A 72,089-nucleotide genomic window follows, 5' to 3' on the forward strand; every position below is an offset into this window, starting at 1 on the left:
TAATAGGTCATATTGTGACATAAAACGACCTATTATGTCATAATAGGTCCTATTGTGACATAATATAATAGGTCCTATTGTGACATAATATGACCTATTATGTCATAATAGGTCATATTATGTCATAATAGGTCATATTATGTCATAAGACCCCTTAAGAGGACCTATTATAGCATTATACCTTTTATTAGGACCTATTATGACATAAGACCCCTTAGTATGACCTATTATGACATAATATGATCGATTATCACATAATAGGACCTATTATGTCATAATAGGTCTTATTATGTCATAAGACCCCCTAAGAGGACCTATAATGACATTATGCCTCTTACTAGGACCTATTATGAAATAAGACGGACCTTAGTAGGACCTATTATGACATAATAGGGTTGATTATCACATAAATAGGACATAATAGGTCCTATAATGTTATAAGACCCCTTAAGAGGACTTGTCATGTCATAATAGGTCCTGTTATGTCATAAGACCCCTTAAGAGGACCTATTATGACATTATACCCCTTACTAGGACCTGTTAAAGGGTATTATGTCATAATAGGACTAATAATGACATAATAGGATCTATGATGATGTAATAGGTCCTATTATGACATCATAGGTCATATTATGTCATAAAACCCCTTAAGAGGACCTATTATGACTTTATACCCCTTACTAGGACTTGTTAAGGGTATTATGTCATAATAGAACCTATTGTGACATAATAGGACCTATAATGTCATAATATGACCTATTATGTCGTAATAGGTCCCATTGTGACATAATAGGTCCTATTATGACATAATACGACATATTATGTCATAAGACCCCTTAAGAGGACCTATTATGACATTATACATCTTAGTAGGACCTATTATAACATAAGACCCCTTAGTAGGACCTATTATGTCATATGTAGAGAAAGATAAGTTGGTTGAGAGAGAGATGGTACTTTTAGAGAGAGTTAAGGGGTACTATGTCATAACAGGACCTATTGTGACATAATAGGACCTATAATGTCATAATATGACCTATTATGTCATAATAGGTCACATTGTGACATAATAGAACCTATAATGTCATAATACGACCTATTATGTCATAATAGATCACATTGTGACATAATAGGACCTATTGTGACATAATAGGTCATATTGTGGCATAAAACGACCTATTATGTCATAATAGTGTCCTATTATGTCATAAGACCTCTTAAGAGTACCTATTATGACATAAGACCCCTTAGTAGGATCTATTATGACATAATAAGATCGATTATCACATAATAGGACCTATTATGACATAATAGGTCCTATAATGTCATAAGACCCCTTAAGAGGACCTATTATGACATTGTACCCCTTAGTGGGACATGTTAAAGGGTATTATGTTATAATAGGACTAATAATGACATAATAAGATCTATGATGATGTAATAGGTCCTATTATGTCATAAAACCCCTTAAGAAGACCTATTATGACTTTATACCCCTTACTAGGACTTGTTAAGAGGTATTATGTCATAATAGGACCTATTGTGACATAATAGGACCTATAATGTCATAATGCGACATATTATGTCATAATAGGTCCAATTGTGACATAATAGGTCCTATTATGACATAATAGGTCCTATTATTATGTCATAAGACCCCTTAAGAGGATCTATTAAGACATTATACCTCTTACTATGACCGATTATGACATAAAACCCCTTAGTAGGACCTATTATGACATATGTAGAGAAAGATAAGTTGGTTGGGAGAGAGAGATGGTACGTTAAGAAAGAGGTAGAGGTGTATATTTAGAGAAATATAGATAGGTAGGGGGTAAGAGGAGGTGTATACAGATAGCGAAGATAAAGAGTAAAGAGTTTGGGACGTGAGAGAGAGGTAGAGACATAGTTTTAGATTTTGGGAGAGAGGGGACAAAGTGAGATAGAAAGGGGAAAAAAAGACAGAGAAATGTGACATATATAAATTTTATATTTCAAGTATATATAGCTTGTATTTTTTATAAAATATTTTAAATGAATAAATAAATAAAAAGGAAACGAGATCTCGTTTCTTAGATCTAGGCTCGGAATCCCGAAGCTAAACGGGATCCTGTTTCAAATTTTGGCTCAGGATCCCGATGTGAAACGGGATCCCGTTTTGTTTCTCATGCACTCCGTGAGATTTGTCATTTTTTTCAAGTGTAAAACTTCCACACTAAGTGGACACAACTACTTACCCTTCACATTCATGCTCATTTTTAATTACATTATTTTCTCCTTAATTTGTGTGTACTTCATAGTACACAAAATTCCTAAGGGGTATATTACTCATTGATTTTATAAGCAATTTATGTGCAATCTCTTCGGTGATACATTTGCTTAGATTCTCCAAAATTCAAAAATTTGAAATTTTTTATCACACTTTATTTCTTGTCTATATTTCTACTTTGGCATATGTGCACACACCAAAGTGAGGACAAATCATAGAGTAGAAAAATACGTAGACTTACAACACTTTTGGTCATTGTCTTAGCTGTACAATTCTAAAGTGCAATATCTCCATTTTGTAGCACCCATTGACCCAAGAGCCATCTATCAATCAAACATACCACATTGCTCTATTCAAGAACCTATTTGACTTGATTTTCTACAATTTACTCATCTCAAATAAGATAACAAACTTGATTCTATCCACCACACATTTGTGCAATCACATCCACCACTTCGAGGTTTTGAATTCCTATATTCAAAAGCCAACAATGCCAACATTTGACCATCATCCATAAATGTAGGTTCCAAAAATCCAAAATTATGCATCTAAGGGCGTATATTTAAGGGTAACATTGTAGGTCATTTGTACATCATTGAATCATGAGACATTTTCACAAAAAGAGCACATACTGATTTCTCCTTTCGCAAGTAGTTAGTCATCAGTTATCCTATATCAAGGATCAACAATCTCTCTAACAAATAACAATCGACATTCATCATCAAGGCACATTCAAAGTACACTCTTTGATACAAAACATTCATTGACTCACATCACTAACCAATGATCAGCAATAGACTTCGCAACATTCACTACCACGCATTGATTCAATCTCATCATTTGTTTCACTTCTAACATTAGCTCAACAGCGAGACTTGGCTAGGCATAATAAGTCATGAACTTCAACTCTAACAAGATCATTGTCACAATTTTGTCACCAACACTAATTTTCGAGATTGAAACGTTTCTAGGGGAAAGGACCAAGTAGTTGAGCGGTGTTCCAATTCTTGTGATAGAAGTTGTTGATTTAATACCCCCATACTTTTGATTTAATGTCCAACTTTTGTACAACATTGCACCAATAATAGTATGATGAGTACCAATAATTGAATGAAATATACTATTTGTTGTGAAAAGTAACTAGTCATGTGATGCCACATCAACTGCACAAGTATTGGGGCCCTTTTGCACACCTATTGGTCTCACTTTTTGGGGGGGCTGTTTTGGACACCTTGGCAAAAAGCATGCTGATGTGGCATCATATTTGATGATGTGGCCCTGAAACTTTAGTTATAAGCAGAGGACTTGCCAAGTACGCTGCTGTAAAAAAATCGGAGTGATTTGAAATTTCCACGTAGGATTTTGAGAAGCACGAAGTTAAGATGCACAACTACTGGATCATTTCCCCTAACATTCCAATCAATAATCTAGTTCCAATTTATTGTCTGCATGCTTTTGTCCACATCATCAAGTAAAAGCATATCACAAGTTACACAAAACTTAATCCTTTTTAATTTCAATTTAGCATATATTCAATTACATTCTGAGTTGACTTATTCCAGTTGAAAAATCATACTCAAATCGCGAAACTGAGGTGGTCACTTCCATATAACTGATATTTTTTCAATTAAAATTCAAAAAAAAAAAATAGGGGTCATGTTTTCTTTCAATAATATAAACAATCTTTCACCTTGTTCAAGGAAAAAGAAGGCTCGCATAGTTTAAAATAGAATAATTTGTCCATTTTATCTTTCACTCAAGAAAACAAAACCAAGAAGCATGCAAATGTCCTCAAGAAAATGGTTTTACAAGACTTCTGTGGGATGCCCAGGCCCACAATTCAAACTACTAAAAAGGCAAGGATTCAGACTGACTATTTTAAATTCTTTCTTATTAAGCAGGTATGTCTGAGACTTAATGCTATACGGAATTACTTCCAGTTCATTAAATATTGATTTAGAGGATGCAATAGTGATTTTCTCTACATCACAAACGAACCAAAATTAATGATAATATATGTAAGGATTCAATGACAATGATCTGCCTTAACAGAATAACACAAAACAGGCAGTGAAACCGACAAATTTCCATTTGATCGTTCTGACTTTTGTATGCAACAAGAAGCAGCATCCTTGGATCAGCATAATGTAATCAGTTGCAAATGTACAATGATCGAGCGTTATCTCAGTAACTTTTAGAGGCTTTTTTGAAATGTTTCGCAAACTTTCTATCCTCAAAAAGAGAGGATAGTATCTCCGTGGCTGGAGAAACAATTGGTTTTTGGATTCACTAGTACAATTGAGACTAAATCCAGCCCTCGGGGATGTCTGAAATGGGCTGTTAGTATATTTCTGGATGTTATTACAGCATTGATGTCTACGATTAAATATACGAAAGAGGATGATGAAAATATAAGTGTAAGAGAATAAAGCAACTGCACAAGAGAAGAATACACTTGTAAAAATTGACAAAAATTCAAATATTAGGTCACAACGTTCAAGATTGGTAGCCGATTCAATCATCATCTGCACAGAGAAAACTGGATGCAGATTATGTTCTGCACCTGTGCGACATTTCATAATTGTTTTAGAATTTGATCAAGTCTTGGTGGGTTCCCATGAACGTCTGACAGCACAAGCTTCATGTGATTATTATAAACTTTATTTCTGTATTTACAACATGATTTCTTGGTTACTTGGATAATGAAAATCGCCCAACCATAATCAGACTACAACAATCATCCATTAACCAATAACAAAACAGTATTTGTATGTTTCTGTGAATAACCCCTTCTTAATCATTATAACAATCATAAACCGCTCATCGTTTATGATTTGGAGTTTTCTTCACTGAGACTCTTCAGACTCTTGACAAATTCATCTAGCTCAATAACTGTAATATCATCCCCATCTTGCGTTGCCACCAAAACAGAGCTTGCAACTCCTGTCAGAAGACCTACAAAACATGGGATCGGGTTATATTACATGCAGTTGCCGACAGAAAATGGCTTATAATTTATGAATGGATTTCCATAGAAAGCAAATTTACCATTTTCAATGACACCAGGTATAAGGTTTATTTTTTGCTCTAAGCTAGCAGGATCTTTTATGCCTTCAGGAAAACTGCAAATCAACAATAGAAATGGGTGCATAGTTTTAACATGAAGGAGATACCATATGCCAATCAACAAACTACTAAGCAGAAGAGAACTTAATACATATAAAACCAGCATTTAGTTTAACTATATTAGGATACTCGTAGCCTCGAGGAATCAAGGACCATCCATAGATTCTTCTTACATCATGATTTACACTGAACATTCATAAATAGACATACGTGACTTTACATAAATGTAAATTTGAAGAAAGTTTGGAAAAAGGCAGAAAATATTGAACAAAAAATTAGACATCATCTAATAACACGTATGGAAATTTTAACAAAAAAAAGCTTAAATTCTTGAATGCTATATTACTAGAATTAAATGAACAAGAAAAGACCACATCCTCTCAACTAGATTAAAATTTAATACAAAGAAGAAAAATATTTATAAAAACCTTGATTCAGTTAGGAAACTTTTTCTATCAATCCTAAAGAATTACAGCTTATTTTTAAATGACATAGAAATCTATGTTTTTAGAAACACAACTCATGTCAATAACAGAAATCAGAAATGTGAAGGGATACAAGGTTGGAGTATTATGAAAGGAAACAATCAAATGGAAAAATAAAATATGCCTTCCGATAGATCCCAATTTATTAAATACTTTAATGTAGACAAATGTCTCTGTTAAAATTCCAAAGCATCAATAGGACTAATAAATGTGATTTTATTATTTTCACGTTTTATCATAGTTTATTATACAAATACATAATCTTATGATTGCTATCTTCACATCTTCCTGTACGAACTAGTCATATTTTCTCAGGGAATTCAGAGGCAGTACTATCTGGACATTACACAATACTATACTGTTTTGGCAGAGATTGACATAAGCCATTTTCTTTCACTTTCTGTAATGTCCCCTAATAGGACACTGCCAATTTCCTAATAATCAACACCCATTACTTAATATTATCATACGTTAAATTAATTTATTAAACTATATAACCATATTTATTCATAGTACAATAGATAGTGGCTATATTCAAGCCCCAATTCTTACTTCATTTCTAATCCTCAACCCTGGATGGGGATTTACTTGTCTAGGGCACGCTAACACCACCTCCATAATTGGGCCCAGGTTTCAGGAACATCCATCCAGACCACCCTTGGGGCTCACCTAATTTGGGATGGATTTACTCCACCTCTCCCTAACAACACCATGCCTCTCCTTATCGGGGGGGCAATAGAAATGATTAAGTAATTCGGCCATGAATATGCTAGTATCTTTTGTCTTATGAATATATATGTCAACAATGGAAATTAATCAAATTGTTATAGACTTAATTAACCAATATAGATCTTATTATTTCTGTTATATGTACAAAAATAAGAACATATGTAACTGTTGTGCTATAGTATTCAGATATAATATAGTTGTAAATAATTATTTGATTCATAAGTAAGACGCAGCATATACCAATCTGATGTCCCAGTAATGATTGCAATAACCTGCCTGTGAATGAATACCGTCTGCAGAGAATCTGATCTGCCAGTCAAATAATTATCCTTTGATGTTTTATATATATATATATATATAACTTCCTCCTCCCCCTCGTCTTATCTCTTTCTTCCCTATATATCTTAACATTTCATGAAGGTAGGCATCCTTTGGAAGTAACTGCCCCTTTCATAAGGGATCGTGTCTCCTTAGAACTGACTTCTAGTGATATCTTTTCACAATTATTTGTTAGCACTAATGATTCCTTTAATCACAGTTCCTAATTATTACTGCTACATGTGATGTTTAATCGCTGTTAATCAGAAATCTCTGTTCCTTCAATAATCATTAACTACTCTCTTTTACTCCTGCAATTAATCCCTTATCAAGATCACTGCTATTAATATGATGATTGATATCTGATGTATGTTTGTTTCTACTGATTGCTGTTCTTGTTATTATGTTTTCTGATCACTCTTTAGGAAAATCATGGAGGCTTAAGGTAAGACGATTTTTCTTAAGGCATCAATATTCCCTTCATGGTGGGAGCATGACAATTTCATTACATTCATTATTTGGATCTAAATGTATGACCAATCAACTCCACAGGAATGTGTTAACAGATTGGTAAAAAGCACTTGCACATGAATCCATATTGTCTTCAAATATGTGATGATGTAAGTCTCGACATTTTACAGTAAGCTTAAGATCTGAAACGAACGGTATTTAAATAAATTCATTACCTGACATCAACCACCATATTCCCAAGGTCTGTAATTACAGGCCCATCTTTTCTCAGAGCATTCCGAATTTCAGGAACTGCAGAATAGTAACAAAAGTTAGTTCTGTCTAAAATATGCAATTAGCAACACAAACATTGCATTTTTGCTGCATAACCATATTTCAATGTTGTGAAAATTGAACTCCATTTTTGTAAAAACAAAGGTGCTAATATAAAACAAAATACAAATATGAATCATATATTTTGCTTGTGTAAGACCGTAACCAAGACAGCAACACCTGACCTCCTCCAAGACTGACAAGCTTTCGAAGAACAGGCGATATTGCTTGAGGAAGAACTTCAACCTAGAAAGAGTAGACCATTAGAGAATTGACAAGCTACAAATAGATAAATACAACAAATGTCAATCCAAAAAAACTTGTATTCTTCAATGTCACATTCATCATAAGGAGAACAAAGAAAACATTTTAATGGTGTAACTCATTCAAATAGATTCAATTATAACTATGATCAATCTTCAAAGTGACTCCTTATATTTTTACAATTACTAAATTATGTTGAAACAGGTTTTCTCTATAAGGTATCTGACTCAATTGCTTGATTAAAACAGAAGTCAAATATCCCCAAGGCATGCTTCTTTCAAGCATAAGCCACTAGTTATTCATATAATAAATTTCAAAACTCTACTTCTCATCAAATACAAACAAACATCCAAGAAATGATCTACATCTTGCACATTTGAGAGGGAAAATATAAATTAAAGATGCCTGAGGTGGCTGAATTTGACAGATGAAAATCATGGTTACCAGAAAATTGTTAAAAGTTAAAACAGATGAGGATGGCAACAGACTATGCATTTATTTATTTCTTTTCCAGAATGCACTCTGTAAAGATAGCATGATTTAACCGTACATTAGTCCTCAAATGATTCAATTCTGTTCACTCAAACACCCTTTCTAGAAGCATATTCTTATCCATATAAGTTTATGTTCAATCAAAATTAAATGATTCTTTTACTGATCCTTTTATGCAGTTCAATTCACAAAACACACAGAATAGACAAAATAAAATCACTAATTAAAAAGAGAGAGCACCAAAAATAAAAAGAATACTTACTGGTAAAGGAAAACTGAGTCCAAGCCCAGACACAATTTTTGATTGGTCCACTAATACTACACATTTGTTAGCCATTGTATCGACAATCTGCAGAAAATTAACCAAAGAATCAGCTTACAAAGAAATATATCCTAAAATATAGTAGTGATCAAGAAGTAAAACATTGCTATTCCCTAGGTTGGCCTTTGGGAAGTATGCATTTATATTGTTAAAGCCTACTGCAACCCATTTTTTCCATTTGTATTTGTACGTCAAAAATTGCAATGGGCCACAAAAACCAATCAAATCCAAAAGGACTATTTTGTTGGAAGCAATTTTCAGATCTCAAGCTTCAATAGTAGCACACATAGCATAATTTGAACCATAGTTGAGCTACTTGCCAAGCCCCGAAAAAACAACTCGGGAAAAAATCGGCCAATACTCGGGAACTTGAAAAATTGCTTAAATTTAATTAGAAATGCAATTTTTTTGCAAAATTCAATGAGAAAATGCATCCCATGAGTCAATAAATGAGAACACAAAAGAAGCAAACTGAGTCTAGAATCTAGACATATTTAAATGCGAAGTGGGTACAAAATCGCATCCTCATGAGGAATGTTGATGGCTGGAAGCAAAATAGTAAATAGTTTTTGTCGAACTAAAAGTAAATAAAACAATACAATTACATCTTCCTCTTCCCAACTCTAGTAAAAACTAGGGGAGAGGTAGAAGTAGAGGGTCTAGTCCTAGAAGTCTGTTGTGGGCATGATTGTGCCTCGTCGCTCAGTATGACTGGCTCAGGCTGTGGCTCATCCTCCATCCTAGATGTAGCTCTACCTCTAGCTGCCCCTGGCACTGGCAATGACTCCTCATCCTTCTCAATGTCATCCAATGTGAAACCAAATCCACCCCCCTCCTCCTCCGTAGCCTGCCTCTCCAAATCCTCTATAAACAATGGAGGCTACTCCTGCAATGTCCAATCACTATAAGGATCTATATCATCCAAATCAATTGGACCAGCGTTTGCTAGCTCTACCTTCCTTATGTGCAACCTAAGATTATATTTCACAAAGACAAAGTCATTGAGGCGTTTTTGAGCTAACTTGCTCCTCTTCTTTGTGTGGATGGCCTCAAACAAGCTCCAATTGCACTCACAACTGGATGAACTACGAGGTTAACATAAGATTCTGAGGGCAAATTTTTTGAGATTTGGGGTATTTCTACCCCAAATTTGCCACCAAGCATCTGCAAAATAAAATTAGGTTGAGGGTAGCACCCCTCGTGAGGGTCTGAAGGTGAGAAAGAGAGGAGTAGAGAGATAGGTCTAGATCTTGGGGGAGAGAGGAGAGAGTGAGATGGAGAGTGGTAGAGAGGGTATAGAGGAAGAGTGATAGGGAGATGGATAGGTCTAAAATTCGGGGCAGATAAAGTGAGTGAGATCAAGAGAGCAAGAGAATGTTGATAGGAGCATACTGATTAATTAAATTTGACTAAGCATACTGATTACTGAAATTTGACTTAGTCTGAAAATTTAAAAGATCTTCTAAAACCTAGAATTTGCATTATAACTCCTAGAGATCTAAAACCACTTTTCATGTATATATTATGATGAAAGAGAATGAGACTGACTTGAAAAAAAAAATGATTTTTTGACATGTTTGGGCCTCTTTTTTTATTATAGAAACTTGCCAAGTTTTTGTGAAAAACTCAGCGAGGTTTTCCCAAGAACTCAGTGAGTTTTTATGGCAAGTAAAAGTCGTAAAAACTCGCCCTGAAGAAAAACTAGCAAGTTTTTAACTACTCGTCAAGTTTTCGGCAAGTAGTCCAATTATGATTTGAACAGAGCTCAAAAATTAATAAGAGCCGAATAGGATGCGTGCAAGTTTCTCAATTGATCCATGAAAGTTGTCTTTCAAATATTAGTTTCAGAACTTAGGTTCTTATTGGAGCAATTGGAGAAATGGGAGATGAAATAACAGTAAGACCTTATACAATTATGAACCAAGGATCTATATGATGTTGTGAGCACACATGAACTTGCTCCATGATTGAATAAGTGATGGGGAGTGAGGGAACCTGAGATCTTATGGCAAATACAGAGTCAATCTATCCAAAAGTCTCAAGTTTCTTTCAAGCAAGAGTAGCTAGGATGGTTAATCCTCCACCAAGGATTGGCAGGTAAGGTAAGGTTGAAGAAAGATGATGTTACAAACTCTTTATGTAGACCTAGTGCTAGAGAGCAAAATATTGATCATGATTTTGGCAAAGGCCCTTTTTCTAAGATGTTTTGGAATTAATTTCAAGGGGAAAATAATTAATTATTTAATGCCTCTCTAGCTTGGCAAGGGCCTCTCCTCAAGGAGATGTGAATTATTGGAGAAAGGTGGAATTCTTTTGGAAATAAAGGTGCAAGATCACATTTCATGAGGACCTAGAATCTCTCTCTTTGGGGAGCTAAGCCTTTTTATCAGACCTGGCTTTGCTTGTTGAAGTTAGATTCAAATATTTTTGCAAAGATGTTATGAGTCTTTGCATCTAGAGGCCTAGGCTTAAATATTATCGAATTTGACTTATTTTGTGAGAGATTCTTGTTGTAAATGTTAGAATAATAATTTTTTCTGTTCAATTTTTTAATACAAGAATTCAATTCCTTGGAAAAAGCATACGCCATGAGTCATAATATCTCACCATATACATTTCCACTAATTCTTGGAAAAAACAAACATACACCATGAATATCTCGCAAGATGTTTCTCCTGCTAATCAGAAGATATAATCAACAAAACCTGTTCCCTGGTAAAAGCAGACACCATGAGTCATTAATATCTCACCATATATATTTCCACTAATTCTTGGCAAAAAACAAACATGCAACATGAATATCTCACAAGGTGCTTCTCCTGCTAATCTTACTAATACTTATTTTGAATTTTCCCTTACCCACCACTCATATTAATATTCTCGGTATGATATTGTAAGTGACCTATATTGTATTATGCTCTTCAGCCTCTTGCTCTTGCCATAAAAAGAACCCTTCAGCCTTTCATAACTTAAAATGAAACTGGTCGTGAAAAGAATCCTTCAACAAGTTCCTTAGGAACTTGTAATGAAAGGAACTCCTTAGTATCTTGGAGTGAGCCATTCTCAATTCCTTCAAAAACAATCGCATCACTTCTCAATTCCTTTATAGTGTTGCTCTCCCCCGATGCCTATTAATATTTCACAGTTTGACTTAGTTTGGTTGAGCCTTCTTTTTTCAATTCAAGCATTATTATTTCTTACTTCTGATAGCAACCTGTACCTAAACATAGTAGGGTTTAAGATTAATTGATCTAGTACTTCATGTAAGCATGAATCCCCGCTATTACTATAAACATTCTCTAGCATGTCATATTTCTTTCATGCCTCCATTCTTCATGTGGCCAACATAACAAATTATCTATTCCAAACAATATGGAAAATGTGTTACTCCTCTTAGCCAGCCAAGTCAAGAAAGTTCATTTCCTCTTCATAGTTTATTATTAGTGGAGGTCAATGACACTATCATTTCCCCAACAAATTTTTGCCCCATAAATCGAGTGCATAAATGACCTTGACAACCTTATCAATTGTCCCTATAGGTTGAGTTCTCCAAGTGCTTAATAAAGTAGTGCCCACAACCACTCAAGCATTGAGTGCATACACACTCCTATTGTGATGTAATCACATATCGCCCCATTGCAAATGGGGAACCCCACTTTTTGCTTTTAGAGTAGTCGTTTTGCTTAGTTTGCTTAGCTTGGTAGTAGTTTCTTAGGCGTTGTTAGCCTTTGCTTGTGTGAAGAGATAGGTTTTGTTAGAGGATAGGTTTGAGGAGGTGCATGATGTCAATCATACAAATATTGTACAAGGGATGAAAGTTGCTTAGTATTGTAAAACTTGTCAAGGTTGTTAAGGATGCAAAGAGGTTGCTAAAGTGTTGGAGTGGAAAATCTTCTTGCGACTCCGTTAGGAACTGCAAGTCTTACATACGCAAGTCTTGCTTTGCAATGTTGAAAGCGATTACTAGATTTTGTTAAAATGCAAAATGTTGTTGAAATGTCAAAGTTGTTGCAATTTTGAAGATGTTGCTAAGGGGAACTTAAGAGTGTTGCATTTTGTGTCATTGTTGGCGTTTCACAAAAAATGTAGGGTTGCAATCAACTCTGCAAAGGAAGGGAGTAAATTGTAGATCTTTGACAAAGTTTAATCATGCAAAACCCTAAGCAAAGTCTGCCCATGCAAGACAATATCTGCACCAAGTCATTGCAATGCTGGAGAAACCCTCAAGTCCGCCAATGATTGATCAATTTTGTGCTAAGTGAAAAGCAATGCCAAACTTGGATGAAAGTCCACCATAGATAGGGGGGCACACTAATGCAGGACTTTGATTAAATTCTGCCACAAGTTTAAGTTGCAAGGTATTGAAGTGTGCCATTTGGGATTGAGAGTTTGCCAAGCTGCAACATTGTTTCCCCCTTAATTTCTGATTTTCAATGGTGTTGTAGGTCTGGTTTCATAAAATGTTGGTCAAATTGCAATTTGCACTAAGGTCAATGCCGGACCTACTCCTAAGTCTGCCACTCAAATGAGAGAAATGCAAGACCCTCCTCAAATGCTGCTATGAGTTGATGGAATTACATTAAGTTAAGAGGACTGCTGGACCCTTGTCAAAGTCCGCCATGGCTATGAACATCAAAAGTCGCTGATCTGATATAAAGTTTGCTAAAACGTTAAATTCATTTAAAGTCTGCAATGGAGGACACAAGGAAGTGATCAGATGTGAATCTGACTTTGAAGGATTAAAACATGATGTCTGACCTAATTCGCATTTCAGACTTGCAAGCATAAAACCCAGAACTTCAAGCGTGGAAATCAGACAAAAACAATATCAAAGTCAAAAAACTTAAGAATCGGGCCTGATTTGTCGTGCAAAGAAGACCAGCGAATGAGGGTAGAGGATCAGACCAACATAAATACATTTTAAGCCAGCAGCCTGTTGTGACGTTTTCACACATCGCCCCATTGCAAATGGGGACTCCCTACTTTTTAGGCCCTCCCGGTCTTTTGGCTTGCGTTTTTGGGGTCTTTTCGCAGTAGTCTCGTCAATCTCTGCTTTGCAAGTGTTTGGGGGTCATATTGATTAAATCTTCTTTTCGTTTGAGCGAGTTTGGTGAAGTCCATGGCTTGTTTTGTCTTTTGGGGGTTTTATACCTTTTGTCATAGATTTTAGGGGTTTCTGTTAGGGTTTTGAAGAAACTGAACATATGACTGGAATCAGGACCCCTCAAGGAACCTCCCAGTAAAATTTGAGCCAGAACAGAGCAACTTTCTATTTTTAGAAAGTTCCTATTTTTTAGGGATTTTACTTTGTCCCAGAATGTCGTCATTTTGCCAAAAATCAAACTTACTATTTTTAGTAATTTCTATTTTTAGTAAGTGCTTTTCTGACCTATTTTGCCCAAACCTTGACATTTTGAAACACTTACTATTTGGGAAAATCTATTTTTGGTAGGTTCTTCACAGGAAAACACTGAAAACTGAACATTGCTGAAGACTGAACATTCCTAAAGACCATTTCTAAATCCAGTAGTCTGAAAACTTGAAAGATCTTCCAAAATCCAGAATTTGCATTATGATTCCTATGGACCTAAAACCACTCTCAAACATCCTGACTATATATATGAAATATAACTTAAAGCCACTTATACTTAAATGTTATATTTCATATATATATATCCTGACAAAGAGCTTGGAACTTGTGAAAAGCATCAAAATCCTCCATGCATGAAGAATTGTGCCCAAGGATGCAGTTGGATGCCAAACTGAGGAATGGAAAACTCCATGAATCCATGGCATAGTGAAAATTGCGCCCAAGGATGCAGTTGGGCGCCAAACTGAGGAAGGCAAGGACAAATGGAAAATTCCATGAATCCTTGGCTGGATGAAAAAACCCCCCAAATGTGGACTTGGGCGCCAAACTGGACATTCCATGGAAGGTGTAAAAAAGTGAAAATTCCAAGGCACAGTGAATTCAACACCCAAGCTAAAAAGTTGAAATTTTGCCCAAGGCATGGAATCCAAGGGGTCAAGGAGGAATAGAAAATAAAATTCCCCTCTTGCAAATTTTTGAATTTGCTATTTTTAGACACCGAATCTCGCTGGAATGAGGAAATTGTTATAGATTAGGAATCGTAGCAGAATTCTCCATCCAGTGAACCTGGCTCCTAAATTTTAGGAGGATCCCTAAAAAATAGGGATGTTGAAAAGGAGACATGGGCAATTCACAAAACAATGAATTCCTTCCTCAGGAGGAATTTCCGCCTCAACCTTGTGGAGGGCGCCAGAATGAAGAGTGCATGGAGAGACAGGCAAATTGCAAGAGTCCTTGACCAAGGCATTTTAGCACCCAAGTGAGAGAAGGGGTGCCAGATAGAGGGATGCAAGGAATCCATGGAATTGAAAGAATTCCCCACCAAGTGTAAAATGCCGCCTAGGAACACAAGAGTGCTGATCTTCTCATGGACAATGCACAAAGAGATGAATTCCTTCATCAGGGAAGAATTGCACCCAAGAAGAAGAAATTCCAGGAAAGGTGAAAATTTGACTAAGTGTTTGAAATTTCTTCCTCCGGGACATCATTCTTGGAAATCATGAAAATTGGCTAAGGTATGAAGAATTTCCTTCCTCAGGGTAAGGAACAAATTTCTTTACAAAGGAGAATTCCTCCACAACAAGAAATCACATCCAAGGATGAATTGAAGATAAAATTTCTAAGGCAAGGAAGGAATCAGGGATGAACTAAACAAGAAATTTCCCTAGGAAAAGTTTTTAAAAATCCATTCTCGGGCATCAAATCACATCCAAATTTCAAAACTTTTTACAGGTTTGGATTTGTAGGAGAATTTTCTCTCTCCTGGACCGTGGAACCCTAATTTGGAAATTTTCCTAAAAAATAGGAAATGTGCAAAATTGATGAAAACCCTTCTCTAAGCAAGGAAAGTTGAAGAGACTTCAAGAAAATTCTTCCTGAATCGAATTTTCCCTCTCCAACAATTCCAGATGTGCAGGAGCGGATATACAACGACAGGGTCCACTTGCATGGCAAGGATCTATGAACAAGTGGCAGTAGAGTGGCGCATTCATTACCGAAATATTTGACCAAATGGCGACCCGGTCATTGCATGTTGAATTTATGGCAGATTCCTTTTGCATGCGGCCGCTGCATGTGGAAATGATGGATCATTTATGACATAATGGGGTGATTTTTGCATGGATGAAAAAACTCAACGCATGTTGGGCGAATTTGAAGGAGGTGGTGCATTTAATGCGCAATGGATGCTATTTTGGGTACTTTTGAATTAATTGTATATGGGCATGATGGGTTATTAATTGGAGATTCCCGCCTTGTTGCATCTTGAGTGGAGAATCTTTTAGGGAAAACCCTAATTAGGGTTTGCATGTAATCATGGCCTGATGCCTATATAAAGGGGTGACCCCCCTCATTTGTAAAAGGGAGGGAGCCTTGTATGATATTGTTGCGATAAGTTTTGAGATAATAACAGTGAAACATTGTTCTCTAATGGTGTCCACTTAAGTTATTTATTCAAAGCTTGCATGGTTTCACCTTCCTCACTTGTAGAAGCAGTATAGTGCTTTGATTCTAGTGGAGAATGTAATGGTGTTTGATGAATTCCCGTGGTTCATACTTTTTGCATCTTGTTGATTGTAAGTTGTAGTGTAAAGTTAGCCTGAACCCCCTAAATTTGTGCAAAGTTTGATTGTGGATGGTCGTTTGGATTGTGTCGTTTTTGGGTATTCAAATGTACTTTCTCGATTTGAAAATCCTCTAGCATCCCCAGAAGATTGCATCGGTTCTTGCGGAGTTGTTGATCTTGGCGAAGCAGAGCTTGGTTTATTTGGAATTTGTCCACTAGAGCACTATTCATTGTTATCACTGCCCTTAGGAGTAGATTTAGATCCCTCTAAACCCTTTTCCCTTTTACTTTCAATTCATTTTAGTCCATTCGAAGCAGAAGCATCGCAGAATTGCCATATCTGATGATGGAGTTCCAACCACAAGAAAGAAGTGAAAGAATGATGCAAACGTAAGGCCCCTTGGATTACCAGCAATCACATCAGCCAACTGAGTCACGTCCACGCATTGAAGGAACCTTGGAGTCGATTGTTTGAACTTTTTGCAATCTTAGCATGCAATCGCACTTTTATCAAGAGAGAGTGAAGTGACCGTTAGGCAACTTTATTCTGTGTTCGACATAGTCATAAAAAACACGTCAACACAACCCTAAGTGACTTTTTGGATCGGAGATTCAAATCAGACTTCAAACTTATTTGAAAAGCATTGTTTTCTTTTAGTACCTTGATCAGAGTGTGTTTGTTTTTCAGGGATGCGTGAGATTCGCCAATGCAAGGGACAACACCAAGTGTTCAAGTGTTCATGAGGAGGATTCCAGTTTCATACTCAACATGAAGGAAAATGATGATTCGTCAACATGAAGGAAAGAATCAAATTTCAAATCACATGGAAAAGGCTTCAAGGCATGGTGGAGAGCACCCCAACATCAAATATACTAAGCCGTGTAACACGAACATCGGGACTTCAAGGCTAGCAAGGAGTTAACATGCACACTTCACACTTTCAACATCGCAATACAAAGGATGATAAGTTCAAACACTTAAAGATGAGGATTCAACAAGGAGAACCATGACACAATCTTGAATTTCCTTCAGAAATCAAAAAATACTTGCCAGTATAAAGAAGATGATCCCGGTTGTGCAAATATGAAGATGCCCCTACATCAATGTAAGATTGAAGCAGGCAATTCTAATCAAAGATACAATATGGTGATCAAGGTCAACTACATTGTGAACAAAGAAAGATCAACTGTAAGTGTTGCATAGTCTACATCAAATATCATCATGCTTAGAGGCACCTGGTAAAGCAAGATCAAAATCAAGGGCAACCACATGTTCCACATTTCAAGAGGATGTCAAGACAAGGAGGTAATCTAAGATGAGAAATTCAAAATGGAGAACAATGCGAGAACAAGTTCAAGACATCACAATGGCATAAATTACCAAACATGAAGATGAAAAATGAAAGTGATCAAGGAAGCAAATAGTTTCAAAAGAGTTAAGTGAAGTTAGAAGGTCGACTTGATCAATAAGATGATACAATTTGGGAATATGCCCCATCTTCATCACTTTGAGCAATTGGATAATGATGAGTATCAAGAGATAGTGCTCAACCACAAACACTTTGTGATGATCTACATGTTATGCACGATGAGGTGGCATCCTAGTCATCATCAACCCACTCAAGTTGTGCCACATTAGCATATCCAAGATTGTTGAACCTAATTCATCCAAGAGTGGAGTAAGCGACAAATGGCACTTCATCAAATATTATTTTATATAGCTAACCTCATGTTTCATTGGTCAACATTCAACGAAGGACATGTGTCCAAATGATGTAATTATTTCATTGGCCAAGAGGGAGTTTGTTGTAACAAACCCTAATTAAGGTTTTATAGTTAAATCTTGGTCGTTGATTTGAGAATCAATCTAAGCCTTCAAAATGTAAAGAGTCCTCTATATAAGGCTCAATGCTTTCATTTGTAAAGGTTAATAGTGAATAGCAATTAGATAGCAAGTAGAGTAGAGTACGAGGAGGAAAGAAGGAATTGTTGCCAAGACTTGTTGATTTTAATGCATGATCTTCATTGAAACATGGTGAATTTTTATGTGTGTAATTTCTACATGTTGCATGGTTTCTTGTTACTTCTCAAATTTAGATAAAGTTCATTGTAATAGAGAAATGTGATGATATCTTGATGGAAGTCTCGTTCATACCATTTGTAATTTGTTGATTGTAAGTTGTAGTGCATGGTTAGCCTGAACGTCATTAAGCATAAGTTCGATTGTGAATGTTCGCTTGAGTTGCCAATCTTGTGTATTTGAATGAATGTTCAGGATATGGAAACCCTTCATTATTCCCTAGAAGATTGCATCAATTTTGTGTAGTTGTTTCTACATGGCAAAGCAAAGCTTGATTATGGAATTTGTCTATCAAAGCATCATCCTTTATTGTCATTGTTCTTAGGATTAGAATAGATCTCTTAACCCTTTATATCCTTTGTCTTTATTTTCCAAGCAAGATTAGTTAGTTTCCATGTTCCAACAAAGTTCATACACATAAGTCCCCTTGTGATTCCAGCAAAATCACATCGATACACTAGGTCTATCTTGAGCATTAAGTCGCATAGTTCGCATTGTAAACCTTGGAGTTGTCTCACATGATCATATTATTTAGCATGTGAGGTTTCTTTGTCCAAGAAAGGATAGAATACCTTGGTATTTTATTGTGTTTGAAGTGCACAAAAAACACATCAACACCTCCCTTTTATGAGTTCATCTAAAATTCGATGGTTATCTATTAGCATAAAGTGGTCGATTGGCCTATTGCTTTTCCCTTGTGATAGGTAGGTATGTCAATCACCAGCAATCAGCTTGTAAATATAGAGTGGTTGGCTGGCCAGTTACCCTTTCTCTTACCAACCAACCAACCAATCAATCAATAGGTAGGGTGAGCTATCCCCTACATTGTTAATACATTTAATAGCATCGATCAAATCACCATTCATCTTGGTAATATCACTTAGTGTTACCACATAACATGTCATTATTTTATCTATCTTAGATCAATCTCTTCATTCCATGTTGGTAGGCACTTGTTTATCATTTGGCTGTTCATACCCTTCATCCTATTCAGTTGTCAATCCCATTTTGTTAAATATGAACCACCTAAGTCTCTAACTCTTACTCCCCATTCTACCTTAGAGAACGCCCATAATCCAATTGGCTGCGTCCCTCACTTAGGTGAAGTGATTTCGAAAGCACCACATCAAGTCAATTCCTAAACATGAAACCCTCCCTACCTCCACATCACATGAAATGGGTGCCTTTTAACTCTTTCACAACAAACAAGGGCCCAAATGAACAAGTCAGCTGCAATCTATGCAAAGTTCTACCATCCATGCTTATTTGAAGCAATAGAATTATTATTGTGCCCACATTTAATTTATTATTTATCGTGTTGCATGCAACTAGGATAGAATAAGTGTACTTAGCTAAGTATCTAATTTGGTATCTAGAATCTCCCTTGCACATTAATAGGCATTTACTAATGTAAATAATAGCCACTTGCTTCATGTGACTTTTAATTTCCTAGTTTGGTGGAGACTTGTATTGTAAACTTTCACCTTTAACCCACATTGGTTGTACATTCACATCTCTCGGTGATGTAGTCTTCATGAACCCTCCTCTTGCTCTCATATCAACACCTTATCGCACTGTATTGCATCCTCTAGTTTGGAATAGAAAACATATTGCACTCTTAAATCTTCAATTGTGCATTGCTTTTAATTTTGTGGCTTGACCTTGTCATCGAATTCTAGGAAATTTGCTCCATTAGCAAATCTCACAATTATGTATTATGGGAGAGAGGTGAATGTAAGCAAATGAAAATTTTGTCCCATTTTTACCAAATAAGTACTAAAATAAAAATAAAACAAGCTTGGAACCAACTTGTTGATTTGAAAAGGAAGGATATGAAGATTGCCTAACCCAGTTGGTACTATTTGTATTTTGGACAATGCATTCCTATCAATCAATGGTCTCAAACAAGAACGAATAGGCTGGTCACGATAGTGATGATCTTGACCATGATTTTGACAAAAGTAAATTACCTATATTTGACACATTGGAAATTGGTCGAGTGTCAACAGATATCAATGGTTGAGATTAGTTGCTAGGTTGGTTTCTAAGCACTTTGCTATCTCAAAAACTAAAATTATAAGCACTACGCTAGACTAGAACTTGCCTTTCTTTAATCATTACAATGCATAGACAACAATTAAGCAAGGTTGTTGCCCTTTTTGTTGACAAAAGGAACTCAATCGAGAAAAGGTTTGCCTTCCTTCAAGATGCACTTGATCGAGAAAGGGTATATGTACTCAATTGATAGAGGGTAAGCTTGATCGAATACATTGCCTCTCTTATAGTAGGTCTTTGTTTGCCTATTATTCTAATTGAGGGCTAAGGGGGCATCAACCATATATAGGATAAGCACCACTATAAGAATAAACCTACAGGATTGATCAATAAATAAATTGTTTGGTCCCATCCCTTTGGCCAACTAAACACTCCCACTACAACAAAACACACTATGAGACTTCTTAGTGTCTAAACCCTTTCTCATTGGTCAACTTGACACTCTCACCCTCTATAATATCCTTAAATAAGGGTGCTACAAAAAATGACAATTTTTTGCAAACTAGGGCACAAAATCTGGAAATTTATTTGCATATAAATATTTTCATTACAATCCCATAATTTTGATCAGATTTCAGATCTGATTTGTGCAGCTAAAAGATACACTTATCAGATTATTTCTGAGCTTAGAAAAATACAACAAAAACCCTCATTTCTGCCCAGAATTTTCAGAACTGAAATACAATGTCTTTCCTTAAATTTTCTAGGAAAAAAACAGAAATAAATATGCAGATGTCAATACCAAAAATACCTCAGAAATCAGAATAATTTCCAAACCCTAGCCAACCCCCAAAGTGGCTCTAGGCTCCCAAAATGGTCAACACTAGGTCTGTTTTATGTGCTCCTCAGTAGCCGTCCACAGAATGCTCAAAAATTGATGGTTTGCAGCTACAGATGATTCCAGATCCGAGTCTTCAGCGCTAAGATTCTCCTCCAATTTGGTCTCCAAACCTGATAAATACTTACAACCCAGAAATAATAATGCACTAGGGTTTCACAAACCGGAGTTCTTCCACTGAAACACTCTTCCAACTACGGAGAGCCCATATGTCTCAACCAAATCAAAGATACTTAAGGGTTTCAAATTTTCAATCCTCGGCCAAAATGCAGCAGCAATAAACAGAAATCTTCATCACAAATAATCAGCTCAGAATGAGCCCTAGGGAGTTATGTAACAACTCCTAACGAGATGAATTAATATCCACCTTTGAAATTCCACCCCTTCATCCAATGGCCCAAAATGAAACCCTAAACATATGCTCTTATCAGCTCCTAGAAGATGTATGCCCCCTTTTGGCAATTTGTCACATGTTGTAAAAAGTCAATTTAAGTACATGAATAGGGGACAACTTAAGTCCTTTGTCTTAAAGTCACTTTAGTTGCCTAAAAAGACGTGCCCATAACTTAAAATAACTTAAGTTCACTTAAGTTGCATAAAAAGACGTGTACACAACTGAAGAATAGAATTCAGAGCAAGTCAAAGACTCCATATCTTACCCAATGATGCTTTTCGTCCTTTTTCCTCTGGGCTAATCCAAGGAAAGGACAACCAATCTGTTGCTAATCAATTTAATTTGAGTTGGTGACATTACACCCTCCTTTCATGTCTCTAAAAAAACCTAGAAGTGAACCTTTTCTTTTGCTTTCATAAGACAAAGTGAATGAGAAAGTGAATCAAGTAAGGTTTAAGTCAAGAAGGTCAAATGTAATTGAATAAAGAGCCTAGTAGTCAACACTAGAAAAAAGTTGAGCTGGACAAAGCAAGTTGCCCATTGGCAATCTAGGAAATCTTTAGGCTCAACAACCCTTTTGTCAAGGGTATAACCCCTATCTTCCTCCCCCTTCTTCATTGGGAGTGTCCCCCCTAGTATAAATAGTTTAGATAGAGCCTCTTACTTCGAACAAGTAAAAAAGTGTCTTATCCCTCCTTTTTCAAGAGACTAGCATCAAGCCCTAAGTGATTCACTAAATATATCCATCACCTCTCCACCTATTAGTCAAGCTCCCTAATCTCTTATAATAGTTAATTGATTTGGACCCTTGACTTTGGCTTCACAAAAGTTTTAAAGATTTTCTATTGCTCATCTCTCACTCCATTGGGAAAGCACCATGAGGTCCTTGATTTTTGGCTTTGAAAAACTCAAGTACCTTCCTATGCTCACTCCTCTCCCTTTGTCAGGAGAGTACCATCAAGTCCTCAACTTTACTAAAGCCAAAATCAGTTGATTTGCTAAATACGTTGCTCACTTCTCAACCTACCCATAAAGCTCCCTAGCCTCCTACATTGGATAAATAATTTCATAATGCCAAAATCAAGTGGTTTGTTATCTCTCACTCCTCTATCTCCTTCGTCAAGTAAGGGACTAAAGCTCCTCAACTTTTTGAATTCTCAAATTATAGATCAAGTGATTTGCTAAATATATTATTCACCTCGCAAGCTATCAATTGAGCTCCCTAACCTCCTATAATGGTTAAATTAATCATTAATGAGGTGAGAATTCCTAATACTAGAAGGTGAACATGCTGATAGCCTCTTATGTAGAGTTTTATAAACTTAAATTTTGATGGTGCCTTTAAAGGCAACCCTAGCATTGCGAGAGCAACAAAAATTAATAATAGTTTGAACCAAGCAAATTCCTATTGGAACTAATGACAAAGTCAAAAAAGGCTCTAGTATAAGGGTATTAAATTGCATTTAATAATGGATGGGGCCTCCCTCACTATTAATCTAAGTTGCCAATTTGAGTATGAACTCAACGTTCAGGTTTGTCTAAACAGCAAATCCATGTTTGATATGGTCAGGTTCAACCATATTATAATTACCTTCAACAAACTCCTAAGATCATGCTAAAAGTCAACTTTATAAACTGGTGTGAGCTCTACAATCAAGGCTCATGTTAGAATTTGTCAAAAGTAACAAACTTACTCGAGACCTAATGCCTATGAGCTAATCACAAATTTAGATGAACAAAATAATGATATTCAACATTCAATATTATGGAGCATAGTTATAAAGAGCAACATTCAAATATATAGGCTCTTAGATGCATGGATCAAAGAGATGACATGTCCAAGAGGTATGAATTTGACTCTCAATCATTCCTAATCAGGATGTGAGTTAGTTTAGTCTAATTGAAACCAAGGTGGGTTTGACTAAACAGAGGTGGCACCTAACTACCATCAATCGAGAATTGATGAGGTAATGATGACAATTGTGTACCTCAAGTCAAGGTGAATACGTCATTATTAGGCTACCTAGGTGACAATGATTAAATATTCCTAAAATATTAATTAAACTTATTAGACAGGTGCAATGCCTAGGATAGAACATATCCAAGGTGAAGAAAAAATTATATCGACACCCCCCCAATAATTGCAACTTCGAAGAAATGAAAAGAGAAATGAGCCTTGGCAACAAGGCCATGTTAGGTGCCCATGTATAATCAATTTACACAATTGGAAATTCCCACATAATTTGTGATGCCTCCTTTATTATATATTCATAAATCACTAATCAAAATACAAAAATTCCCATGTAACATGTGCTTTAAACAAATGCATATTTAAACATAAGTTTAGCACTTGAATTAAGGAGAGCCTAAAGTAGCACAAATAGAACAATGGGAATATCAAAGAAAGATGTAACAATACTTGGGATCAAACTTATTGTGTGGGTATTGTTGGGATTTTGCCAAAATCAAAATGCACAACAACCTTCTACAAGTGAAACCAAACTAGCACATACATCAATATCTATCATATACAATCAGTGTATGTAATGTACATAGAAACCTTGCATGTATAGGCAAGGTAGAGACGTGAGAAGCTAGGAAACAATGATTGACCCCCCCCCCCCCTTGCCCATATATGGGATATTTGTGAGCTCACTTGACAAGTGTGTGAGCAAGTGGCAAGTGTGTATGTACTAGGTGCCTCACTAAGCGCGTACACATGTCTCAACTAGATGAGGTGAAACAAATCTCTAAAATACCTAAGTGGAGACTTGAGCAATGTGAATAGGATTCTTTGGGTATGCTAAATGCTCACTAGTTTGATAAAGCCATTGTTTACACCAACACCCCCCCTTAAGTGCAACTTAGGGAATAATGTATGCTATGATGATGGGTCCTGACTACTAGCCATGTTAGGTACCCATGTACAAATTTCTCATAAATAGAGTAAAGCAGAAAACCCAATGGGAACAAAACTCCTCACCAAAAGAGAAATTATAAAATGTGAATTTATAAGTGAAGAAGATAGGTCATAGAAGGAAGGACTGATCAAGACTTCCCAAGGACTACTTCTAACATAGTGTACAATGAATGTTCCCCCCCCATAGGAGAGAAATGAGAGAGATTATGCAGCTCCCCCATAATGTGATGCATATAGAGTTGGTAAATGCTTGGCATTGGATGCTGAAGATAATCCACACTCGCTAAAAAACACCACAAATGTGTGCAAGATGACTTCCTATTCCAAATATGTAGAAAGTAATAAGAATTGTCTTTGAAGTTTGCACATGATCCAAAGACTGAATGTTGTCATACTGGTTTACAAACCTGCAGTGCTGAAAACTAGTAGGCATATTCTGCTACAAGTGACAAAGTAGCAACAACATAATGAGATCACAATGCATGTCAAAGGACTACATTGTTTATCTCTATGTAATGTATGATGAGATTGCAATGCATGTCATAGGACTACATTGTTCATCTCCATATAGTGCTCAAGAAGGTGTATAAGTGTTCAAAGGCATGCCTTCATGAAAGTGCTCAAAGTCACAACTCAAGACAACCCCCCCCCCCTTGATTCAATAGTAGGTGACCCCCCCAATTTTTGGCACTTCATAACTTAGTGCTTTTTACAATGGAAATAGGCCCAATGCGCTGAAAATGCAAAAATATTAACTTTTGCAAAAAAAAGGTACTCAATTTCAAGCTACCGACCAAAAGTTACTGAACAATCAAATTCCCATAAAATTGGTCTATTTTAAATACAGCAGCACTAAAATCAAAAACGATTGCCTAAGATGAGGTCAAACATAGGCTTCTAACTACTCGTTGGAATCAGCACGGAAAATGCTTTTCGATGGCCTCCATGGGTAAAATCTATGACAAAAAGAAAATATGCCCCACTTTGCAAACTCTTTGTGGTCAACTAAAAATGAGTTTTTCAAACCACTAATCATTAGCAAATAGCATTTAAATGACATTGGTAATAAAACAAACAATAAATACAAAGCACCTACTCCTCTATGTCAATAATTTTGCAACAGCATGATATTTGCATGAACACTTTTACATTTGGCATTCATGTCTTTTGACTCACTTTCATGCTGCAAGTTGTTGATGTGATTGATCGTTTGGAATTTGTTTTCTTCAAAGGTGGAGTCATTGTGCCAAGTGTTTGCATGCTAAATAGAATGGTTGACCGATTATTGAGCGGTTACAAATGAAGGAACCCAATTAAGAGCCTTGAAATACAGCTAATGTGGCCTAGTATCTCCTCAAATTTTGCAAAGGGCAATTGCAGATTATACCAATGCAATAGCAAATTCTTTATTGTAGATTTTTTAAACAGTAGAAAATCATTTTTTGCCAAACTATTGTGTGAGATAGTTTACAAACAGCAAGCAAATCTTTGTGCCTGTTGAAGATCCCACGAATTTAACCAAAGAATAATAAAGTTGCTACACATCACATGACATGGTGAAACTATGAAATTAGGTGCCTAGAAATGCTCACAGGTACTTCAGCAAACTACAAAAAAAGCTAGAGAATGATGGTCTTGCCACCAAGGTATATAGACATAATGAAATAGACTCCACAGACATAAAATGCTTGTAGATTGACCTCACTCGAACTTTAGTTGCACCTCTAAGCTACCATTTCCTAGATCGACCAAGCCTCTCAATTGAATGAATGCCAATTATTTGCTTGAAATGACACAGTGCAAATGTAGGGTTGTTGGAAGGAGGCACTTCTTGAGGTGAGAGGATCGCCTATGGTGGAGCCGCATAGGTGTTGAGACACCTATGTGCTAGAGTGGCATGGCCTTTTAACCCCAAATCTCTTCATCTCAGAAGTGCCACCAACACAGCAAAGATCTTTCACCAAGGCTGCCTGAGGATTGTGGCTGATGTGGTGACTTCTCTCAAATGATTGTTCTTTTGCACCTCCAGTGAAGACCATGATGCAGCATGTACATATGAGAGGGATGGTACTTTTCCTCTAATCTTCAACATGCCTCTTTACTACAACAATGAAGGCACCAAAACAAGCATAGGCCCAAATAATTCTATGAAAATGGCACGTCATTCCAAAGTCTTAGTCTTGCCAAAGAATGAAGCTACCCAACAAATCACTGAGCTGCTACAAAATGGTATTAGAGCCATTCTCCAAGTGAAACCAAACTAGCACAATTAGCAATATCTATCATATACAATGAGAGTATATGTAATGTACATAGAAACCTTGCATACATAGGCAAAGTAGAGAGGTGAGAGGGTAGGAAATAATAACTGACTACCCCTTCATATATGGGACACTTGTGAGCTCACTTGACAAGTGTGTGAGCAAGCGGCAAGTGTGTATGCACTAGGTGTCTCGCTAGGTGAGTACACGTCTCAACTAGATGAGGTGAGACAAATCTCTATAATACCTAAGTGGAGATTTAAGCAACGTGAATAGGACTCTCTCCAGGTATGCTAAAAGCTAACTAGTTTGATAAAATCAATATTTACACCAACAAGTACCTAACATGGTCTTGTTGCTAGGACTCATTTCTCCTGAGTTGCACTCATGGGGGGTCGTTGGTGTGCTATTTCCCTCACCTTGGATATATTCTATCCTAAGTGTAATGTACTTAATAAGTTTACTTAGGATATTAGGAATATTTAGTTATCCTTACTTAAATACTTATTTAATAAGTGTGATATTCAATTATTCTTCACCTATATATATTTCCTAATATTTAAGTAAACTTATTAAATAACTACATTATCACACTTTGGATAGAATGTATCAAAGGTGAAGGAAATAAGTGCGACTTGAGAGAAATGAAAAGAGAAATCAGTCCTAGCAACAAGACCATGTTAGGTACCCATGTACAATAAGTTACCCCAAGAAAAAAGAGCCCCCCCCCCCCCCCCCCCCTCCCCACCCCACACACACACACCAAATGTGATGCCTCTTGTGAAGAACTATATATGTATTCTAGTAGTAGTTCATTGGGATAAGTACTTAGCAAATATTGAGTATCAGATTTAGAAGACTTGGAGAACACCTTCGAGGACTTGAATTTTATCTTCGTGATAGTTCCATTACACCTATTGTCACATCTTCTTTGGCTCCTATGCTACTTCAATTTTCACCGTGCTTTGACTTGTCATCATATTCAATTAGGTCTATGATGCCTAATCCGATCTTGGCACCTCTCATCATTGACTTGGAGATTCACTTGGATACTAGAGATATTCATCTTGCATTTTATTTCATATTTCCCTAATTGGAAAGAGCCTCAATGTGCACCATTGAATTTTCTTGTTTCGAAGGGAAGGCATGTGGTTCACCATGCATGGATCTTCTACAACTTGTGTCATCCTTTCATCTTCAATGCAAGAGGCATCACATTTGGGGGCAGGGGGAGATATCTAGTGTCAATCTCCATTCTCTCTCTTTTAAGAGTTCTTCATTCTCTTCCTCTAGGGAGAACTCATTGTACATGGGTACCTAAAATGGCCTTGTTGTCAAGAACCTTTTCCTCTTTTCATTTCTCATAAGTTGCACTTATGGAGGAGACAGGGGGGGGTTCGGTGGGCTATGCAATATTTTTATCGCCTCGGATATGTTCTAACGTAAGTATGGAATTGCATTTATTTGATAAGTTTACTTAGTATATTAGGAATATTTAAGTATTCCCACCTATGTATCTGTTTTATAAGTGTGATATTTAATTAGTCTTCACCTAAACTTATTGAATAGGTGCAATATCACACTTAAGATAGAATATATCCAAATTGAAGAAAACATTACACCAATACCCCCCACAAGTGCAACTTAAGAGAAATGAAAAGAGAAGTGAGTCTTGTCAACAAGACCATGTTAGGTACCCATGTACACTAAGTTCCCTCAAAAGAAGAGAATGAAGAAACCTCCAAAGAAAAAATAAAGAGAGACAAGATAGTGCCACCCCCCCACCGCCACCCAAAAGTGATGCCTCTTGCACTAGAGATGACAAGATGATCCAACAAGTTGAAGAAGATCCATGCACATCGAAACACATTCGTTACCTTCAAAAGAAGTAAACTTGATTGTACATCTTGAGACTCTTCCCTATCAAGAAAAAAGGGAAGAAAATGCATGATGAGTATCTCAAGTAATTGTCACAATATCCAATTTGGTGATGAGAAATGCCAAGATTGGATCAACTGAAAGATGAAGGCAAGTCAAAGCACAATGACAACTAAATTAGAGGAGGAGCACAAGAAGATGCAACAAATGAAATGGAACTATCATCAAAGAGGAAAGTCGTGTCCTCCAAATCTGCAAGGTACGGCTCACAAAACAAATATTCAAGATTTGCTAAGTACCCGTCTGTTGACGTGTATTTTATACACCATCATACACAGAATAAAATACCAATAGGCATCTTATCCTCTCTTGAGAAAAAGTCTCTAACTGCTGAAGATTCGCATAAAGGATCAGTTAGGATGACTCCAAGGTTCTGTTTAGTAGGGTCTCTACGTGTGGACAAGCTTCCAGCGGTATGATGTGATTTGCTGTTTCCTTCAAGGGGTCTTACGCATTCTGAAAGTTCAAGATTTTACTAAACTAAAGAAACTTTTCAAAAATAACAAAAGAGTAGGGTTTGAAAGAGGTCTAGTCTAATCTAACCCTAAGAATGACTTCGTGTAGACAAGACTTGGCAAGATTCAACCAACTTCAATTTTGCCATAAGATAACAACTCAATTGAAATCGATGCGATCTTCTAAGGTAACAAAATGATATTCAATACATCAAAGATCAAAGACACTACCACGAAGGTACATATCCAAGATACAATAATGATTGAAGATTAAGGGACTCAAAGTATTCTCCAGTCGACCACGCAAGGCGTTCCTACAATCAGCAAGAAGCTAGTGGTTTGGATTACGAATTCTACCAAAGATCAAGTCTCACACTATGTCCTTCAAATTAACACACTACTTTGATTGAGCATGATTCAAGTAGATTAAACAACCATGAAGATAACCAAGAAAGTTGCAACAAAACACCATAACTTCAAGATTTTATTGATTTCCAAGTCATCATGTACAACAATTGCTTGAATTCCTCTCTTCAAAACTCAATCTTGCTACAAAATAAAATTGCTTCTAGCTCTAATCTCTCTAATACAACAAACTCTCTGATATCTAACTATTGACTATTATCAAATGAAATGAAAAATGGGGGTATAAATAGCATCCCCAATTACAATGAAAGGTCCAGATCGAAAGTAGATCAACGGTCAAGATCATGACACCTAAACCCTAATTAGGGTTTGTTACAAATGGCCTCCTTTTTACTGAACAATATTAAATACATAGCCAAATATTAAATTTGGCACAAAAACCTAGGAGACATAAACCAGTGACAAATAAGATGCCATGTCATCTATAACAACTTTTCATCTAGAATCTTATTCCCTTTCCAATGTTCTTTTTTAGCATATGCAATGAATCTTGTCACGATTCCTTCGATTTCTGCAATTGGAATCTCGGGAAGATTCTTCATACTCTCTTCCAAGTGGATGACCTGATCGAATGCATCTAGAAGAGCTGCGTCCCAAGTAGATTCAAGTTCCTTTGTTCTTTCAATCAGGAGCATGGTGGCAAACATTTGATCATATTGCTCATCTGTAACATTTGCGTCCTTGCAAAAGATGACCTTGATTCTATCCTCTAATTCCTACATATCCACATCTGTCTCGACCTCGATCCTTCTGCCAAGAATGGTACGAAGTACCTCAAATACTCTGTCCTGGATCGGATTGATCACCTCCTCAACTTGGCCACATCTAACACTAATGTCCTCGAAGAAAACACTCTTCATATGGAGCAAGGTTGACCACTGAAACAAACTGTGAGATTCTCCATCCAAGATCTTCTCTTGCGCTAAAACTTTCCTTGATGTGTGTCTAATTACCTTCAAGACAGGAATGATGACATCTTTGGTATGGGCAAATGCAGCTACTGTTATCATCAAATTGTGGATTATCTCAAGAACTTGGATAGCTTGATGAATAGTCTTCATCATCCTTGTTACAAATTCTATGGCCACTGTATGAGATCTATCCATCCAACTACTTGTACGTTGGACCATGTTCCTGAATCTTTCTGCCTCATTGATTGATTGAAGTGGAAGTGCTTGCACTGGTGATCTAGCTGGATCCTGACGTCCCAAAGGTTCATTGATGTGACTGAAATATGTCCTCCATGCACCGACCTCTCTCTCAAGCTTTCTGTTCTTCTCCATTTCTTCTCTAAGCTTGTCTTTCAATGCCTCAAATGAATCGGTGGCATCATCTAAAGTCTGCTCTGCTGTAGATGGTCCTAGCTCAAATGTCTGTATATCATATTCTTCTGCTAGGATCTCACCTTCATATTTGTCTACTGCCGGTGTAGCTATCTGCAATTTCCTGGATCCAGTCTCATCTCGAATCATCTTGGACATCTTGGTAGCCTTTCTCTTCTCTGTTACTTCCTGGGAATGTCCAACAAGGCTCTCTAAATCAATTGCACTGTCCTCGTCTTCTACTACGATCACCTTGGTTAATCTTTCCTTCAACCAATCTGGGATAATCGATCTTGTTTCTTGAACTTGAATCTCTTTATGCACTATTTCTTCTTGTCTGGGAGGAGATGTCATTTCATTGTCCTCTTTATCTTCATCTAAATCATAATCTTGGAGAGATCCATCTGGTGACCCTTGCTGTGCCTGTCCTCCTTCCTGCCTGTCATTCTGTACCATAGACTCCATGGAATCTTCCACTTGAATTGTTCTCTTCTCTGGTCTAGAAGATGTACCGGATGATCTATCTCTGTTAGCCTCTTGTTTCTTCTTGGATGATTCTCTCTTTCCAGGTCTCTCTTTCCTCTTCGAACCTCTTGGATGGAGATTGCCCTCACTGGCACATCGAAGGTTTCCTTCACCTGAATTTCTAGGATTAGGATTGCCTTCACTCACACTAGCTCCACCTTCGGCTGGTTTCTCTTCCAAAGTGAAAGTCATAGCTATGCCTTGTTCTCTCAACTTCTGATGTTGTATGTCAACCCATCTGCGAGTACAAGACAAAACTGGTGCCATCAAAGTATCTAAATCCACGACCTTGGGCTCATTCCAATCTAACCTTATTGTTTTGCTTTCTCGATCATAGGAAGACTAGATATGTCTACCACTGTCCTGAGCTTGGTCGGCCACTCTGTAAATCCTGCATTTCCTGATGAAATCCAAAGGCAATCTCGAATGCATTTTCCGTTTCACTTCAAGATCATCTAAGAGATTCATCATAAAATCTTCTATTTGGTACTCATGCCTAAACTTTCTGTCGACTGTCTCCTCTAAATGTCCATGTGGATCAAAGCTTTCTCTCAAAGCAAAAGATGGAAAAGAATACAAGGCTAACTCCTTCTCAGCGTCATCCATGGCTAAAGCATTAGGACATACCTCAACTAAATTGCCCAAAATAATGGGTACTGGAACTCCATTCTGATGTCTGTGTCTGAATGCCTTCACATATGCTGCCAACTGTCTCGTTACTTCAAGTAACACAATTCTGTCTATCGGATATCTCGGCAACATGTATGGAGGTAAAGGACATCCATGCACCCTAATATAAGTGAACTTGGGAAACTGAATGAACCAAGCACCGTACCTCTTTATGAATTCCTGTGCATCCTGAGATAACCTGTTGTGAATTCCACCTTGCAACGTCCTTGTGATGTGCATCGTGAAGGTATCATTAACTAACTTATAGTTGCTCCCTGGCGGATGATGCAAGTAGGCATAGGAATCACAAGCTCTGACCTCGCCGGGTCCTCTTCCAATCACTCCTCTGTGAGGTAGTCCTGCGTACTCAACACTCCTGATCAAGGCATAGATGACGTATGAATTCATGTGGAAGGACTTAGTAGCCTTGAGTCTCCTCAACTGTACGTCCAAGCAATGGCTAATCATCCTAGCCCAATGTATCGTACCCTTTCCCTGAACAATCACCTGGATGAAGTAGAACATCCACTTCTCAAAATAGAAGGCATGAGGGGCTCCTGTAACTCGGTTGAGCATGGTAATCAAATCTCTGTACTCCTCCTGGAAATCAATCCTGTGCGGTGTGTTCGGGACCTTGCTCAGACGGGGACGACTCTTGAGTAACCAGTTCTTATTGATTATGCTTAGACAAGCATCTGGATCATCTTCGTACATTGACCTAGCTCCTTCTAAGCTCTTATATATCATGTCCCTGTGCTCTGGAAGATGGAAAGCTTCACTTATAGCTTCCTCTGAAAGGTACGCCAAAGTGTTTCCCTCTTTGGACACGATCGTTCTGGACTGTGGATCATAGTGACGAGCACACTCGATCATCAACTCATGGCACTGAACAGCTGGAGGAAAGCCGGCCGCCTTAATGATGCCACTCTTGATTATTCTCCGGGCGACAGGTGATGGCTTGCCAATGTAAGGGACCTCTCGAAACTTCTTCGTGCTGAAGTTACCCAAGTTTGTATCTCCAATGTTGCTCCACTTCGACACGATCTTGGTCTCCACTTCTTCGGTCTTTTGATCTTCTTTCATGAGAGCTGAACGACTGGTGGATGCTCCCGCCTTCGGGGTCGCCATACCTACACAACATTTCATAATGAGAAGCTAGATTTTGCAATAAATAACATAGATTAGAGAATAAATTTTAGGAAACTTCATGATAAGTCTTTGAGTTATCATTTCCTAAAACAAAACGATTGAGCTAGGAATTCAAAATTCAAAATTCAAAATTCAAAATTATGACGATTAACGTTCAAAATTAAAGCAATAAAGCAAAAATCGCCATACCTCAACGAAAGAGCTAACTCTAGAATGCAAAATGAATAAAAATTCGCCTAGGCAAAATTGACGTTAGATAGCTTCGATGTGATCTTCAAATCAACGTTCCTCCTTATCAATTTCGCCACCCTTCAAGTATTTGACGTGATCTCTAATGCATTTGACAAATTCGCCACCTTTGGTATGTCCTTGACGTGATCTTCTCTAAATGATCGATCCTTTGTCAATTCGCCCAAGTGAAAACTAGGTTCGCACTCCTCAAACACAATTCGCACTTTCTCCTTCAAGATCGCATGTAAGAGATGATAAATGATGATGTGAAAATGACAATCTTCATCTCCCCTTTATAGGCGCTTCTCACCATAATTACCTTAGGCCGACTTGTGTAAAAATAAGGCAATTTAAATGCTTTTTAAATAAATAATAAAGGCCGACCTCTAAAATACCAAGCGCTCCTTTTGATTCTTTATTAATTTAATAATTAATTATTAAATGCCTTCATTTTTAATTAATAAATTCGATTTTTCTCACAAGGCAAAAAAAAAATTAATTAATTAATACCATGCGCTATTTTAAATGCTCTTAATTGAATTTTTTAATTTATTGATTTTCCTAGCATTTAAAATAAATTCAAAGAAATGTGTTTGAGTGCTAAAATTTGAAAATGAAATATACATACCTCATCGCCCTGGTCCCTGACTGAGGGACAGGAGCGATCCATCAATTTGGTCTTGATCTTTGCATTTTGACGTCCAAAGTCTTCATCTCCACGTTCCAATCGACATTTTAGCTGGGTCCTTCAAGTTTGATTGACTTGTTTGTGCGAAGGAATGTCTTTAAGTGTGATATCGCCCTGGTCCCTTGGAGAGGGACAGGAGCGATCCTTGTCTTCTAGCTTGAAATTCATCGTTTTTGATTCTAACTCTTCGTTCATTGCCTTCCAAATGGCGTTTTAGACCCTTTGCAACTTGTTTTGCTATGATCTTCGAAGGATAATAGGTGTTTCGGCACATATCGCCCTGGTCCCTTGGAGAGGGACAGGAGCGATCCTCATAACTTCTCCTTGACCTTTGTAAATTCGAGCCTCAATCATCTTTGTGAAGGACAAACAATGCTATTCTTTCATTCCACTTTCATTTCGCTTGAGTTCCATAAGGCATTTAGACGTTTGGAAGGATCATCGCCCTTGTCCCTTGGAAAGGGACAGGAGCGATCTTGAAGCTCTAGCTAAAACGCATCATCCTTCAACCTTGGTTCCTTGTTTATTGCCTTTTAAAGGACGTCCTTGATCTTGCGTGAACTCGCCTTGACATGCATTTGAAGGAAAATGAAGGATCCTATGCAAATCGCTCTGGTCCCTTCCTGAGGGACAAGAGCGATATAGTCTCTTTGTTCAATTTGATGATCATTTAACGTTTAACCCTGTTGCATATCACCTTGTTATGATGCCTTAGACCTTGTGTGATCCGCAAAAACCTTGACCTCACGTGATTTTTGAGAGATTAGCAAATATAATAGATATCGCTCTGGTCCCTTGGAGAGGGACAGGAGCGATCCTTGTGTCCTTGGTCAAATTTGCGAACTTTTGATCTTGGTTCTTTGTTCATCACGTTCCATATAGCATCTTTGACGTTGCCTATCCTTGCCTTGTCTTGGTTTTGAGGGAACATGGGTATTTTAATAAAAATCGCTCTGGTCCTTGTCCAAAGGACAGGAGCGATATAGGCCTTTTGCACAAATTGGTAGCATTTTAACGTTCAACACCTTGGTATATGACCTTCAAAGGACACCTTGAACCTTTTACGACCTTGTAAAACATTAACTTAACTTGATTTTGCATGAATTGGCCAATATATTTAATATCGCTCTGGTCCCTTCCTGAGGGACAGGAGCGAACTGGGGGTCTTGATGTAATTCGTTCAATGTTGACGACCCTTGATGCTTTGTGCTTGATGGAGATGCCTTAAGACGTCCTTGCCACCTTGTTCTCCGTCTTGAAGTGGTTTGAACTTGGAGGAATAGCAATATAATCATTATATCGCCCTGGTCCCTTGGAGAGGGACAGGAGCGATCCTGGCCTTATGGGCTTCATTTCACTTTATCATCTTCGAAAACTATCTTCAACGGATTCGTAATGTGCCATTCCATTCACCCATGCCTTGGGGTCCATTCAAATTGAGCAAGAAAATCATCTAAAGTAAAAATCGCTCTGGTCCCTGCCTGAGGGACAGGAGCGAACTTAGGTATTTAGGTCCCTTGTTGATGTTTGATAATCTTCAATTTGTCTTCAATGGGTTCAACTCACCTCCTTTCTTGCCTTCAAACTTATAACTTGCTTGATTTCTGCCGGAATTTTGCCTTATGAAGAACTTCGCTCTGGTCCCTGGGAGAGGGACGGGAGCTACAAAGAATTTCACCCTGGTCCCTGACTGAGGGACAGGAGCGATTTTGGCATTCTGGGTCATTCTCCTTCACGAAGGCACCTCAAGTTATATTCATTTGGTAAAACATATCTCCTTGGACCTCTTCAAATCGTCAAATCATTAAAATCCTGCAAGGACAAAGCAATATTTGATTTGTAGCTCCGGTCCTTCACTGAGGGACAGGAGCGATTTTGCTCTTACAGGCCAAAATAACATGATTTCACAAGTTTAATCAATTCACGAGGCAAAAACAAATCATTTCAAATGCCTAGGATCAAAAATCAAAAAGGTCAAAATTTGGTCAAAATTAGTCAATTGGACAAAATTCACATTTCACCTTCAACACTTAGACAAATTTAAGCTCTGCACTCAAAATAATTCCAATTGAAAATAGACCATTTTGGCGAAATCATTGCATTCAAAATTTGCATTCTTACAAAAGACGCTCAAAAGCTCTCAAAATTGACTGGATTCTGGCCTGAAAAGACGGCAATTAAAACCCTAAGGCTTGACCCTAAATCCAGACAACTAACTGACTAACAAAACCCTAAAAGCGAAGCGAAAAGCGAGCGAAAAACGAGCAAAAAAGAGGGGGTCCCCATTTCAAATGGGGCGATGTGTGAAATGGTCACAACACCGTCCAATAAACTGCCTTTGGAAAACACATATGGCTCTACCTAATTGAATCACTAGAAGCCCCATTGAAGGCAACACTAAACTCAATCAAGGCAAAAGATGATGGTTAAGTCTCTTTGCATGCCATCGGACTTCATTGCTCATCCACCGATATTGTGCGCACACTAGATGGTTAAGTATGAACAACTAATATATCTCAAGTTGTTGATGTAGAGGCAACCACAATCTCCAAATCTACTAATGTCTTAGAAGCATCAAGAAAAATCTCTACATCACCTTGACGAGCAAAATTTTTCCAATCTTCAAATGTTGCAATTGTATCACAATGGTATCATCAGAATTCATCAATAAGACCTCCCATCACAAAATCATCTAGGAATGGAGATTCATTGATGTAACCAAACATCTCCCAACTTATGGTCCATATGTCACAGGGGTACTCACTATGAGTGGTGAACATTATGGTGTTGATATCAGCATTAGATAGAATTAATCATAACATATAATCAATCTAATCCTTCCATACAATTTTTTGCCAATAGGTACTGGGTTCAAACATTAGTCCATAATTAATTGGCAAGAGTTTGATCCACCTAAAATGCTTCAGAATTCGTCTCAACAAGAGTTGAAGTTCCATCTATCCAATGTGATTATTGCAGGATGTTTTTAATAACCATATTAACTCCTCAAAATAGATTAATAAATCAAACCAGCATGCAAAATAAGAGTACTCCCCCAAAGTTGGATAATTATATTAATTCATGGAGTAAAATATTCAATAAATAAAACCCCCAACAAAGATTTGTTAGTTTATCATTAGTGCATATTTGCATAAACCCCCTGAACAAGTAGAAGATGGCACTTTATAATTAGTGTAATACAAGTCTATTTTGAAGGTGCACAAAGAAGTCCCAAGAAACTTGTTTAAAAATATGCACAAATAGCATGATAAGCAAAAACAAAGTACATCATATAGGAGAATGTGGAACCAACTTTTCAATGCTTATAAGATTTAAGAACCTGAAATTTTGAAAATGGAGCCAAAAAAATTGTCCATTCACATGAAAGTGTCTATAAAAGCCCAGTAACATATGAAGAAATATAACAAAAGAATATTCTTACAACTTTGAAGAAATATTCTAGCACTGTGCAAATGTTGGTTAGTCCAATTCTGGCCTGTCACAAGCTATTCTCAATTTACACCATACACTATATGTCAAAGAAAAACATAGTCCACTCCTTTTCCTTATATCAACTTACACAATTGAAAGTTCCCACATAATATGTAGCACCCCCTTTATGGAATTTTCATAAATCAAAAGACAAAAATATCCCATATAAATGTGTTTAAACAAAAAGTTAGCACTTAATTTAAGGAGAGCCTAAAGTGGTGCAAATAGAACAAAGGTTTTTACCTTTGTTAATTCAATTATGGTGTAACGATTTAATAGATAAGAGAGCCTTTGAATTGAGGTACACATAGGAAATGCAAATCTTAGTGAATGTGTAGCACCAATGATGAGAGTGTACAAAGAATGCCACTTATCATTGAAATTGCTACCAACTAAATAGATACCAGCAGCTGGTTAATGCAATTACCACCAAATGCAGTTCTAAAATTCAACCTCAGCCATAAAAAAGAAAGCCATGGCCAAATGAAGATAACCAGTGCCTAATAGCCAAAGTAGGATAACTTTTTCTTGTGTCAAAGATAGTCAAACAAGTCAAAATTCATTTCTCAGACCTTGCGAGCACAATGGCAATGTCAAAAATTGCTTAGAATGCTCTGAAATCAAATTCTGGCACAAAAAGTTAACGCTGTAAATGATGTTCAATTTACATTCAATATCTAAGTTATATTCTATTATCTAATTTTGGTATTATTCTTATTGTATATATCTGACTATATTCTTCCTTGTGACAGATGAGAGGAACATTTAATATTTTCTATATCCTATCTCACGAATGCCACTTACTATAAGTATATGACAAACAGGGCACGATCAAGCAATGCCTTGATCGGTCATGACCAATCAAGACATTACTTGATCGTGTCTTATTGTTAATACTAATAAACTTCATGTTACGTAAATGTCAATCAGTGTGGAGTATAACCGATAATTATCGGTGTTAACCAATCGCTACCACCCGATAGTATATCGGTGGCTGTCAATGCTAACAGCCGATAGTTATCGGTGTGTTAGCCTTGACAACCGATAGCATTGACAGCCACCGATATACTATCGGTGTAGACTAACACACCGATAACTATCGGTGACTAACATAACACTACCCGATATGCATTCGATATATACTATATGCACCCCGATATAATATGCAACCCGATAATATATTAATCGGAGTCATCATTATGTTAGATCGATATTCATCTAGATACAAGATTCATTAGATAGATGAACATGAGAATGATGCATAGTATGATTTAATCAATAGTTTGGTCATATACAAATATAGAATGACTATCAAGGATGATTCAATTGCTTGATGGTTTTATCATAGTTATCGATATGATAAATGATTGAATGAGAGACTTCATTTATCTCTCATTCAATCATTTATCTTACCGAAGCTATTATGCATTAACAAACGCAAACCCCTGTTCCCATTGGTAAGCTTCCACTTTTCAAATCTACACAAACCAACAACTGATTGTAGCTATTTTGATTGTTATGGACACAATAATGAGCTTAGAATAGCTCCACCATTCATCAAAAATGACAAAAATTTAGATCTACATGCTGATATTACATAGAAAAAGACTACCCCAATGACCTCATGGCTCTGATGCTAGGATAGAATTTGTTAGAAACAACAAGTCTACCCAAGACCTAATGCCTATGAGCTAATAACAAATCTAGATGAATAGAATAACCATATTCAATATTCAATATAATGGAGCATAGTTAAAAAAAAAGTAAAATACATATTCAATGGAGAGAGGTGAAACTAGTAAAATGAGGGATTCAGCCTATAGGAAAGCCATTTCTGAACAAAGATTGAAAAATACCTTTCTTATTCCTAAAACAGGTTATCCATCTCATAAAAGATGTTCTTGGTTAGTATGGTTTAGGAAACAATGGCTGCATAGGGACTACTTGTCCATAGCTGCAGACTTTCAACACAGAGTTAGAGGAAAAAGTAGCACACAAGAACCACCTTTGAATGGATAGTGAACTAGGTGTTTTCTTCCTGGAAAGAAAATGTTGTGATGGAACCTTCTATTGATATTGAGGAGTACATGGAGTTGAACGTTGAGAAAGACAGTAACATCAGAGATAAAATCCTCAATTTGAGGTAAGAAATTGAAGCTGTTTATGACCAGAATGAGGAACTTGCCAGCTTCTATCAGGACATGGCAAAATATATCCAAGGCCTCAATGTCATCCACAAGGGGTGAAGTGTACCTATTGCAAGGATCTACACTTTCCCAAACCTTACAGAGTGAAAGATCCCCACCTAAAATCTGATCTGATTTTGCTGTTTGTTTCAAAACTTAATCTTTGACCAGCAATAAGGACGATTGAATTTTGTTTGGTTTTTGAATTGTTTCTATTTTTTGTGTTTTTTATGCCTTGTATGGAAATGAATGCAAGAAATACAATGAAAGAATTGACTGAAATAGAATTTTATGTTCTGAAAAATTTTAACAGCAACTATAAAAGCAAATTTTGGAAGTTTCATTAACTAGAGAAAACAAAGTTGCATGCTAGGTGGTCCCACGCCTAGCCTGGAATGAAGGTTTTATTGATAATTTGCAAAAATAATAGCTTCCAATGCAATTCAACTCCTCCAATGAGGTTTATTCACCATAATAATAATTATCTAAAACAAATTGATGATCAGACAGGAGATCTGAAGCTTATTCCAAAAACTTGCCAGGAGACTCCACCCAAATTGCTTCCAAAACCCTTCTAATTAGCTGATTGCTTTCAAATGTGCTGAGATTTGTCCAAATTGATTGCCAAATTATCTTAGCTATGCCCTGACAATGATTTTACCAACAATTACTGCTTCAAAGACCCTCCCAATTATTTATTTGAATCTCCAGGCAGCTAAGGATGGTACGGCTGCCCTAGGAAGGGTACGGCTGACCAAAAAATGCTACAAATCTGCTGGAAAGTGCCAACAAACCGCCCAGATCTGAGTATTAGCCTCTGAAATTGCAGAATAATCACACATACCCTCTGAAAATGGTCCTCTAGACCTGGTTTGAAGGTTTCCCTGAGTGCTGACTTGATAGAAATGGCTGGGGTTTCGTCCAACATGCCCAAAATTGAAGGATTTCGTCTCCAATTTGGTCTCCAAACCTGCTGTACCTGCTATGGCAGCAAATTGCAGAGCAAAATAATAAAAAATCTCCAAAAACATAATGCCCAGATTTGCACATACAAGCTTCCTGATGCCTCCCAAACCTAATTCGAACTTCCTCTTGCATCTAGAAGATTCCAATGGAATCTTAGGTTCTCATAAAGGTACGTCCAATAGAGGGGTCAGCTCATCATTAAAAGTGGGGCCACCTTTTAATAATATGTTCCTTAGGAATATGAGCCAAGAGGTGCATATAAAGTCATTTTAAAACAACTTATAACCTAACTTTTTCTATTTTTAGAAAAAGTGTCCTTTTTATAACTTTATATTATAAAGTTTATTAGTCCACCAAAGTCATAAAATTGACAAAGTCTTGGTCCCCTTTGGCTGGCTAACCAACTCATCTCCAAACACAGAACTTCACCTGTGGAGATGGGTAACAGGTGAATCTCCAACTCTGTCAAGTCACTGAGAAAGTGGGGGCATTACACAGAGGAGGGTTTTACAGCTGTTTTTTGAAGTACTCAGGTTGAACTGGAAGTGTAATTTACATGGGGTGGCAGCATATAGTTGAAAAGAGAAGATGAGGCGAAGTCTTCAGAGCCTGTGACACCGAGAACCTCTCAAACTCAATGCAAGTAGCCCTAACCCCTCTTCTTCTAGCCCCCTATTGTGAAGAATGTGTTATAGATTGGTTGAAAGAAGTATCATGCCTATGTGGTGTCCATCCAGTGCCTGTTGTTTTGTGTTATACAACAGATCTTGTTAGTGGAAGTATAGTTTACATGGGATGGCAACATATAGTTAAAAGGAGAAGATGAGGCAAAGTCTTCAGAGCCTATGACAACGAGAACCTCTCAAACTCAACGCAAGTACCTGTAGACCCTCTTCTTCTAGCCCTCCTGTGAAGAATGTGTTATAGAATGATTGAAAGAAGTATCATGCCTATGCAGTGTCCATCCAGTGCCTGTTGTTTTGTGTTATGTGACAGGTCTTGTTACTGGATGGGTTAATCCATAAACCAAGGGGATGACTATGTGTAGTTTTATCTTTTAATGCAAGCCAGGTAACAGTTGTAGGTAGCTTTTAGATTTACAATTTTTAAGAATCCCAATTTTGTGTTATGGAACCCAGTTATAGTTACACTCCTACTTAAAGTTCTTGTATGGCAATTGCAGTAACAGTTTTTGTAAAAGATTTTTCATTTTTCAATACCAAAAGCTTATAGAATTATGATTTTTCCTATTTTAGGATGATTATATATTTGCCCCATGTAATTGGGTATACCACTTTGTATCTAGAAAACTTATGCTTTTGCAAGAGTGAGGGCCCCAATAGTTCCCTCGTTTTAACAATTAAAGATAAAAGTTGAAAAGAATTATTTGTAGATATAAATCATGTTTAAAAATGTGACGTGTAAATGGAAAAGCATTAAGCTATTATATGGTAAGATGCATTTTTTGAATCACTCTTGAGCAGGCAACACTAACCAGCTTTCAATAATAGATTCAAATGATGTATTATAGTAAACAGTTGCAATTTTTGCATCCTTATTGTGATCATATTTGTGTGCATAAAACAATGAGTATGGTATAAACGTTCAATTGGCTCTTCTTTGTAGATGCTGTGCAACAAGTACATTGGAAAATGGGTCCAAACATAACAATCTCTTTTGGAAAATGGGTCCAAATTGTGGCACATACAAGATCTGACAGGAAATATAATTTCTCAAGAAGAAATTTATTAAAGAAATCAATCCAACAATAGAAAGGAACAACTTTGGTTTCCCAAGACTTCACCAACAGCAGCATCCTTCAATGTTCAGGTGGCTCCAGATTCAGGCAAGTCAGTAAGGATAGACCAACATTTTCTCTCAATTATCAGAGATTTAGACATATATCATCATAGGTCCAACTATTTTCCTGGTTTGAAAAATAAAAACATGATTACTTCTTTCGATCAGAATAGTTGCTACTCCTGCAGTTTAGACAGGAAGATGGTATGTAATTTTCTATGAAGATTCTGTAGTTTTAAACAGAAATCCTTTCCACATGTCTTAGAATTTCAGATTGCTAGGAACCAATTTCTTATTTTTATAGGTTAAGACAAGATCTCAAAAGACATTGTCCGTAACTCAAAATTCACTTGCAAGTTCTTGATTCCCTCCTTTGTTAAGAATAAAAAAGAGTCAAGCAATCTGATATCTGTTGAAAAATATGTTATGTTCTAATCCTTCAAAACAAATTTCACAATGAAAATGTGTTCATGACAAAACTAGGTCAGAAGTCTGGAAGTGGAGATACAGATTCAAGACGTAAATGCATTCTCATACTGCAGAAGCAAAAGAATATCTCTTTAAATAATGTGATCCTGGAGTTGAATCCTGCAATCATAACCATAAGGAACAGACACACAGACACATATATTCAAACTTCCAATTATTAAGGTTAGACAAGATCACATCATATTCATATATTACCAATAATATCATACAAGCACAATAAGGTTTGGAGGAAGAAACATGATAGGTCTGCCCAAAGCCATTTCTACAATAAGCCCAAGAGTGGATGTCTGCCAGAGCCCTCTTTGCTTAGTTAGTGGGCTGCTTGTACCTGCTTTCTCTATCAATGTCTCATCCACCTAAAGACAAGTGCCATCTTGCAGAGTTGGGTGGAAGTCGTAAGAGAGGTTTCTTGGCTCTTCTATGTAAGTGCCCTCTTATTCCTAAAAGCCAATCATATGGTCACCTCTAGGGCGGCCTACTTACATAACCCTCTTATAACCCACCTCTTACACCCTGGGCCCTTCCTACAAGATGGGTTTCAGACAATCAAGCATATCTTTATTCTATCATATGAACATACGCTTAAGCATTATCTATTATGCATAAGCAACATGTATATACATACCACAATTGATTGTTAGAAGGAAAGTGCTGAGGAAGGCAGATCTGATATAATATCAGTCTATTGTATTATGTCTGAGTAGAAGATAAATTCCTTTGGTGTATATGTTCTTCAACTTCTATGAGCCAATCCTAGACTTATGCGCTCTTATGCTGAATGCTTCAATCTTCCTTGGTAATCGTATTTGTTTACTGAATATGCTTTGATCTGATCTTACTTGACTGATTAGATGATGCTGATTAATATATACATTCTGAGTATGCAAACTCTGACTAGATTGAATGCTTAATGATTCTTCCTCCTTCCTTCCTTCCACTTGCCAAATGTTCTTCTATCCTTTATATCTTAATGCTTTCATATGAAGAGATGTATCTTTTTGAAAAGTGATATCCATTTGAAAAGACACACCCTTTTGTTAACACATTCCTCTATGGTTAATCGCATCTTTTCTTTTCCTTTAATTGCTACCCTGAAGTTCTCCCTAACCACTGCATTATGCATCCTAATTGCTACCTTTTTTAACTCTGTATATTAATTAGACAATCCTTTGCAACATTATCTCATTAAGTTATTTGTTGTGTGTTACTTTCCAGCTCTCACTTGATGGGACGATTTACAGAGATCTTTATTTGTAATAAACATTAAATTTGACTCCATTTTATCATTGACTATTGAGATTGCTGTTATTGATTTATATCAACTTCAATGCCACGTCTTTCGTATTACTGTCATGATGAGAATTGATCACCTTCTTACGTACTATCGCTACTTTTAAACCTATTTTAATCTGCATATTAGTTTCACATAGATTGCTGCCCTAGTTTTCTGTAATCGCAGCTTATTCTTCGTTTTTTATGATGCCCACAGATAATCACACCCTTACCTCTTATATATGCACCCTTAGTCTTCATTCAAGGGAAGTCGGCCCTGTACGAAATTGGGTCAAATTTGTTTTAAATATCAACAGGTTGGCTAGCCTGGATAAACTCAGTCGGCCGCTTGTAATTTTTTAATACTTCCTTTGTGTATAAAATGCCACCATGGTGAGGGGCATGACAATTGCATGCTTTGATTTTAATCCCTGAAGCTTAATTTAAAGAAGAATACTTTATCTTTGTGCCTTCATTGAATATATTTACACAGAAAAACCAGCAAGCTGGTGCTAGTGTCAGTTGCAAATTACTTTCCTTCGATAATTACTGAATATAAAAAAGCTTCACAAAGCCTTCATGTTTTGTGCCTTAGCTGATGTTAGGAATATTTCAAGTCATTACAGCTCATTTTCAATGATGGATCCATCTTTGCAATAAAAGATTACCTAAAAATTGGGATTTGAAAGAGTCAATTCACTCTCCTAGACAGCATTATTTAATAATTTATCATTGAGTTAGAGGACATCTAATACATTCAGGATAATCTAGCTTGTTAGCATGTCCAATTTGACTTTTTATTTACAAAATTTGCATCATTTAATAATATTTTTCCTTTCACAAAAAACAGACCTTCAGGTTTTTCCAGTTCCTTGAGTGAAAATGATTTAGAGATTGTGTAGTTCCACAAATTGAAATCTAGCTCATGAGAACCACTAATTTGAGTGCAACAAATATTGCATAAGCAAGGTAAGCACATCTCAAGATTCGATTCATATCAAAATTGCATACACGTCTATTGCACTAAAAACAATGCCCCATTTACAACATTAAAGTAAATATCATTAATGACTACTTCCAGAATACATATGCATAATCTACTCTAAAAGATTAATTATGGGTCTGATTTACCTTGCCCATTGTATGAGCAGCTCCTCCACCCTGTCCAGGCAACTTCAGAGTCAATTTCCATGCACAACTAATAAAGCGGGAAATTTGGAATGTAATGTAAGAATAATCGCACCATCCATAAGAATAAAATAATAAATGCATTAATATATGTACTTAGCACTTTAAGTAACTACCTTAAGAACATTCATGGAAGAATCCACTTCATCTGCTCCATCCAATGCTATATCAATATGATTGACATCATTTAAGTCTACCTGTTATCCACGGAGTAGTATCATTTAGAGTGAAAAAATACTGCACAAAATAGAAAGCTACAAACATAATTGGAAATTTGAAGAGTATAAATACCATGTGTACTCCAATTGGAATATAATAATAACTAGACAAGTTCCATAACACAAGAGAACTAAAAGGGATAAAATAAGTTAAGTAAAAATTCCCTTAAGAAAAGGCAATTTGGAGATAGATGAGAATTCGACGTACTGTTTTCACACCGAATTGTCGAGCAAGAACCCGTGATTGATAGGTCGCTCCTACTCCAATAACATTCTTCAACTGAACCAGATAGTGATACAAGTTTAGATGAATTTGTTATTTGATGTATAGTCAAAATATTTACACTATTATAATGTGCATACTATAAATAAACTAACTTATACTGTCCCAAATTCTAATAGGAAATACATACAAAAACTTTAATATAAGCAAACAAATAAATAAAGTAAATTACTCGTACATAAATGTCAACCTGCATTAGCTATGCATCCCTAAATTAAAAGGACAAAAACTGGGTGCAATGAACCCTATTATAATTCATTCACCATATCTAAAGCATTGGAAAGATATTGAAGCACCGAGAATTTTTTAGAATATATGTTTATAATTTGACAACTGTAGCTTATATTTCTGAACTGGGATTTTTATAGCAATGAATAGGAGATCCCATATTTCAGGGTAGACCAAATGCAAACTGGCATTCGATATATAGTGTCAATGGCAATTAGTTTCCAAACAGCACTTCTTTAGCTGGAAGTATGATTTGATATGATTTAAAAGCATCCACCTCATATCCTATTGGTGGCAATGATATATATACATCAGGAACTTTGGAGCAACTGTAAAGAATCTGCAATGAAGTATGCCCTAAGATAGAAAATGCCGTCTCATGCGAATATGATTCTTTAGATATAGATGCAAAATGAAATATCAAATATATTTTTCTTGTTGCTTATGCTAGATAAGAATCTCATTGCAGTTACTAAATTCATGTCTGCAATAATCTGTCATGTACTTGCATTCCTCTACTCTATCATCTATCATGCATGAATTTAAAACAATTTGTATGTTTAATATTATCATAGAAATTTAGACAGTAAATTTTGTCTTCCCACATCTTTTAATATTGACAGCATATGAAAAATATCCCAGCCATACAATTCATTAAAATTGAATAAAAAATTCATAAATGATTACATTCTACCTTTCCTTGTTGAATAAGCTTGCCTAATTCTTCAATTGCCATTGATGCTGTGCTACCAGTCCCAAGACCAACCACCATTCCAGGTTTGATAAGTTCCATAGCTTTCTTTGCAACAGCACGCTTCAAGCTGTCTTGTAATACTGGCTGATTTGCTAAATGACAATAGAAGTTAAAATTTACTTCAGTATATATAGAAGCAACAAAATATTCCCAAATGCCAAAAACACCAATTTCTTGTGTGGTCTATCTCTAGAAAAAGAATACATTAATCAACATCTAGGAACAAACTGATTCCAAAGAAAAACAAATGAGGGAACCAGAAAATATCTAATCTTAGTCACCAGTATCCAGTTTGGACAGAAAATAGAGAAAAATGCTAAAATATCACAGTAGCAATGTATCATTACCATGGCAAAGAATCAAAAGTATAGATGACCACAGAATCTGAAACCATGAAATGCTAAAGCCTTTGCATTACCAATATTGTCACAAATCTAAAAGTGCCATAATGCCCTGAATAAACCACACAGCTTGGATCCGATGACAGAATGAAACCTCCCATGATTCATCCCCCTCCACTACTCTTACTAATTTATTTTTAACAGGGGCAACTCCCTGAACCCTTGGGTCAAGATTTCCCATTATCACTTTGTAAAGTCCCAAGATACTTTTGGGATCCCTTTCTCCCATTATGTTTGCCTGAGCACCTTCTCTACCATTTTGTAGGCTGCCTAAGAGGGGGAAATAATTTGTCAAGAATCATAACCATAGTAGCATTCCATTTACACAGCATTGACATGGCATCACAAAAGTGTAGATGGAATTTAATTATCTAGGTTTAGAATGGGAAAATTCAATTAAGGTCTGAGGAACTTTCGTCTCGTCTACGGGAGCTGGTTAAAGTTTCAAGTATTTCAAAAAAGATGGTTGAATCCTTGCCTGTTGAGGCACATGTGCCAATGTTACCACCAACAGTCAGATTGATATAATTATTCATTTCCTTTTACACTACAAGATGCATTTCTGTTAAACAAATTATAGAATAGGGTTAGCTTATGAAAATCCACACATTTTACACCCAGATTTCACTTTGAGAATGTTGACATACAATTGCACAAGTTACATGGAGAGATTTTTTACAGCAGGACAAGTTACATGGAGAGATTAATTCTTCTTTGCTGGCCTTGATGCCAAAAGAAGCCCAAGCTGCACGTATAGAGAGATACAGAACTAATTAGCTCTGGAATACATCCTATAAAGTTATCACAAAGTTAATCAATTTTAATGGTGAAAATGAAATCAGTCACTCTCAATTTGCAGATGACATGCTATTATTAGGGAGGGCCTCTCCTCAGATTGCAGAAGATTTGTCAGCACTCTAAAGTAATTCTCCAAAGCTACAAACAATAAAATCAGTAATCTACTTGTCCAAGGGGTTGAGCTTAACTGGTTAAAACACTGGGACCCAAGTTCAATTCCCAATAGGGACATCTGAAGTGGAATTCTAAGCTGTGACTCTTGGCCTTCCATAGGATGGGGAAGGTCTTGGGGTCAATCTAATCAAACATAATAATAATAATAATAATTCAAAGATATGTAATGGGGATGGGGCCCCCTACTGTGTCCCCATTGGTTCATAGCTCCAGTCAAAAGCTATTCAGGCTTCGGCCAATTACCGATCAAAAAAAAAAATCAGTAATCTACTTCTCCCACTCTCTTCAAAGATAAGCTGAAAAAAATTCTAGAACTCTTGGTTTTAAGGTTAGTAATGCTCAAACCTTCACTCATCTTGGGGTGCATATCTCTTTCATTAAACTCGATACACAGGTTTGGAAGAAAATTCTTGATAAAATGAAATTAGACTCAGCAATTGGTCAAATTGCTGGCTGACACCACCTGCTGGTCCTGCTCATAAACACTGTTTTAGTTACCCTCCCCATTTATCAAATGAGTATTCTATGTGCCCCTATAGGAAATTCATATGGAAAGGGGGCAGACAGGACAGCGAAAGAAACTACCACTTGTTCAAATGGGAGCACATTATTAAAAGCAAGAAGGAAGGAGGACATGGCTTGAAAGCATTCTTGACCATTGAAAAAATTTGGCTGCCAAATTTTAACAGAAAATGGTTGTTGCCAAAAGAAATGATGGGCCAACATAGTTCTAAAATTACAACCCCCACCGCCTCTTTTAAGAGGGGCATGGGAGGGTACCACCCCCACAACCCCTTTGGGAGCTGCGTAGTGGGTGTTAATCCCACGTCATTTTTCATTTTTTTAATGTTTTTCTAAATACAAAAAAAAGTATTATAATTTTTATTTTATTTTTAAATTAATAAAACAAAAAACATACCCCTGACCACCTTAGCCCCACTCAAATGCCACCTCAGCTGGTGGAGCCACCCAGCAGCCACCAGAGAGAGACCCCTCACCAATTGCATTTTCATTTTATGCAGATAACTTCAAAGACCTGTATTTTTCTCATCCAAACACGTTTTCTAGTGAAATTATTTTTATTCAAGGTAATTTTTCATGCTCTATCTGGTGATTTTCAATTTGATATACAATTTTTTTTTAAATTCATAGATTATCAAAGGTTGCATAGTTCCCATTTTTGGAGCTTCAAAGGGCTTGTTTGGGCACGTATGTGAAAAATAAATTGAATGAATGATTCAATAATCGGATGATTACATTGAACGATATACACATGTATATATAGAAGTTACAAGACGATGTTCTATAATTAGAACATAACATTAAAGTAAAAGATTAAAGAGCTAAAAGCTAATTAACTAAAAAGAAAAAGCTAAATGCTAAATAAAGCTTGAAAGCTAATTAACTAAAAAGTTAAATGCTAAATAAAGCTTAAAAGCTAATTAACTAAAAAGAAAAAGCTAAATGCTAAATAAAGCTTAAAAGCTAATTAATTAAAAAGAAAAAGCTAAATGCTAAATAAAGCTTAAAAGCTAATTAACTAAAAAGCTAAATGACCATTAAACAAGGAACTAAATATAGGTGACTAAAATATAATTAAATATTCTAATACCCTCCCTTAATGGTCATTCTATCTACTAACTACCCTACAAAAGACACGGCAAGTCTTTTGATCACAAATGAAAAGAACACTCTGTGGCGGTGGAGACTCTTCTGGATCTGAAAAGTGTTAATGGCCAAGAATACCAAAAGCCATCCAAGCTAATGTAGCCTTCACACGCGAATTAGAGATCTGGCACACACGAATTACTGAAGCCTGAAACAATGATTTTGAGGAAAAAATCAGCAAACCTTTTTGCAAAAGAGTACCAACTCCAAAACTAACTGCAAGATACCACGGTTGCAGATGTTCACCCTGGCAGGTGCGGCCCAAACTAACTGCAACAAAGCACAATTTTGAGGAAAAAAACGTCAAACCTTGAAACAGGAACCCTCGAAAAGAGAATTTACGATTTTGAGGAGAAAATTGAAAAACCAAGAAATCTGAGGTTACAAATCATCGTTTTTGTGGAAAAAAACGATAAAACCCAGATAATTAAAATCTTACGTGAATATCGCAGATTACAGATGAGATAATTTTTAAGGGAAAATTATAAACCTGCGAACAATTTTTGAGGAAAAAATCGTGAAAACCCTCCCATGATTTTTTGTGGAAAAAATCAGAAAACCGACAGACAATTTTTCAGGAAAAAATCATGAAAACCCTAGGACCTGTAAGACGAGGTCTGGCCTAAATCAATCTGATCAAGGCAACGATATTCAGATATCGTGAACATGCACTGTTTCCAGGTGTTGTGACAGTTGTTGAACTTCTGTCTATGTTCCAACATGATGTTAGTCAAAGATGCCATCACAAAAATGGAGGTTGAACGAGGTCAACCTAGTGAAAGCATGAGACAGAAGAATCTGATTCAAAAATCAGAATAGAAGCAGCTGCACAAAGAAATCTGAAACCTTGGAGGAGAATTCTGGCACAAATTCCAAGGCAAATTCACTGGCACAAAATTTGAGGCACGGAAAATGAGGCAACCAAAAAATATGAGATCAACCCAAAAAAGCTCTCGAAAAACCCACCAAGAATCTAAAATCAGAATACAGATCCGACAACCCAAAAATAGAGGCACGAAAAACGATGCACCCAGAAAAATCTGACGATGACTCAATTGAGGTCTTGAAAAACCCACCAAGAATCTGCAAGCAAAATAAAATTTCGACTTAAACTGAAGGGTCAAACCCCTAGTCGAAAATTGCAAAAACCCTAGGAAAATTTTCAACCTGCAAAAAAAACTCCAGGTTGCAGACCCGAAAATCCCCAGAACGCTAAAAAAAACATGAACTGCTACCCAGCACAAAGAAATTCTCCCACGAACCAAAAACCTTCAAAACCTTCAAAAAGCCTTCAAAAAAGCAAAATCATTTTTTTATAAAAAAACAATAAAAAAAAATCTGGAAAATATTCCAGAAAGAAGGCCATGAATTTTTATTAAAAAATTCGCCAAACTTTAAAGAATCCCATCGACCCACTCTAATACCATGAAAAATAAATTGAATGAATGATTCAATAATCGGATGATTACATTGAACAATATACACATGTATATATAGAGGTTACAAGACGATGTTCTATAATTAGAACATAACATTAAAGTAAAAGATTAAAAAGCTAAAAGCTAAATTAAGCTTAAAAGCTAATTAACTAAAAAGAAAAAAGCTAAATGCTAAAAAAAGCTTGAAAGCTAATTAACTAAAAAGCTAAATGCCAAATAAAGCTTAAAAGCTAATTAACTAAAAAGAAAAAGCTAAATACTAAATAAAGCTTGAAAGCTAATTAACTAAAAAGCTAAATGCTAAATAAAGCTTAAAAGCTAATTAACTAAAAAGAAAAAGCTAAATGCTAAATAAAGCTTAAAAGCTAATTAATTAAAAAGAAAAAGCTAAATGCTAAATAAAGCTTAAAAGCTAATTAACTAAAAAGCTAAATGACCATTAAACAAGAAACTAAATATAGGTGACTAAAATATAATTAAATATTCTAATAGTATGTACTCCTTTACAGATCCCATTATTTTTACCTACCTAATTTTTTGAGCACTATGCAGCAGTGTAGTTATTTTTTTATGAATGTATTTTAGAAATATGATTTCAAAATATGCGCCCTTTTGATTTCAAAATATGCCTCTTTTAAAGTATTTGTAAACATATGTCATCAAATCCAACTTGTAAAAATTGTAATGCACTAATATAAAGTGCCACATCATTGTATAACCATTGGTAATTTATTTCTTGAAAGATGGAGGGTTTAATCTTTAAGCTTTTTGTTATTTTTTGAGGTTTGTAAGGTATGCTAGCTCTATGTCTTCTTTGTTCACCTCATAACATAAATTGCAATCGTCCTTTTGACAACCTAGGTAAGAAATGAAAAAAAGTACATATGTCTATAAATGCACTCATATAATGAGCAAAAACTGATTTGTGTTCCTAGGGGAGAATTTTGCACATCTATTGTGCCTCTTTTGTACTTGCACTAGGTTATAAAGTGCCATGGAGGGTTATGTAGTGCCATGTGGGATTGTATAGTGCCTTGGGTTTTGCCATCACACCCTTGTTAAGTGAGTGTCCCTCCATGAAAATAACGAATCCTAGAGATTCTTGCCTCATGCATGTGTGACTTGGTTTGTGCATGCCCTTTTTAGTGTTTCTAGCAGTGTTACAAGACTCGAACTCGGCTTGGACTTGGCAAGCTGATTTTTGACTCAAACTTGGACTCGGCGCCTAGACTCGGTACAAAAACTCGGCCAAGACTCGGCAAATTGAAAAACCCAAGAAATTCAAAGATTTTTAAGGATTTAAAACTTGTTTCATGCATCAAATCTTAAAGACATAATAATCTCATCAAATAGAATAAAAATTACTAGATCTATGTATAGACTACACAAGGTTGATTGAAGACAATCATGTGCAGATGACAACTTCTTCACAGGTTCAATCTCTGAAATCAACCAACACAATTTTCAAACAGAAAGTGTAAAATGACACCAAATCCCTTATTCATGACTCTTTGTAAATTCTGATTTGCCCTCATGCACCAATGGGGTTCATGCATGCCTAATACAATGCTTACCAGAATTAATCAGGTGCACATGAATGAGATATTGAAACTTTTTGCATGTATTAGATTTAGGATATCATATCTCAATTCTGTGTTTATTCTACTGTTTATACCTTACCTAACTATGCTGCTACTGGAAAAGATTGATTGGGCTACAAGTTATGCATCTTCAAATTTGAATTCAAGACATTCTTTTCCAGATGTGTAGCACTGAAATCTTGCAATTTTTGATTGACATTTTACTTCCACAAGATAGCATTCAGTAGATTACATATTGTAATACTAATTTTGTCCCATCCATTTAGAGACTTTCTATGTTGGCAGATACAATATCCTCACTCAAGAGTCAAGATATGCCATCCTCCATATTCAATAACTATCTGGATTGGACATTGGATACAGCTCATGATCTGATAACGTCATCTATAACACATGTTAAGAATTGAAAATAAAATTTCCATGGCTAAAAATTAGCTCTAAAATCTTCTGTGCGACAGACTCTTACCCTCAGGACTTGGCGAGTCTGCCGAGTCCAACAGACTCGACCAGACTAGGCCAAGTCCGAGTCCAGCGTCATCTGGACTCTGCAAAGTCGACTCGGCTCGGGACTCGCAGAGTATGGACCCAGCTCAGGACTCGCAGAGTCTTGTAACTATGGTTTCTAGTATATCATATCGGACCTGATGTTGCTTCTATATTCTCTTGCACACGTGGCACACTTCAATTGATCAGTCAATTCCTTTTCCTTGTCAGCATTAAGGGTGGTATGATCACATGGTTATGCCAATGCTTCTTTGGTTTCAGTGGAGCAGTAGAGAAACCTTCTACATTTTCAATCAATCAGTATTTGTGAAATACTGGTAATTATGTAGAACACCATGCACATTTAGTGGTGTACTACAAGTCACTTGTGTAGTGTTTTTGTGCTCCTTTGATCATAGTAGTATCTACATCTTCAACTTCACAAAGTGTTTTTGCCTTCATGCCATCTGTGTATTCATGGCTAAGTAGTGTACTTGATGTCTCTCATGCAATGTCACCATAAGACTCTAGAAAATAACAACCTTCTCCATTGCAGGTTGACTTTGATCATTTTCATCGGTTTTACTCTATCTAACCAACCAAAACATTGAAGGCATTCAGAATCCCTAGACTCAAACATTATAAATAGACTATTCTAAATACTATTTTTATCAATCCACCATAAATTTTCAATAGAATCAATAGATCCCTCACTGGCAAAATAACTAACCACCTTCTATGCAGGTTTTATATAATTCCAAGCTAAACATCTAGTCCCTATTGCTGCAGATTCCACTCTTTTGTCCAACCCCTCTCAGTTTGTCCTGTTGCCCAGACCATCTAATGTACAGTTCATAGAATATAATCCTCAACAACATTTATTTGAAACCATGTAAAATCATTTTCAAGACATTTTCATTAAAGAGGTTCCCCAAACTTCCAAGTAATCTGCAAAGATTTGATTGTTTATAAAGTGTCAAAGCAAGCATCTTGTGTGGTCTCATTTTGATTGTTTGTATAGTGTCAAATCAAGACCTTTTTATGAGGGCATATAGCCCTAAAAGATGTTTTGTGTCAATAACGACACAGCATTTTGTGTGGTCTCATTTTGCTTCTGAAAATCCCATTTATAACCATCCAATTGAGCTGCACATTAGTGATATTGCAACCTTTAAGATTTATGGCAATCTGCCTTGTTTTGCTTGAATCATAGCATTTACTATTGTAAATCCATCAACCACCTATGGCATACATTTGTATAATTATTTGTGATTGTGACAATAGAATTCAAAGTTGAGATCAGGATAGAAATTTAAACTTTTAACTATTGTTCTCACCCTCTCTTTCATTTTGCTGTGACCACAATACTCTTGCAATAAAATTCAAAAGGAAAAGAAAACTTCAAGTTCAAGAATTAACAATAACTATTATCAGATTGAATATAAAGACCATAAAAATAGAAAAAGTTGGCAATTCACCTGTCAAAATCACAAAAATTAGTTGACACCCTTCAAATGGAAGGAAGCAAAAGAAGATCCTTCGAAAGAAAATTTACAAAAAAAGGAAATACCTCAGGATATGAAACAATTGTTGGTTGAGCCATATGGAGAATCCATTAAGAGAAAATATGCAACGCAAGGAGGAAAATTGTGATATGCTAGAAACAAAACAAGTCTTTTTTAGGGAATTTGGGCTTCTGCTATGGTCATGTTCAAATAAAAGAGAATCCCTTAACTTTGAAGAAAATGATTCAACTACAATGGTAACTATTTTTGAGAAAAAGCTAAACAACTAAAACCTCCATCTAAAAGAAAAGGTAGAAAACTAGAAGTTATATCTCTGTAGTAATATACTCGAAAAGTTAATTAAGAAGCATTAATTAATGGTAAGTTTAAATGTGATTCACTAACGCATCTCTTGGATAATGGTAAGAACGTAAGTTGCAGCTTCCATCCTTACTTAAGTGAAGGATACGCTAAAAGAAATGTTTTCTAACTTTTCTTGTATTCGTTCTTCTGTGAGTAGAGCAATTTCTGAAGAAGTTTTTCTTTGATCTCCTCCTTTGGTTGATTATCTTTGTTAGAATTTTATAGGAATTCGATAGACAGTCTATTTTTATCCTTTTTTCAAAATAAGAAACAATAACAGTAAAAAAACCTCAATAACATATTTTCCCTTAACACGTTAGTTTTGTCCTTCTTGTCAGCTAATTGAATAAAAAAAAATATTATAGCATACAATATGACGCTGAACAAAAGTACACACAAATTTGAATTTGTGCAAGATTTTGGGAGGAAGGTCCCACCTTGGTTGCCACAAAAATTGACGAGACAATCATTAATTCAAAGGTTGCGACAAGATTAACAAACTATACATAATAATTCGATGTGTTTAGAAGCAGGAGGCTGAGTTCTATCTCAGTATAGAGGGTTTTTTTTTCCTCATTTATTTGTCAATTAGGTAAGTTCAACGGTCAAGCTACCCATAAATGCAGATGAATATTTGCAACTGACCTAAAGGCAAGTAATGTGACGTCTGCCCGAGTTGTTGCAGTTGTCTATAAAGAAATTTTTTAACTAAATAGAAGCATCAACACGCTATTTATTCAGCTTCCTAAGTTTAAAGAAGCATTTGACACGATCAAATGGATGATCTTAAGTGGCAAATCATCAGAGATTTCATAGCGTGGCGCAAGATCAAAATCTCTGGGCGACATTTTAAGTGTTAAAAATGGGTAAAACTCTGCATCCAACTCTTAGTGGAGATACCCTAACTAGTGACTTGCTAATTTGACAGAAGAAGAAAAAAATATGATATTTGAAAATTACAGAAAGGCAACCGTGGGAAGGAATTTTTTCCAAAAAAAGAGAGTTTTTACAATCAACTTAGAGCATGCTGGCCACTTTTGGTCTATTTTTTTCCGCCAAGCTTGAAAAAGCCTGTTTTCAGTGTATGTTCAAAAACAAACATTGATAGCACCTAATCAAAGTGAAAAAAGTTACTAAGTTGCTAACCTATCTATAACCAATCTAGACCACGTTTGAGATACAATAACAGAAAAGGTGTCTCCTCTGACCAATAGCATATAAAGACAGAAAAGCAATAAACATGAAATGTATAGAAAATAATCACACAGAAACAAAATTCAATGAAAACCCCAAAAGCAGTTCCCACACTTCTCTGAAACTATGGACTGTAATCATGGCTCTTTACACAACTTATCTTCAACTAACTCTACAGAAATACGAATTGCATTGACAAATTCGCATACCCACTTTCTTTGAAGAAGGCAAAATGCGATTTTCTATGGTAAATCAACGAGAAAAACAGATAAATACAATATTGTGGATGAAATTATGATAAAAGTGAAGAACGCTAAATGTTTAGCAGGGGCTTAAAATTAATACTTGCTGAAGCAGCAAACACGATGTTCCTGTGCCTTATTCTCTTGTATCCTCCCAAGGAGTAGGAAACCTTGGGCATTTTAACGCCTGAGGACTCTCCATCCGCTGAATGTTTTATTGAAATTATCCGATTACAAACAAGTGAATCTTTCATTGCAGCGGCCATTGCCATTGCTCTCTTTTACAATCCCAGGAAGAATATGAAAAGCTTGTCTAGAATATGGATGAAGGAACAAATGACGCAGTGGTCAAGAGGCGCAGCGAAGACAGATCATGAAAAAGAAAAAGAGGAGATGAGGCTGAAGTCACGCTCTACTAAACTTTATATTAATAAACTAGTCACATGAGCTAAAAAGGAATTAATAGCTTATCATTATTGATAGGCGAGGCATATTCTCGTTCTTAATTTTATTTTTGAAACACCCGGCTTCCAAGATTCTTTGTATCGCGTATCCAGATTCCAAAGATCCAATTCGCAAAAATTATAGGGACGATCTTAAAATTTTGATGTTAAGAGTTTACTCCGGAAGATCCCAAGTTTGTCTTAACATGAGGCTAACAAAAGCACAATCGTAAGTTCAACGTATGTTGACTAACACCGTTTCTTGTTTCGATGGGGATGTGATGTGCCACGTGTTCCTATGAAGTTTGTCTAACATGAAGTTGGGTGCCGGTGGAGCGGAGGAGATTGCTACGATGTTACATTTTGGGAATGGTGAAGTAACTATTATATATATTTAGTATTGCTGATATTTGTATTTGTATTTTATGGAAGTGCAATGGTTAAAATCAATCACGAGGAAAAAATGAATATTGTCTTTGTCAAGAGCAATTATTTAGAATACAATTCAGGTGAAATTGAAATGTGGTAAAAAATTAAATATGAACGGATGTAACTTATAAATTAAATTGGGAGGTACGCAAAATATTTTTGTAATGCAAAATGTTTTTATGATATACGAAGATGATTAATTTAAGATATTGATTATATTGAGTAGATTTGTTGCTGGTTGCTGAGATATCTTATATGCAACTATCGCAATTTGGGAAAAATGCAAAAGTTTGTTATTTACTTCAAGGATATGTAGGTTTGTTCATCCAGTGGCTTGTCCTCCAAAATCTTTTTTTCTTTTTTTGAGCAAGGCGTTGAACAAATGCTTGATCGTCGTTGAAAATAAGTCTATTGTTGGGCAAACTTTTTGTGCTATATTCAAGAATATGATCATCAACAATGGTAGTGATCGGTGTCCCTAAGAATGTTGTAGTATGTGTACAATAGAAGACAATCTTTGTGTGGCCAAAAAAGTAGGAGTAGCTTGATTAATTGCTTTTTGTTGTCTTTCATACTCACATAACACCAATATGCACGTGCATCGATTGCAATTTTAAGTATCTTGTCTGGCAATCAGCCAAAGCCAAAAATATCAACTCTTGACATGATATATTTTAGTTTTTCCTTCCTCTTATACATTTACTAATATGCTTGCAATGTAAATTCTTCTGCTCATACAATCTATTTCATCTCAAGTTCTCATTTTAAAAAAAATTGGGGTCTAAGCTTGAGTAATGCTTCACGTTCCAATAAAATTTTATCATCATTGTGAAAGAGGTTTGTTTATTGATGAATATTTGCACACAACATTTCAAATGTCCAAATTACTTGCAATTTTTATGATAGAAGACAATTTTTTTATAATTTTTAGGCTAGTAAATTGGGATTTGAACTTGCAATTGTTATCTATATCTTCTAATTTTAAATGATTTAATCGATCAGCTTATCAATAATTCAATAAATAGATTATAATTTTATAATCCTTGGCATTCATCTCTCTACAACTAACCTCTGTCCTTATTCATGTCATATAGTTGGGTTGTCTCGGTTGCATAGATTGTCCTATTTACAATGTCTTTTGCTTGGCTGTCATTTAGGGTTTCTCAATAAACGTTTCAAGCTTCATGATCTATCTCTAGTATATGCATTCTCAAAGCTTTTTTGAAAGTCATCTTAACTTTGTCCACTATCAACCTTTTCATTTTTGTAATAGATATAAACCCCATCATGGCTCCAATGACAATATAAGCTCTTCAAATGGATAAGAAAACTTGTTTAACACTAATTGATACCTTATTGATTTCATGATTGTGATCTTTAAGGTTAAAAAATCCCTAATTTAACAATGCACCCTGCCACCTTTTCACTTTTCATGGGATCTTATTGTGCTATATCCTCTTGGGTGCATCTATGTTTGTCCAAAGAGAGCTCTACTAATAGCATTCCCTATATTATTCCTAGCACTTCCATGTTTCATACTTCTAGTTTTCCCTCTCTTCATAATTATCTTCTAACTTATTTAGGATTGTCTAACTTATCTTTGTCTCATAAATCTGTCATAGGACCATGCATACTTCTCACAAATACATGAAATATCTTTACCATGTCACATTTGATCTACAAGTTTATTTAGCAATACCCTTATAGCCCTTGCCTTGTTTTTTTTGTTCATCCCTTTTATTACTTTCCTTTTGTCTCAAAATGAATATAACTGAGTTCTTATGCATTTTAGTTAATTCACATAGTTCATGTTTGGTACGTGTTTTTATTCCTTCTTGTCGGTTTGAATACTTTCATGTTGAAAACCTTCATGACACATTATGAACTGCACGAAGGGTTTAATGAAGATGCTATTTACATTAGACAACAAAGTATACCCTTATCCTTTGTGATCACTTCTTATTGAAGAATTTTTTCTTAGTATCACCTTTGTCTCTCTGAAACTTTATCTTTATTCTACCTTGCTTTCAACTGACTATCATTTATCTAACTTTGTCATTAACTTGTCACTTCGGAAATCTTTTGCATAGCTTTCTTGTGGTCTTAACAATCATGCAACAATGTTATCTTCTCTTGCCTATATGTTCGGTCTTGAAACTTTGTCCTTTGGATGTATCATGACTTGCTTTACTATCATCTCACTTGCTTGCTATGTATCTCATTGTCATTCTTTACATTGTTGATGATTCCTATCTTGTCAATTGTCAATGCAATTCATGTCATTTAAAATTTGCTATTATCTTTCATAGGTCTCTATTCATACTCTATCTTTCATTATTATCATAAGAGTTGTCATTAGTATGTATGAACCCTACCATGTTTGTGGTAAGTCTCCTTGAAAATACATTGTCATTTTTCACTCCTCCCAAGCCTAAGAAATACTTATATCATTGTCATTTTCTTTTCTCTTCGTACCCCAATGTTTATTTATTGTACCCGAGACTTCATGGCAATAAAGAGTCTTCTTTTCTCTCATTGTCATAAGGAACCACTCTATTATACTTTCTTTATAACACTCCATGTCTTGGTGACTTCTCCATCCCATTTATCTATGCGCATTTATAGCATACTACGACTATGCTTACTTTACTCATGATTGTCTCCATACCTTCTTTCTATTGTTTTATATTAATGCAACCAATGTTTACCATTAATACATTGACATTTAGGCCTACTTTGTCTTCTTGAAACTCTTCATGAGACTATCACGCATCGCTAGCATATGTTTGTCATATCTTTAGCACTATCATGTACCATTAACATTGACCATTGAGTCCTATGATAAGTGTATTTTTAGACTTTAGGATTGATGATAGGTCTACAAGTCTCTCACTATAGTTTCAAGCTTAATCAATGTCAATGGTTTGCTAAGGGTTTTGATAAAACTTTACTCCAGCAATCCCCTATTCACTAACCAAGCATGCATATATTGGAAACTCACAATAAGAGACAAGGTTTATAGTAGAAAACCCTTCTTTGAAAGACTCAAATGAAGCAAAACTAAATATATAGACTTTGCAAATGCATTATAGACCTTGGAAACGTATGATAGATCCTAAAAATATTTTCATGAAACCATAGAAAACTTGACAAAAACCCATGAACATGCTAATGGTTGTACTATGCTTTTGAAGACTATCTTCAAGGTATTATCTTTCAATGAGGATTTTAAAGAGGGTTTTGACAAAGTTTTTCCTTTTGAGCTCACTTTCACAAGAAAGTTCCTTTATTGACCTTCATATTTTAAGGAGAATTATGAGTATCTTTTGACTATCGTATGGAACTCCAAGCTCCTTCCATTGTGCAAACATATAACTATTACAATGAGATTTTCTAAGATTTGCAAGATAAATTGGTAATCTTGGGATGGACACTACATGATGATTTTCTACAAGTTTCAGATCTATCAAAAAAAATCACCCTCCAATTATGATTTGATGGGTGTCCATTTCATGTTCCATAGCTCCAATTTTGGCACAAGTAGGGAGGATTTTGGCAAATGTTGTGGAATTTGGCTTTACACCTGCCACTTGTATTTTCTTGAAAGTTTATAAATATTTTTAAATGAATCCATTATGTGCATATCGTGTGATCATGGCATTCCACAAGATCACATGCCTTTCAGGGAATTTGTCAAACAATTTGTGTGCCTCGTTAATACTTCCATATTTTGCATATATTTTTATCAGAGCATTTCCAATTATAATATTTAACAAAATCCCTCCTTCCATTTTCCTTTGATGGATGACCATACCCTATTCCCAAGCTCCCATTTGGTACAACCAGGGAGTATGCTGGAAAAGTTTGTGGAATTTGGCTTTACCCTACCAATTGTATTTCCTTGAAAGTCTCTAATGCCTTTCCAACAAATCCAGTTTGCTCATAACCTATGATTATTGCAATCCATTAGAACACATTTCTTTGAGGCATTTTGTCAAACAAGTCATGCGCCTTGTCTATGCTTCCACATTTTGCATACATGTGTCTACCATGACTATTGTAGCTATGACATCTGACAAAATTTTCAAATACTTTAAGGGAATCCACTAAATGCCTACACTTGGGATACATGTAAATAAGCTTATTATGAAAATTTGTGCATCTAGAAAATGGTAATCACCTATGAGCAATGTAAGAGTGCACTTTTTTACATTGTAATAGGGTGTTCTTCAGAATACAAATTCGCAATAATTGAATATATGTAGGGAATTCTTCAAAAGCTCTCTAATAGTGAAGAGAATTTGGTATTTAATTTTAAAGATTTGATTTTTAAAGATTACAAGTATGTTTGATCTAAATGCTTTGCCTGGAAGACCTAATTTTGTGATGAACAATAGCCTAGAAAAAGCCTACAATGATGACAATACTAAAGGTAAGGAGTTGATTGTTTTGGAGATTTGTAGCAAGAGCACAAGACTACAATGGCGGGTGCAACAATACTAGCTTTAGGATGACTTTGGCATGTTTGATTCTTCATTTGTCATTAATTCTATCGAAGTTGAAGCTTGCAGTAGTTAGGGAATCGACGAGGAAGAAACATGCTCCAACAATGAGCTTCAAGATAGGTGCCTTGAAAATGACAAATGACCAGTGATGAAAAAATACATCATGCAAATCCTATGGGCATTCCCACCATACATAACCTATTGGATAAATGTATACTAGTAATTGCATCTTGGTGTGTAATGGGTATGTTGAAGAGGTGTGGAAGGTCAATTATGAAAAAAATTAGTTTAGTTTTTGCATATATTTGTGTAGTACATGAGTTAAATAGGTAGTCCATTTCGTAAATGATGATTTTTGTGCAATAGAGGTCTCAATGGAGAAGTAATAGCTTCAAAATAACTATGAATCCACTTAAATAGATATCCAAAAAGGACTAAAAAAAACCTCTAAATTAGGAAGATAATTAGGATCCATTAGTAATAGGCTCATGTTATGTTTGTAATAGGGAGAGAGAGGGAGAGAGAGGGATATATATAGGGATAAAAACAAGGGGAGAGAGAGAGAGAGAGAGAGAGAGAGAGAGAGAGAGAGATGTTGGAATCAAGGAACACTGAGAAGGGGGTGAATCAGTGTTCTGCAATTTTTAACCTTATTAACTTGTTTTTTAGCCACTTAATGCAAATGAACAAAAAAAAGATGAAGAAACACAAAGTAATCAACAACAACACCATAACACCAGATTCCATATGTGGAAAACGCGGTTAAGGAAAAAACCACGGTGGGGATGTGACCCACAATATAAATATCTATAGAAGTATTTAAATATTACATTGGGAATGCACATGCATTAGGCACATTGCCTCAAGCTCACTGCTCAAAGTATCAAGGGCTGCAACCCTAGGAAGACTCACTGTCTTACAATATCTTTTACAAAAGATAATTGGAATGTCTAAACTAAAAAATAGCATCTACAAATGCCAAGATACAGTTTCAATTAAGCACACAACTCTTAATCTTACACCGCTCTATTCCACTGATTTGTAATATTCTGGAGCACAAATCCTTCGCTCTCGCATGTGAAACCAAGCACAATCGATCACAAACACTTTCCATACACACACACACTGATATAAAATATGATCATATGCATCGGTCTTAATATTCGCAACATGATATCAGGTCTTCTACATGTCAGCTTCAAGAACACTATCCAAATAATGAAACATGCATACATAGTCGACTCAATCCCAACTCCAATGCATATGCGGACCAAAAAGAATTATCCACACACTTCCCAGATGTCAGCTAAGCATCCTTGATCATGAAAAAAATCATCAAAATTACTCCACCAATTCCGCACAACGATCAACTATTCAAAACAGACATACCACATTGTTCTACCCAAAGACCTATTCATTGGATCTTCTAACTTGCATGGCAATCATCACCGGAGGCTAAGATTCTGGAATAAGGTACTCCAGCCATCTAACTATCTTCCTCTAGCTCCGCAACATAAAATATTCAACCGAAAATACTGCATTCTATTGGATGCATTGTTCTAACTCACCGGACTTAACCAAATCTTCATTCTGACTTTTGGTAGGATTAGATTACACATTGCAGATAGGATCTCTGACTAGAGTTGCCAACAATGACAACACCAGATGATCTTTACAGTGTCTCTTGCCAACAATTTTCCCCTTTGTCATTGATGGCAACACTTAGCGAAAAATGACTAAGTGTCAGAATCAGTACCAACATATGTACACTACAAAACTCAATATCTCAAAATTCCAAAATTTTGGAACTCCCCCTAAGATGAATACAACATTTTTCCCTACCCTACACTCCCCCTTTGACATCAATGGCAAAGGTAGGGATCCGGATGCCAAAATTCAAGTTAAAATTCTATATACAGACCGCATATATACACAAACCTTACTACCTTACAAAAACTTGAAGATATCTGCAAAAGTGTTTTTCAATGATCCCAAATGGCTATCTTAGCCCTTCTTGAGGCACTCTAAAATAGATATAAGGTCACTGAAGAGGTAAGTTTGCATCTTTGTTGATTTAAGATATGAGGGTTCACTGGCGACCTGAGCATCCTTCAAGGCACTGAGCAAAGTGTCTAACTTGGGAGTGATGTGACTCTGAAGTTCACCAACTCTACCAACAATCTTCTCCCTATCATGGCTCAAACTCTTGATTTTGTCAAGTAAATATATAACCCGATCTTCATGACTGCTCACAGAAACTGACAAAGGATCAGATGACTAAGATATGTTGGCTAATTGCATTTCATGCTCCTTGGACTTTTTCTCAATATCCTCAGTGAACTTTGACAATGACAGACATGATTTATAAATGTTACCACCTTCGAATAATGCATCTTGAATGCTCTTAATACAAGTATCTAATGCAACTCTATCATTGACAATCATTATTTTCAATGTCTTGAGCCTCTTGGCATTAAATTCATTATGGACCTTTACCTCAGTTGACTGCTCCAATGACTCAAAATGAGTACTCACATAATTGATCAAACTTTTCAGTTGGTCGAAAGGGGAATCAAATGTATCCTTTTGAATTGTAGGCATTATCTTCTCCAGGATACCGGATGCAACACTCACAAGCTCACTATCCTCTATGTGATACTTTAAGATCTCCTCTCTAGCCTTAGCTTGTGCAAGTGATGCTAGCTTTAGCTTCTGGATCAGAGAAAGAGAATCTAAGTTAATTGGACCTTGGGACAATGTTGGATCATCAAAAATTTGCTTGTCTTTTTCAAGGAAATATTTCACATCATTTGCAGTGTCTCTTGTTGCATCTCTTTTATCATTTTCATCTATTTTTGTCTTAACCTCTTTAAGTCCTACATCATCAACAACTGGATCTTGAGTCTCAATAGAGGGTGTTGTATCCATGGGCTGATCCGAAGGATTTTGTGTATCCTCATCCTTTTTATCATTACCTGTCTCATCTCCACCTTTATTCAACTCATCTTCCTTCTTATCTTTAACTATATCTTCCTTTTCCAGAGCAATTGGAACACTTGCATTAGCTTGTTCTTCTTTGGGATGCTCTCTTTGTGATGTCGGTGCAGATGAGACAACATCATACTGATTCCTTTGCAAATTTGGCTTTAGGATCATTTCAGTATCCTTTATTACTATAGACACCTAAAATCTGCACACTTAATTAAATGAATTTTATTTGTTTAATTATCATTTATCCACCTATTAATTAAACTAAGGTTTGATTAATATCCCTTTTCTTCTATCCAACCATTAATCAAATTCAATATTTGATTAATTCCCCTTTCTTCCGTTAATTGAATAAATTCTATTTATTTGATTAAATTCCCTCTCCACCTTTTAATTAAAATATATTTAATTAAAATCATTTCTTGCATATAAATAAATGTAATTTATTTATAACCCCCCCCCCCCCCCCCCAATTGTATTTTCCTACAAATGCAAGTTTCACCCATTAATTGAAATAAAACTTTTTTATTTTAATTAAAATCCTAATATCTCCCACTTGCATTCTCCTAAATTCACGACTAAGCCTCTTCTAGAGCCTTCCAGATTCTTCTAACCATCCTAATTAGACTAATCCATCTCTTAAACATTTGCACATTCATTAAGAGAAGTCACTTCTCAAAAATCCTTCAAAGTCTTTGAAATGCATTAAAGGCTTTATGTCTTCAACAAGTTAACCCTCAAATTCTTCCTAACCATTAATGGTTAATCCAACCTCAACCCATGGTTAGAGACTTTCTCTCTAACGTAACCCTCATCTAACCCATGGGTATCATCAAGCACTCATTGCTTTGACCCTAGTTATCCTATTAACCCTTGCACAATAGTTTACCCTTTGGGTAAAAGCTTTATCCACTGGTTAACCCTAACCACACCCTCCTAGGGTGATCCTCATGTCTTTTCAAGCATTTAATGCCTCTTACATCCCCTCTCAAGCCACCTCTTGTTGACAATTGTCACCATTTCATTGGTGAAAATTATAAACATAGATTGAATAGCTTTCAATCCTAGCCCTTGTTAAGATTTCTCAATCTTAACCATCTATTTCCCTATTTCTTCTATAAATAGGACTTAGTTCCTTCATTATCCATGTCCAAGTCTTCATGCATCTACACTATAGTCACATAACACTAAGCATTTTGCCTCTCTTTGTTGGAATAAGAATTTTAGATCATTTGAATAACATCATAGCATAGATTTTTATCATGTTTAGCTTATCATGTTAATTTCATTTCCATTCTAGATCAATATCATCTTCATATCACTCTCATACTAGCTTAATATCATATTAATCTTGTTATCTTGCACCATATCATAGTTTCATATCAATAGCATTCACTAAGATCTTAGTTGCATAGCATTTAGGTCTTTGATCATATATCCCTTGTTCTTTAGGTACTCATCCTAGAGATCAAGTGCTCTTCCAAGCTGAGAGCCACCTTGATTTGAAGGATCCTTGGAGATAAAGAACAATGAGATGACTTTAGAGATTTTATTTCACTAACTTGTTTATGATTCTGACCTGTAGTATAATGTTTCATTGGTGTGCTTGAATTGTTTCTCATTCGCAGGATTCCACTTTTCTAGGCATACATTTTTGGTGCCCAGCGTGGGGCTCGAACCCCATTTTTAGACATTTCTAACTTTTTTTCCACAAGTTCACACAGGAATTTTTGGAACACGCATTACCTTGGTTTGGCGCGTTCAACACATCTTCTAGCATATTCAGTCTTTATTTTAGTGCATATGCAGCCTATTCTGGCACATATGTAACGTGTTCGAGCGCATTTAAATAGTTTTATAGCACATATGCACTTTCTTATAGCACATTTAGTCTTTCTTCTAGTACATTTGTTCTGTATTGTATCTCATATAATCTGTTATGTAGCGCATTTGATCTATTTTGTGGCGCATATATAACAGAACATGAAACTTGTAATAGGGTTAGAAAAATAGGCTTGTCTAGCCTACTTTGATTTTTGGTTTTCACTAATCTAGTTTGTTGCGGGTTTCTAACAGTGGTTTTACAAGTCCAAAAGGAGTAGATTTTCTTTGTTAAACTTGCTTTTTCAAAGTTGGATTAAAAAGAATTCACCTTTTTTATTTAGCAAGTAAAAAGAACCTCACACTTTCTTTTTGGGTTTAAAAAGAACTTCACTAGTGTTTTTGGGCTTAAAAGGAACCACACTTGCAAATTTAACAAGAACAACAAACTCCAAATCTTTCATTTTTGCAAGTTAGGAAGATAACCTCTATTTTTGGGTTTAAAAAAAAACAAGACAAATTTCTCTTTCTTGCAAAGTCTAAAAATAACAATTCACACTTTTGTTGCAAGTAAAAAGAACAAGCCACTTGTCAATTTTTGCAAATTGTTTTCCATTTGCGTTGACTAGGATTTCATTTTCCTAGTTTAGAAAATCATTGCTTTGTGGGTAAAAAAAATACCATGTTTGATTGGAGCAACATCCCCAATTAGGACTTAGAAAACAATTGCTATGAAGGTTTAAAATAAATTATTGTTTGCTTTTTTTTGAGTAAAAGGTATATGCTCTCCCCTTAATTGGGTGACCAAAAAGCCAGACTCACTCCTTCATGCTTTATTTCATTTCAAGTAATTAAAACCTTTAGAGGGCCTGCGCTCCCGAGTTGCCTTGAGGGGGTTGGTGAGAGGGGAATGACCTAAGTGGGGAACAAATTTATTGCCAAGTATTCCAACCTACTATAATCAAATGTGGAGGCTGATGAAAATCCCCTCCAACGGTTTTTATCAATGATTAGTCTTCCCCCAGTATCCTTGAGATACATAAAGCCTTTGTTCTAAAGGTTGGGAAGCCTCCTGAGGGATTTTATCACTGAAGACCAAACAAAACCCTGATTAAGAACTTTAGAAATAGAAGCCTCGTTGAGTTAGTATCCATACATTAATAATATCATAGTGCAAGGGTGGGGAAGAATCTGCCCCCAAGACACTCACCATACATCTCCCAGGATAATGATTCAATTGAGGAGTAATCCTCTTTGATTTAATTTTCGGACGAAGGCAAAAAAATGAGCACCCTCTAGGGGTGACCCGACTGTTTGAACTGAAGAAGTATCTAGATGTGGGCTATGATATTATTAATGACCCTTGATTAAAGAGTCTACTTGGTGTGTTTTTCTTGTGTCTAAACCAATGAAAACATCGAGGATTTGATCACATCCTCAAACAAACATACACTCAATGTTTAGAATTAGAATGACCATTGTCTTCATGCTTGTTGTATATTTTTGTCAGAATTCTTAAAACATCTTGCAAAAAGAAAAAAAATCAAACAACCAAAAAATCAGTTCAAAACTTGAGTCAAAATCAGGCAAAACACATAATAGCGCATTCAACCCAAACAATAGCACATATAAAACATCCTGTAGCGCATTCAACCCAAACAGTGGCACATAGGAAAAATGTTGTAGCCCATTTGAAACAAAGGCTTGTTCAGAGGAGATCCTCAAAATCCAAGAACAAATTTAAGTACCCTTTTGAGAGGTCTTTCATTTTCAACTATCTCAAACACATTTCATCTTCCAAAATCAGAGGTGTATCAAGCTAGTGATCATAAGTTTTCATCCAAATCAACATCAACATCAAAATACCTAGCTAGGTATTCAGGTTAGTCAAATCAAGTTTCCACATCGGGGGACTTTATGTTGGAATCCAATAACACTGAGAGGGGGGGGGGGGGGGGGTGGGTGAATCAATGTTATACCAGATGAATTAATTTTAGCCTTATTAAAACATGCATACACCAACCGGTATATCAGTATATACAGAATTGAAAGAAGTAAATCAACCAATAAGCCAATCCCATAAATGAGAATCATAACACACAAAATTATATATGGAAAACCTCAAAAAGGAAAAACCACGGTGGGATTTGTGACCCACAATATCAATCCACTGGCCATATGAAGAGATATTACAAAATATAAGGGGCTTGCACTTGCAGGAAGGCTTATAACCTAGAGCACACTGATCAATCACAAATGGAGCTTCACTGACTACATATAAATCCAAACTAAAATCTGCAGAAGTGTTGAACTGCTAAGATAGCATCTTCTATGCCATAATATAGTTCTAGTTTAAGCTCTGTCTGTTCTGGTCTTAAACCCTAAACCCTTTACTACAATAACCCTTACATAAATATCCTCACAGACATAATCTTTCTGATATATTTCATATTATATCACATTCGCATATCCATCACAATTTTCTATATCAAAATAATCTAATCCAACTGACCTATATATCCTATACAACTTATCATGCCTTATGTCGGCTTACAAAGATAATTACAATATCAAATTACACGTCACCTAGATAACATAAATGCATGAATATAAAAAATAATTGACGATGCTGGATCCAAGAGATGTTGACCTCCAATACCGATAACAATATTCTAAACCATGTCGGCCTGCATTGTCGGTAACCAAAGAAATCCTTTTGTCAGGCCAATGTTAGTGTCGGTGTAGTATCTGTGAAGTGCCTATCTGTACACAATTAAACTAAAACATGAAGCCAGAAAAAAATACCATGTTGCCATCAATGACAACATAGTGAAACCAACCAATTGAGTGTCAATTGCCAACAATCTCCCCCTTTGGCATTGATGGCAACACTCATGTGAAAAATGGTCAAGGTTTCATCTGTCGGTTCCATCCTGCCTGCTCCCCATGAGCTGAATATTCATTAATGCAAAATACTCCATACACCCATATCTCCATATCTCCTCCTAATGTATACAACTCCTTATATTCTTTTTTTACATCTATATCACTCCCCCTTTGACATCAATGCCATCAGAAATTCTAAAAATAATGTCAAAGATCCCCCAAAAAAACTATACAATGAATATCCCCAAAATATTTTACTGGAGCTTAACAAATTTCAAAAATTCTGGATAAGCCTTCTCCAATAGCTCAAGATAAGTATCCCAACCAGTTTTGAAAGTGCTAGAAATAGATACAAGTCCATTTAATATATGTGCAAATGATTCTTTCTCACTTACCTCTGCCGGTGTGGGCTTTCCAACCATATCCATACATTCTTTCTTATGTACACTGAGTGAATCCAACCGGGGACTCACCAAGCCTCTCAGACTTATGGCTCTTCTTATAATTTTAACTCTTTCCTTCTCAAGAACATAAATTTGGGCTTCCAAAATCAAAATCTGACCATCAATGGATGTAGTCAATGAAGTCAATCCATCAAAAGAATTAGCTATATTTGCAATTTTCTCTTGAAATTATTTTATCTTCTTATCCACATTAACTATAAGTATATATGTGTTACAACATACCCTATAAATATTTGTACACTGCTTCAAAGAATTATCTATCAGTTTTAGCTTTTCATCAATCTTCTTCTTCTCATATTCAATCACCTGATTAAATGCAACTCTTTTAGCCTGAGTGAACCTTTCCAGTGCTTTCTGGTTTGAAATCTCCTGTAAGGATTGAAAATCCTTTGAAATGTGCTCAGTAATTGTCTTAAGCTTTCCAGATGGACTCGCTTCATTATCAATCTTGCACTCCGGGACTAGTCTGTGTAAAACAATGATTGACTGATCAATAATCCCTTTATCTGTAGATCCCTCCTTCATTAATTTTTGTGCTTCCATCATCATGAGTTCGGTAGGACTCATCTCGGTTATGTTTTTATTTTCAACCTGCGAGGTGTCAATTGACAACAATGATGGACCAACCACCGGTTCTCTGTCGGTTTTCCTCACTTGCATCGGTGGCTTCACCACTTGGTGCAGTCTCTGTAACTATTGGTTCCTCTATAGGAACTGTAACCTCAACCTGTACATTTGTATTCAGAGGACTATTATCCTCAGTATCCTGTACATCATCAACCTTTTCACTCTTTGTATTAGTCGGTATCTCAACATCTGTTTGTACATTTGTATCTACCGGGGGCTTGATTTCCACTATCTTAATGTTTTTTTTCAAAACTGAGGGTGAAGTACCCATAATCCTCTTTCCTTTTCCTTCAATCAGGGTGTCTGCAGTGTCTGTCTTTGATTCTGGTGAAGTATAGAAACCTCTGTTCTCTCCAAAGAACTTAACCCATGCCTTTTGAGTCTCCTTTATTATCTCATTGACCCTTCCTAGCATCAAACTGGTTATTCTATGTTTGCTATTAAAGACTTTTCTATCTGCCACCTCAAGTGTCCTTTCCATTTCCTCAAATTGAATTGCCAGATCGATGTCACTCTTCTTGTTCCTTCTTGCAGTACTAGATGGAATTGAAGTGGTTACTTTTGGTGCTTACTTTTGTGCCAGTATTTTGAATGTAATCTTCCTAACCGGTTTATTTTTAGCCTCTACCTTTGTTTCCTTTGTTTTCTTCCTTGCAACCCTCTTGAATGCCAAGGGTGTGTCATCCTTAGATTCAGACTCTGTCGTAACAAGCTCAATGTGTACTTCTGGATTCTTCCTTTTTCTGCCTTTCTCTGGGACATCATCAATTAATGCTTTGATTTCCTTT

At 36.1% G+C, this 72,089-nt stretch overlaps 1 protein-coding gene across 2 annotated transcripts; it reads right to left on the reverse strand.

The window, feature by feature from the left end:
- Positions 1 to 4,710: 4,710 nt before the first annotated feature.
- LOC131039131 (uncharacterized) lies at positions 4,711 to 57,656 on the reverse strand. Of its 2 annotated transcripts, XM_057971786.2 has the most exons (10): positions 57,242 to 57,646; positions 47,211 to 47,362; positions 46,214 to 46,285; positions 45,904 to 45,984; positions 45,731 to 45,760; positions 8,729 to 8,815; positions 7,896 to 7,956; positions 7,614 to 7,689; positions 5,318 to 5,391; positions 4,711 to 5,224 (listed from the first exon to the last, which is right to left on the reverse strand). In XM_057971786.2, the coding sequence occupies exons 1-10, from the start codon at positions 57,408 to 57,410 to the stop codon at positions 5,097 to 5,099; spliced, it is 930 nt and encodes a 309-aa protein (XP_057827769.1). In that variant the 5' UTR covers positions 57,411 to 57,646; the 3' UTR covers positions 4,711 to 5,096. The 2 variants fall into 2 exon arrangements, with proteins under 2 accessions (XP_057827769.1, XP_057827771.1); XM_057971788.2 differs by lacking the exon at positions 8,729 to 8,815 and having other exon boundaries at positions 57,242 to 57,656.
- Positions 57,657 to 72,089: the final 14,433 nt, after the last annotated feature.

Source organism: Cryptomeria japonica, chromosome 10, assembly GCF_030272615.1.
Source record: "Cryptomeria japonica chromosome 10, Sugi_1.0, whole genome shotgun sequence".
Classification (NCBI taxonomy): domain Eukaryota; kingdom Viridiplantae; phylum Streptophyta; class Pinopsida; order Cupressales; family Cupressaceae; genus Cryptomeria; species Cryptomeria japonica.

Coding starts and splice junctions, on each gene's coding strand:
- LOC131039131 (XM_057971786.2), bottom strand. CDS start 57,410: ATGGCAATGGCCGCTGCAATGAAAGATTCACTTGTTTGTAATCGGATA. Junction 46,286..47,210: donor AGCTTATTCAACAAGGAAAG/GTAGAATGTAAT, acceptor TATCTGGTTCAG/TTGAAGAATGTTATTGGAGT. Junction 45,985..46,213: donor GACAATTCGGTGTGAAAACA/GTACGTCGAATT, acceptor CGTGGATAACAG/GTAGACTTAAATGATGTCAA.